General features: G+C 43.7%; 1 protein-coding gene across 2 annotated transcripts; it reads left to right on the top strand.

Annotated features, from left to right (window-relative positions):
- The first annotated feature begins 30,024 nt into the window (after positions 1–30,024).
- On the top strand, positions 30,025–52,859 carry PEX2 (peroxisomal biogenesis factor 2). Of its 2 annotated transcripts, none has more exons than XM_040354463.1 (3): positions 30,025–30,154; positions 43,601–43,663; positions 51,626–52,859. In XM_040354463.1, exon 3 carries the CDS (start codon positions 51,631–51,633, stop codon positions 52,549–52,551), a length of 921 nt encoding a protein of 306 aa, XP_040210397.1. In that variant the 5' UTR covers positions 30,025–30,154; positions 43,601–43,663; positions 51,626–51,630; the 3' UTR covers positions 52,552–52,859. The 2 variants fall into 2 exon arrangements, with proteins under 2 accessions (XP_040210397.1, XP_040210396.1); XM_040354462.1 differs by having other exon boundaries at positions 30,028–30,154; positions 51,623–52,859.
- Positions 52,860–72,089: the final 19,230 nt, after the last annotated feature.

Genomic DNA, 72,089 nt, shown 5'->3' with positions numbered 1-72,089 from the left:
GCCATTTTCAGATATCTCGGGTTTGAAAATAAACCATAGTAAATCTAGGGCCCTCAATATCTCTTTGTCTAGTTCTGCCCAGTCAGTGATCGAAAGAACACATCGGTTCCATTGGGAATCTGAAATGCTTCCTTATTTGGGAGTCAATTTGACCTCTTCTCTCCAAACCTTGTATAAAAAGAATTACCCAGCCTTAATTAAAAAAATGATCGAGGACTTGGCGAAATGGCGAATCCACCCTCCATCGTGGTTTGGCAGACTCCACTCTATAAAGATGAATATCTTGCCAAGGATATTGTACTTATTTCGTACATTACCGATAGCCTTGGTGCGCAGTGACTTGGAGTTGTTACAAAGAAAAATCCTTGAATTCATCTGGGGAGACAAGAGGCCTAGGGTGAACAAACGCACTATGTATACCTTGAAACGGAAGGGAGGATTGGGCCTACCTAACCTGCAGAAATATTTCTATGCGGCTCAGTTAGCCCAACTCTCCAGGTTCCATTCAAAGCGGTCACAGGCGATCTGGATGATCATGGAATCCTACGCTTGTCGCCCGTCTCCTATTTCCCATATATTGTGGCTTCCGCCTAAAGACAGACCCAGCATTTTATGCCCATCTTTATCCTTTTCCTTGGATATTTGGGATAGGGTCTCTAGAACACAGGCTTTTAAATCGCCTCATTCCCCATTGGCCCCCCTGTTGAGAAATCGTGCTTTTACCCCAGGTCTCGACCCAGTTGCTTTCCAATGGTGGACGAATAAGGGACTACTGCGCATAGCGGACCTTTGCGACAAAGGGAAGGTTCTCTCTGAGCAGGTTTTGCGGGAAAAGTATCAAATGCCATTGATAGAATGTTACAGATATGTTCAGATAAGTCACTTTATACAAATGTTGGCCCGCCAGGGAGACTTGGAGGCCCATACCCCCATGGAGTATCTTTGCGTTCGCTATGACAGTTTACGGGGACATATTTCTGAGTTATATGCGATGCTGATGTCGTCTTCCACTAAGCTGAATTACATGCTCCGGTGGGAGGAGGACCTGCAGGAAACCTTTGATCTAAATAAGTGGTGTGAGTTGGCAGAGACTGCTTCTAAGTCACTTATAAACACGTCCATTATAGAAGCCAATTATAAAGTGCTGCTTAGATGGTATATGGTGCCGGCCAGACTCGCTACCTTTGTTCATGGGGCCACCCCCAACTGCTTCCGGGGATGTGGCCAGGTGGGAACTGCCTATCACATCTGGTGGTCATGTCCAAAGGTCAGAAGATTCTGGATTAGGGTATATAATTTTATCTACTCATTGACCCAGTTGAACATGACTAAATCTGCAAAGCAGGCTCTTTTGGGCGACAGGGTGGTGGAGGCCTCTAAAGCCCAAAGGCGATTGCTTCAGTTTATCTTTATATCAGCTAAGATCACGATAGCCAGAAATTGGCGCGTCGCCTCCTTGCCGCTCGAACAGCTTAAACGGAAACTGTCATGGTTAATGCTAAATGAGAGATTGACGGCACTGATTCAGGACAAGCTGGAGATTTTCCATAAGGTTTGGGACCCGTGGCTGGCTTACTTGGCTAGCGATCTAAGATCGCTGGAGGTGTGAGCTACGGTCATGGATCCATTCAATTGATTTCTAGGAGCTGGTCGGTTGCTCTCCTATCTGTTCCCTCCCCCTTTTTCTTTTCTTTTCCTTTCTCTTTTCTTTTTCTTCTTTTCCTTTCCATATACGATACTGCTTATTTATGTTTATTTTTTACACCTCCATCTGTCCAACAGAAGCCTTACAAAGCGGGTCCTCCCGTTTGGATAGTAATAGAGGCAACAGACTGGATTTGGGGTTTCCAGATCCAGGTCTCTTGACCGGCAGGTCTTGGGCCTACTAAGGTTTGGTCATCGATTAATTGGGGAGAACCACACTCAGTGTTTTACCCTGGAGTATTTTATTATGCTTTTTGTTACGATGATGATGCCGAATAATATATGGTGTTATGTATTGGGATGGAGACCTTAGGTGTTTGTTAACTCTTTTGTGGCGATGCTTCTGTGTTGTTGTAATACTCATTTTTCTTTCAATAAAAACTATTGGAAAACAATTATTTTTCCCCAAAAACACTGGAAGTGTGGTCAAGATAATAGAGGCTAACAGGGGGTACTGTATATCCTGCACCAAGTTGAATTGTAGATATAGGACTTGGCTATGATCTTTAAACATATCACGTTCTCTGTATGTATTGTAAGGGGTTAGCTCGGTAGCGGGGGTGTGTGACCTCCTGAGTGGGTTCACTACACACTGAATTATACAGAGAGGCAGCCGTGGGTGGTTGAAAAAACAAGGGTTATGGTTTGTTTTTCCATATTGCTGGAAACAAGTGCAAGCATCCAAACAGCATAAACAAAACAAAACATAAAATAAACCCTGGCCACTTGGGCTGTCTACCTTCACAACACAGGAACCTACCTATGGAGTCTGGCACAGCCTACTGCTGGGCAGACACTGCTGGTCTTCCAGCAGAAAACAATAGTATTTTTGATTTTTTTATTACACAGCAAAAATATCAATAACCACTTCACCTTCAGAAGTCTTCCTCAGCTCACTGCTCTCCTTGAGGCTGGGTTCACACTACTACACTACTTTCATCCTACTTTGCTCTGTGTTCAATGTTTCCCTATGAGAGCATCTTGTACTGTCCTACACAAGTCGGTCCAACTTTGAAAATGCTCCCTGTACTACTTTTGGTCCTACATTGATCCTACTTCAGGCCCATTGAATATCATTGAAGTCGGACCAAAGTAGTATCCTGTTCATGAAAGTAGGATGGATGTAGGACCAATGTAGGATAAATGTAGGACCAATGTAGCAGAGCAAAGTAGGATGAAAGTAGTGTAGTAGTGTGAACCCAGCCTTAGGCTGGGTTCACACTACTACACTACTTTCATCCTACTTTGCTCTGCTACATTGGTCCTACATTTATCCTATATCCATACTACTTTCATGAACAGGATACTACTTTGGTCCGACTTCAATGATATTCAATGGGTTGAAGTAGGATCAATGTAGGACCAAAAGTAGTACAGGGAGCATTTTCAAAGTCGGACCGACTTGTGTAGGACCAGTTAAGACAGCTCTCATAGGGAAACATTGATTTTCACACGTCATGCTACATGAGGCTCCCAATGTAGGACCGTTTGTCGGACAAGTGTGAACCCAGCCTCACTCAACAAGCCTCAGGATGCAGCATTCAGTAGTAATCCTCTGTACAACTTATAGAGGCCTTAATTTTCTCATTCTGAACAGCTGAAGCTATACAACGTCCTTAAACCTTTCTGGCTACCTCTGCAGCCTACACCTGATAGTAACTGGTGAATTTTCTAAACAAGGCAGAAATGTATCTCCCGTCTGTGACAACACCCCCAGATTTACCTGACTTCCTGTCACAGTATGTATAGTACATTAACTCTACTTCACAACCCCACCACACTATTCCCAGGAGAACAAAGTGGCTGGGGAGTGAAAGGCAGGTGAATTTAAGTACCATATTTTCCAGCGTATAAGACGACTGGGCGCATATGACGACCCCCTACTTTTCCTGTTAAAATATAGGGTTTGGGCTATACTCGCCGTATAAGACTACCCCTCTTCCCACGCACACCAAATAAAAATTTAAAAACATCAGATTTGATATCAATATGGTAATTTTAATTCAAATGCTTATGACATGCAGGTACTTAGCAGGAAAACAATCACGTATAAACATAAGGCTGTTTGTCATCAAACATGTAAACATGAAACAGTGCAAGTGGATTAAACTTTTCCTAATTCACTCTAAATCTGAAAGGAAGGATAAGACAATAAACCCATGGGAGCTGCCCTGCTGTTTGTTTTCTAAGCTGTCAACCAAACTGGAACTGATGATGATAGGAGGAAGATAACAAACAATAGAGAGAGCAAGTGTCAGGAAAGTCCCTGGCAAGTCAGCAACGCCCATCATAACTCCAATATTTTTACAGGTGTCTGTCGAATGTTCAAAGAAGATTCGACGGAGCAGCGAAACTGTATTTCGAATCGTACATTTCTGGTCGAATGTTCTGCCTACAAGCTATAGAAGAATTCTAATGTTGTATGACTAGTAATAATTATATTTATTAATTATTATTACTAGTCAACCAACATTAGAATTTTTCTATAGCCTATGGGCCGAGCATTTGACCAGAAATGTACGATTGTGGCGCCGTACAGTTTAGCTGCTCCATCGAATCTTCTTTAAACATTCAACAGACACCATAAGCCTTCAATGACAGATTCGACGTTTGTATGTTTTTCGATGCTTTGTCGAATCTTCATCATTTATGTTGAATTGTCAAGTTAGTTCTAGCTGTTTTACTGCTCCTCCTCTTTAGTTACAATCAGCCAATAATATTCACCATCATCATTATTTTTATTTTACTTCCCCTACCCAATTCCAGCAGCGATCTTTTCTCTCTATAATGTCAAATATTTTCTCTCTATGTTGAATCTTTCCTCTCTATGTAGAATAATCTTGGACGAATAGAGTTAAAGTTAGGCACATTCGACTGATGAAAACGAAAATAAAGAATTTGTTTATGTCGGATCTTTCGGGTTTCGTATTCTGCACTTTCGTTTTCATTTGTTAAAACAATAACGAAAATAGCTGAAATTTGGACGAAAATGTATTCGGACGAAAACGAATGCACATGTCTAGTGATTTCCACATGCAGGTGGCTTTCCTCAATCCCAGGCCAGACCACCGTCTTGCTCCAGCCCTTACTTCTTTATCCCACCCAGGGCCGTCTTAAATATTGATTGGACCCTGGGCAAAAAATGTTGCTCTCCACCTGCTCTGAGACATATAATAAATATCAGCTGGACTTAAAATCTGTTTACTGTATGAGATCGGGCAGCAATTGCGATTGGTTTCGAGAGTTTACAGCATATCATTACCACTTACTGACTGGTTGCTAGTTGTTACAGCACACATTACGGCTCACTGTTAAGTTTCTAGAGGTTACAGCACATAATTTCTGCTTGTTGATTGGTTGCTAGATATTACTGTACAGTAATACTTGCCACTGGTTGGTTGCTAGAGGTTACAGCACATCATGTCCTCACTGCAGAGGGGCATGATATACATATGAATGCCGCCTTTATTTACATATGAATGCCGCCGGCTGCCACTATTTACATATGAATGCTCCCATTATTTACATATGAATGACGGTTATTTACATGTAAACACAGGGCATGCAGGTGAGTCATCTGTACACAACAATAGGGCAAAGCTGAGCAGCATTAGTAGCAGCACTTTACACTGAGATATCGGGACACAGCACAGGACTAAAAAAAGGGACAAGGAAATTTAAATAGGGATAGTTGGCAAGTATGAGGCAGCTGCTTTGGGCCCCACAACAATGACAGGGCCCAGGGCAACTTCCCCTTTTGCCCTGCCTTAAAGTCGGCCCTTATCCCACCTGCTGCTGGTCAAAAGTGGGAAGCTTGGATTCCACACTGCCAAGGTGGCCTAAAACACGTGGATTGGTTTCCACCTTAGTTTGCCACATATGAAAGCATGCAAGGTTAAATTTTGTCTTATACAGTAGCAGGTTTTACTCCAGCTACATTTTCACAAGTTATTTTGTTTAAATATAGCAAGGCACTATCTTTAAAAACAGCAGTTATTGCAAAAATATACATGATTTTTTATATTTAATACCCCCCCCCCCCATTCCCTATTTGCAATCTAGGCATTTCTGAATAGAATGTTCATATTTCAGGATACAAACTTTCAAATGAATGCTTTCAACTGCAAGCTCCCCAGAGAGAACTGGTTTATTTACCTTTTCTATAGGCCTCATTTCTTTATGCCTCTTAAATAACGTGACAAAAGATCCAGTCTACACCATTTCTCTCTGAAGGCCAAGTGCGGTGTATTAAAGCTGCTACTGAAAAAAAAAAATGACAGAGCAGCAAATTAAAACACAACCTAAGTAATCAGCAACGTCCGGGTTACATTAAAATGACTGCAGCATTTCACAGTAGTCTTCCATTTGATTATTTTTGTGCTAAATAATTACAAAGTTGAGGGGAAAAATATGGTAATCTAAGGTGGGTTTGTGGGCAGTAAACACCAGAGGCCAGTTAGGCCAGATATGAATGTGTCCGTTCCACATAATGCATACCTCAATACCACAAGTTAAATACCAAGTTATAAAAATATCTTAGAGAACGTAAATGAAGCAAGTAATGGCAAAAATGCATGACTGCAACGATTAGACTAAATCTTTCATGACTCTCGTACATAGGTTTATCCAATTTAATTGACAATTTAAGAGAAATATGTGACAATATCTGGCTTTTAGCCTTGATCAACGTCCTCGCCGCCGTTCCTCATCCAAGATCTTGTCAAACATTTATCATTTGCTTTATGTAGCTATGAACAGCTATTACTCGTTCTCTGCCTAATGTGGTCAAATTTGGATTTTCTTCTGCTTATTACATTCGAAAGAGAAACAAATCAGTTTACGGGAAGACAGGTAAGGCCCATAATCCATCTAAAATTAAAAATGTTGTCAAATCATTTCTGAGATTAATCAGCAAATAACATGGAAACTATTTCAAATAAGCACAGTGGAATGAAATTTCGTACAGAACATAAAAAATGTGTTAAATATATGATTTTTGCATATTAAATAATTGTAAAATTATCTTTTGTACGTCCATTAAAGGCAGAATGTATAATTCTATATCAGAAGAGTAGTTTTACTCCTAAAGTTCCCTGTGCCATTATGATGTCATTCCATTTGAAGATCAGGAGCCTTTTAACATGAAAAGGTATAAGTGACCCTTATTTACCATTGCCTCTATAGGACATTTGTGACAGCACAAATGTTCATAGGACTCAAGATCCCCCTTAGAGGTTCAAATGAGCAGCCATTAAAGACGTCTTCTCTATCCTTGTATCTCTCCATTTCAGATACCACTGCCAAAAAAGGAAGTGCAAACTGTGCATTAGCTATGGTGGCAAACAACATGGGTTACCTAAAGATGAGCAGGGTACAGAAGATCAGAATGGAGTACTCTAAGATGCTAATGTGTATGTCCAGGCAGGGCTTACTAAATTTACCCACAAAACATTGATTCCCCCACAGCAGTGGTCCGCAACCTTTTTGGCACCAGGGACCACTTTCCCGGCAGCCAATTTTTTTAGGGAGCGGAAGGGGGGCAGGGTTTGGTTGAAGGGCTATTCATGGAGCCTGTCCTCAGCCCCCCTTTACAGCACAGTTCCCCCTTTATATCAGTGTCCTCAGTTTCTCTTCACATCACAGTTCCCCTTTACATTACAGTGCCCCTTTACAGTGCTGTCCCTTTTACATCACAGTGCTCCTTTACATTAATGTAACGGGGACTGCTCTTTAAAGGAGGCACTGTAATGTAAAGGGGGGCTGTGATGTAAAGGGGGCATTGTAATATAAAGTGGACTGCTATGTAAGGGGGACACTGTAATGTAAAGGGGGGGGCTGCTCTATAAAGAGGACTGCTCTGTAAAGGGGGCACTGTGATATAAAGGGGACTGCACTGTAAAAGGGCGCTGTAATGATTACATTAGTCCCTTGTATATTACAGTGCCCCTAGAAATCACAGCCTCCTCCATCACAATGCCCCTGCAGTCTGCAGTCCCCACTGACACATGACACTTCCCTATTCTAATGTCTGCCTTCCTTGCACATAACTTGTTCTTTTGGCAGGGCAGAGGTTGTGATCAGTCCCTGCTTCCTCTTCCGGATTCCCTGCCCACCCAACAATGTCATCCTATCACCATTCTGATCTACAGCTCCTCCCACCCCCCGAGTGGGTGAAGGAGCTGAGATAGAACAAACAGTCATGGCTGCACAGCAGCAGGTGACCGGTGATCGCAGTTTGTGATAGCCTTGTGCAGACCACAGTCTCCTGCTGTGCAGCCTGGTCATAAACAGGCCACGGATCGGCACTGGTCCGTGGCCTGGGAGTTGAGGACCCCTGCTCTACAGCATATCTAAAAATCCTAGCAATATTTTATCTTTGACCATATTCCTGTAGCAAGAAACAGCTTTTATTATTCCCTGTAATATTATCAGGCTTGTAAAGTTCTTGCAGTGGACAGTAGGTCAGTTCCTACAGTTCCCTCAGAGCCAAGGTTTCAAAGCAGCAGTATTGCTTTGCTTAGAAATAAATCAATGTATGAGTATGGCAGCAGAGCAGCTTTCCTGTACTAGATTACATACCTAGTACATGATCCAGCACTTCCAAGTAGGGAGCGCTGGCGCAGCGTGTTACAGCACAAGCTGGTAGGCAAGAAGGAAGACAGGACAGATCTCTGTCAATGTAAACAATACAGAGCTCTGTCTTGTCAGCGGGATGTGCTGTTTTTTGTTTCCCTACAAAGCAGGGAATGATAACTAGCACATCCCTAGTAAAAGCACCTCACAACAAACACATCAAGCATTGTTAGGCACACATTTAACCCTTTGATTGCTCCAGATGTTAACCCTACCCAGGCAGTGTTATTAGTACAGTGACAGTGCATATTTTTAGCACTAATCACTGTACTAGTGCCACTGGTTCCCACAAAGTGTCAGTTAAGCCCTGTACACATGATTAGTCCATCCGATGAGAAAGGTCCTAAGGACCGTTCTCATCGGTTAACCGATGAAGCTGACTGATGGTCTGATGCGCCTACACACCATCGGTTAATTAACCGATCGTGTCAGAACGCGGTGACGTAAAACACAACGACGTGCTGAAAAAAACAAAGTTCAATGCTTCCAAGCATGCGTCGACTTGATTCTGAGCATGCGCAGGTTTTTAATCGATGCTTTTGCATACTAACCATCGGTTTTGACCTATCGGTTAGGCATCCATCGGTTAAATTTTAAAGTAAGTTCAAACATTTTTGACCGAAGGATAACTGACCGATGGGGCCCACACACGATCGGTTTGGACAGATGAAAAGGTCCTTCAGTCCATTTTCATTGGTTTGGACCGACCGTGTGTACGTGGCCTTATAGCCGGATTCAGGTAGAGGCGCGTATCTTTAAGGCGGCGTAGCGTATCGTATTTAAGCTACGCCGCCTTAAGTCACAGAAGCAAGTACTGTATTCACAAAGCACTTGCCTCCTAACTTACGGCGGCGTAGCGTAAATGGGGCCGGCGTAAGCGCGCCTAATTCAAATGAGGATGGGGGGCATGTTTTATGTAAATTACTCGTGACCAGACGTGATTGACGTTTTTTATGTACGGCGCATGCGCCGTCCGTGTACATATCCCAGTGTGCATTGCTCCAAAGTACGCCGCAAGGACGTATTGGTTTCGAATTGAACGTAAATTACGTCCAGCCCCATTCACGGACAACTTACGCAAACGACGGAAAATTTTCAAATTTTGAAGTGTGAACGACGGCCATACTTAACATTGGCTACGTCTCCTAGGGGGCAGCTTTAGCTTTACGGAAACGGCGTATCTTTACTGCGACGGGCGCACGTACGTTCGTGAACCGGCGTATCTAGTCATTTACATATTCTATGCCAAACTCAACGGAAGCGCCACCTAGCGGCCAGCCTAAAAATGACACTTTAAGATACGACAGCGTAGGAGACTTACGCCGATCGTATCTTAGCCTAATTTAAGCGTATCTGGTTTCCAGAATACGCTTACATTTAGGACGGCGTAGATTCAGAGTTACGTCGGCGTATCTACTGATACGCCGGCGTAGATCTTTTTGAATCCAGCTATTAGTGTCAGACTGCCAACCATACTAACACAGTCCCATTGTAAGTCACTGAATGTCACCATTACTAGTATATATATATAAAAAAAACAATATACAGTATATACTACAGTTTGTAGATGCTATAACATTTGCGTAAGCCTATCAATATACGCTTATTGGGATTGTTTTACCAAAAATATGTAGCAAAATACATATTGGCTTAAATTTATGAGCAAATTTAATTTTTTATTCAGTATGTTTTATAGCAGAAGGTAAAACATTTCATTTTTTTAAAAATTTTCTTTTTTTGTATAGCGCAAACAATAAAAAACCCAGTGGTGATCAAATACCACCAAATGAAAGTTCTATTTATTGCGGGGAAAATTTATATAAATTTCAGTCAGTTTGTCAGTCAGTTTGTCAGTTAACATAACGTAGTGCCGTAGTGCCAAAAAGTAAACCTGGCCTGGTCATGAAGGGGGGTACATCTTCCGGAGGGCAAGTGGTTAACACTACACAGGATTGTTCAGCTGCTTTTTTTTAAATATCAGCCCCACAACACTCACTGAAGTATACAGTATATTTAATTTGTGCTACCTCAAACATGCAGGCTCTTTGGTATTATAAGGATGAAAGTTATGGAACTTTTTTCCATAGCGAGGTACACATGTAATAGGGCAGAGCGGCTACATGACTGCTGCTGTGCTCTAGACACTAGAGTGAACCCTTCTATGGACTAACTTGTCCTCTGCAGTGGGCTCTTTGTGGCCATCTGGGGAAGGCTCTGTGCCGATTAACGACATTTGTATTCCCGTGAGATTTGGTGCCCATTTTGGCATATATTTTATATATATATATATATATATATATATATATATATATATATATATATATATATATATATATATATATATATATATATATATATATACACACATACATACACAGTGCCTTGAAAAAGTATTCACACCCCTTGAAATTTTCCACATTTTGTCATGTTGCAACCAAAAAACATAAATGTATTTTATTGGGATTTTATGTGATGGACTAACTAACACAGAGTGACACATAATTGTGAAGTGGAAGAAAATGATAAATTGTTTTCAATAATTTATAGAACCACTATTTTTGCTGCAATTACAGCTGCAAGTCTTTTTGAGTATGTCTCTAAGAGCTTTGCATATCTAGAGAGTTACATTTTTTTCCCAATTTTCAAGTCTTGCCACAGATTCTCTATTGTATTTAGGTCTGGACTTTGACTGGGCCATTCTAATGCCGCGTACACACGACCGTTTTTCAGGTTCTAAAAAATTAAGTTTTTTTTTTAATGTCATTAAAAACGATGGTGTTTGGGCTCCAGAGTATTTTTCGCAATCTAAAAAATGGCCATTAAAAATTTCGAACATGCTCTATTTTTTTACAACGTTTTTAACGTTGTTGTTTTTAAGGTTGTAAAAAATGGTCGTGCGCATGCTCAGAAGCAAGTTATGAGACGGGAGCGCTCGTTCTGGTAAATCTAGTGTTCGTAATGGAGTAAGCACATTCATCACGCTGTAACAGACTGAAAAGCGCAAATCGTCTTTTACTAACACGATAGCAGCCCCAAGGGTGGCGCATCCGAATGGAACTTCCCCTTTATAGTGCCATCATACGTGTTGTACGTCACCGCGCTTTGCTATAGCATTTTTTTTCACGATCGTGTGTAGGCAAGGCCGTTTTAATTGATCGGGTTGAAAAAAACATTGTTTTTTCTAGACCCTGAAAAACTTAATTTTTTAGAACCTGAAAAACAGTCGTGTGTACGCAGAGGCGTATCTAGTGAAAATGGCGCCTATGGCAAGCACTGAAACTGCGCCCCTGTCAAAATATTTTAAACCCATCTTTCAGATAACCTTAACAAAAAAAAAAACAGCTGACAAATCTTCAAGTCAAACTCTTTAATCTTCCAATTAAAGTTTTTGTTGCCTAAAATTAATGTTTGTAAGGTAGAAAAACAGAATAGTGTAATGGTTCTGTTATTAAATTCCTTCATCTATATCACCTCCGGCGTTCTAGTTTCTGTTCTCTCATTCACTTCCTGGCTTGCAGCGCTCGTTCATGTAAGAACTACATTTCCCAGTATGCATTGCAGCACGCATAGTAATTCACATTTCCTTGATGTCTCTAACACGTAGAGAGCATCCTGCCACACAGATGTAGTTCCCAGGAGGGGGTGAGCACGTTACTGACCACCGCAGTAAAGCCTCCCTTCACGGTGGTGAGTAACAATCAGACAAGCAGGAAGTGAACAGAACAGAGAAGAAATAGAGCAACTTCTGAGCAAAAACAAACAATGAGGAAGTGAAAAGAGGAATGTCTGCAGGTAAAGGATGCTTATTATGAACATTTTTTTTTTCCTTTACAACCCCTTGGATTGGCACTACATAAAAATTAAAACTGCACCCTCCTTGCTTTTACTGATGCAAACTGGTCTATGATCTGCTCAAAGTCAGTTTTTTCTGTTTCTTCTCTTTCTACACTCAGCAGAGCAAGATCACAGAGTCTGTCTTGACCCATGGAGGCTCTCAAATATGAAAGTATTAGTTTTAACTTGCTAAATGATCTCTCACAGCTGGCGATGGAAACTGCAATAGTTAGCATTATTTGAATAGCAATGCGAAGATTGGGGAAGACACTCTCATCTCCATATTGAACAATAAATTCGAGAAGCTCTTTAGGTCTTGATATTTTCATGTTGGCACGACTTAATAGCAACATTCTGCAATCCAAAATTTCTTCATATAGCTGCTGTCCATCAACATCAGAGCTGTAGAATTCTGCCAAATTTTCACACTTCTTTTTTAGGTCGTTATTGTAGGCACCGGAACACAGTCCCCCAACATCGAGAAGGAACCCAAACTTGGCGTCAGTGTCATGCAAACGGGTGAACCTTTCATCCATTTCTCTGTGAAGGCGGTCGAGTGTTCCCTTCATGACTCTTTCCATCTCCTCCTTGGCTGATAACCCAACATCTCTTAAGTTCTCACCAGGCATTTGTTTCTTTCGTCTCCGACGTCTTTCAACTTCAATATTCCAGTCTTGACAGAGACTGAGTCCTTCTTCGAGTGACTCACTGACTAAAACGTCTCTGTCATCATCAAAATGATCTCGGAGGGCTTTCAAATCCAGGGCAGCATCGTGAAAGTTCATGCTAGGATCCTGCAGCCTCTTTTGAATACGGTCGATGCAAATGAGTACTTTGTTCCAAAATCCTAGCAAAGTCAGAAAATCGTAACTCAACATGCGGTTACACAGCTGTCTTGCATCACTTCTTGTTTCACTGGTCTCGTTTTCATTATCTGTCATGTCTTGGAGAACTTGAACTATCTCCTCAAAGTAGTTGTTGACAGGCTTCACTGCTTCTGTCCTTGCACTCCACCTTGTTTCAGACTCTGACTTAACAACCATAGGCACAGCGTTTTTGAGTTTTTCCCATCGCTGTGTTGAACGAGAGAAGAACACATAGAGAGCTTCGATTGTACCAAAAAATGTGACCATCATTGTATCCTGCTTGGCTGCATGTACACCCACCAAGTTGAGTGAGTGATTGTTGCAATTCACAAACACTGCCAGGTTGTTTTTCTCACTTATTCTTTGATGAACACCACTTTTGTGTCCAGCCATCACAGCAGCGTTGTCATAGCACTGTGACCGACAATCCTGTAGCTCCATTCCGTCTTTCTCTAGCTGTTTCAAGATGTCTTCAACCAAGCTCTCAGCATCCTTCTGGCTTATCTGAATAAATCCAAGGAAGGACTCTCTAACACGGACAATTTTGCTCTCAAAATCAACCTCCACGTACCTCACTACTTCTGACATCTGCTCACGGTGTGCATGATCAGGAGTCGAATCAAACATGAGACCATAGTACTTGGCCTTATGAATACTTGTCAGTAAACTTTGGCGAACAGTAGATGCCATCATGTGAATGAATTCATTCTGAACACCTGGTGAAAGATAAGATGTGGATCCAGGATGACTTTCCACATGACTGAGGTGTTCTTTCATGACAGGGTCAAAAATGGCCAGTAGTTTCAGTAGGCCAAGGAAATTTCCCACGTTGGAGTCATCATCCAGCTGAAGTGACTCCCTATGTCCTCGCAAAGCCAGGTTCTGAGTCGCAAGGAATTTTATGCAATGAAGGATTCTCCTCAAGATATCACGCCACTTCTGCTTTTCCTTCTCAATCTGTGACTGAAGTTCCACGTCAATAACTCCTCTGTTTTCAGCTAAATTTCTTTCCATTTCTTTCCACTGTGCAAAGCACTCCCGATGATTCTTAGCATTTTCATGAACACTAATCCTTTCAGGTGCTTTCCATTGGCTGAATCCACTTTCCTGCTCCAATGAGGATTGATGGTCTGACCGGGAATAGAGAAGACAACAGATACAAAATGCAGACTTTTTAAAAGGGGAATAGACCAGCCAAGAGCGGGTCACTTCCTCACCACGACCATTTCCCAATTTCCTCTTGAACCAAGTTTTGTTCATTGAGCGGTTACTTGTTGGTAGGAAAGGCCCCTCACTGTTTTGGAAATACTTTGAACCCAGCTTTATTATTTCTGTTCTTAATGCATCAGGCAGAATTGCTTTTCCAGATTCCTTGTTGAACTTCAGAAGTCCAATGTCATGGTGTTCAATAACTTCTGGTAAGACAGTTTGAGGCTCTTCAACACCATCAAATTCACCAGGTTCAGTATCGTCAGTTTCAATCTCATCAATAAACACAGAATTGCCGCCACCATCGTCTTCCCCTCCTGTCATGTTCATGTTCTCTCTGGCCTCCTCACTTCTAATCTCATCATACTCAGATTTATCTGACTTGACTTCCTCCTCGGCTTGTGATGCATTTTTACTTGATCCACCTTCAGATTCTAATAAACATGTAGCAGGTGCAGGGGACTCCATGGAAGGTGTCAAACAACTTGTTCCAGGCTTTTCAAAGAAGGTCATGAAGAACTTGCTTGACTTCTTGGCTTCCTCCGCCTCCAACTTTCGTCTCTTCCGTCCTTCAGCTCCACTTTCCTTCTTCTTCGTCAAGAAAGCTTTCATGGTTTTGCAATACACCTGAAAATTGATAGAAGTGGGCTGTCAGGGCTGGTGCTCTCCACTTCTATCACTGGGCTCTCCAATTTTTTTCTTTAGTAATTTTAAAGAAGAACACATACACACACTAATATATATATAAACGACTTACACTTTCACTGACAATGACCCATACACATGCTCTCAGATACACATGCTGACTGTGGCACACACACACAATGGCCCGTGGGCACACAGTGATATAAAAAAAATCACTGATGATGCCAACTCACACTCATTAAAATAAATTGGTGCACACAGTAACTCATACAAAAACAATGACACACACTAACACACAATCAAGGAACAGGGAGGGACACTGGTGACAGATGGAGAGGGACGCAGTGTGATGAGGACAGAGAGGATTGTTGACGTCCTAGGCGAAACCTAATTTTGCCGATCCCCTGGCTCCAGTAATATCAGCACCCATAAATGCGGTAACGGTACCCATAGATGCAGTAAAATCAGCACCCATAAATGCGGCCTTACCAGCACCAATAAATGCAGTAACATCAGCACCCATAATTGCAGTAACATCAGCACCCATAAATGCAACCTTACCAGCATCCATAAATGCGGCCTTACCAGCATCCATAAATGCGGCCGTTCCAGAACTCAAAAATACAGTAACATCAGCGCCTATAATTGCAGTAATATCAGCACCCATAAATGTGGCCTCACCAGAACCCATAAATACAGTAACATCAGCGCCCATAATTGCAGTAATATCAGCACCCATAAATGCGACCTTACCAGAACCCATAAATACAGTAACATCAGCACCCATAATTGCAATAATATCAGCACCCATAAATGCGACCTCACCAGAACCCATAAATACAGTAACATCAGCACCCATAATTGCAGTAATATCAGCACCCATAAATGCGGCCTCACCAGCATCCATAAATGCGTCCTTACCAGGATCCATAAATGCAGCCGTTCCAGAACTCAAAAATACAGTAACATCAGTGCCCATAATTGCAGTAATATCAGCACCCATAAATGCGACCTTACCAGAACCCATAAATACAGTAACATCAGCACCCATAATTGCAGTAATATCAGCACCCATAAATGCAGCCTCATCAGAACCCATAAATACAGTAACATCAGCACCCATAATTGCAATAATATCAGCACCCATAAATGCGACCTCACCAGAACCCATAAATACAGTAACATCAGCACCCATAATTGCAGTAATATCAGCACCCATAAATGCGGCCTCACCAGCATCCATAAATGCGGCCTTACCAGGATCCATAAATGCAGCCGTTCCAGAACTCAAAAATACAGTGTAACGGTCACCACCGTTTACGACCTTCCATCCACGACAACAGCTCATCTGACACACAGACAGACCAGCAGGCATCCCATTTTCCCAGAATCAAGACGAGACACGCAGCTCTGTACTTGTTCCAAATGTAAAGATACTTTAATGATTTCTCTCAGTCTTTTTATATAGTACAACAGGTCACAGAATTTACAGGAACAATCAAACTGTCCCCCCCCCCCCCAATCACACACTAAGGCTAATTACTAAACATTCCTCAATTACTAACAACAAAAGCCTTCACCCACTCCGTCTCGGCATACCGCTTGACACCTCTGAGCATCAATAGATTGTAGACAGGGTTATCACACATAAGCAGTCTCTAGCATGCATAATTAGAGTTCTGGGAGCAGACCTGGATTAACACCTGTCCGTTACAACACCTTTACACAAGGACAATGGAATGTCCTCCAAGCCCTGATGCAATTAGCATGTCACTAGACTAATCATAGAAATGAGTCATAGAATATTGACTGGTTGGGGTCACAATTAACCAACATCTTGTAGTCTCTCAAGAGCCTGCAATATGAACTGTCCGTGATGTCAAATCTCATGTAATCCATGAATTACGATTCACTTGCCACTCCATGCCCAAAGGGCACAGAGTGGACTCAGACCCAAGAGTTATCAGTGACGCTGACACAGGAGTATCCTCCATCCTCACAAAGTCTTTGGGTGTCACGGGTCATTCCGTTACATCTCTCCCCTTTCGGTGGGAGACTGACACAGGAGGAGACCCCGAACGGGTTGACTCCGAAGTCAGTCAGTAGATCTAGTCCTCCAATGCTGGTATCCATACCGTACCCCAAATAAATTGCTCCAAACAGAGCATTACTCACCCAGCCAACCTCTGTCTCTCTCAGAGAACACGCCTGCCGCTGGGGAGAGGCCTGGACTGGCCCTTCTCCCTGGAGTCCTTTCAGCCGCTGGAGAGAAGACAGGGTGACTGGGCTCAGTTCCTCATGCTGCTGGGGATCTGGGCCAACTGGCCACCATCCCTGGGGTATACCAGTGGAGACTGAAGTCCCATCCACTGGTCCAGGAACTCCCTCTCCTGCTAGGTGAGAGCAGAGACTTGTGGCACTCTGCTCCGTTGCCAGCCCTTCTGCTGGGTCGCTTTGAGGGGAGACCACAGTCCCATCCCCCGATGTCAGCTCAAGCTGCAGTTGTGTGCAGCAGCCAGTATCATCCTGCCCTGCTGCAAGGGATTCAGCTGGGGGTAAATGCTTTACCACCACAGCTTGTTGCTGGGGAGAGGGGCCAATTGCCCCGGCTCCCTGGAACTCCACCTCCATGGTGACTGGTCTCTGTACCTCTCCCCTCTCTTCAGTTGGTGCTGCTGTGACTTCTGCTGCTGCAGCACCTCTTTGCTCTAGCCAAGTGGCATCCACAGCCGCTATAACCCGGTCTATGATCTCCGGTGGAGGATTAGGTCCGTACTGTGCCAGTCCACGTCTAACAGCCCGGTCCCAAAACTCTTCATCGGGTGTCCTGTCTGTTACGCTGGGCCTCTCAGCTCTATCCATTTCGACAAGTTGTGCGATAATGTCCCTTCTCTTACGGTTGCAGGCCGATCTGCCCCGGCTCTCCAGTAAGTCCTTGAGGGAAGAGAGCTTCAGCCGCTCATACAGTGTCTCCATCGTCCTGTGTCCTTGTAGCCGTCCTTTAAGGGATGGAATTATCCCACTGCTGTGCCACCACTGTAACGGTCACCACCGTTTACGACCTTCCATCCACGACAACAGCTCATCTGACACACAGACAGACCAGCAGGCATCCCATTTTCCCAGAATCAAGACGAGACACGCAGCTCTGTACTTGTTCCAAATGTAAAGATACTTTAATGATTTCTCTCAGTCTTTTTATATAGTACAACAGGTCACAGAATTTACAGGAACAATCAAACTGTCCCCCCCCCCCCCCAATCACACACTAAGGCTAATTACTAAACATTCCTCAATTACTAACAACAAAAGCCTTCACCCACTCCGTCTCGGCATACCGCTTGACACCTCTGAGCATCAATAGATTGTAGACAGGGTTATCACACATAAGCAGTCTCTAGCATGCATAATTAGAGTTCTGGGAGCAGACCTGGATTAACACCTGTCCGTTACAACACCTTTACACAAGGACAATGGAATGTCCTCCAAGCCCTGATGCAATTAGCATGTCACTAGACTAATCATAGAAATGAGTCATAGAATATTGACTGGTTGGGGTCACAATTAACCAACATCTTGTAGTCTCTCAAGAGCCTGCAATATGAACTGTCCGTGATGTCAAATCTCATGTAATCCATGAATTACGATTCACTTGCCACTCCATGCCCAAAGGGCACAGAGTGGACTCAGACCCAAGAGTTATCAGTGACGCTGACACAGGAGTATCCTCCATCCTCACAAAGTCTTTGGGTGTCACGGGTCATTCCGTTACATACAGTAACATCAGCACCCATATATGCAGTAATATCAGCACCCATAAATGCGACCTTACCAGAACCCATAAATACAGTAACATCAGCACCCATAAATGCGGCCTCACCAGAACCCATAAATACAGTAACATCAACACCCATAAATACGGCCTCACCAGAACCCATAAATACAGTAACATCAGCACCCATAATTGCAGTAACATCAGCACCCATAAATGCGACCTTACCAGAACCCATAAATACAGTAACATCAGCACCCATAATTGCAGTAATATCAGCACCCATAAATGCGGCCTCACCAGCATCCATAAATGCGGCCTTACCAGGATCCATAAATGCGGCCTTACCAGGATCCATAAATGCGGCCATTCCAGAACTCAAAAATACAGTAACATCAGCACCCATAATTGCAGTAATATCAGCACCCATAAATGCGACCTTACCAGAACCCATAAATACAGTAACATCAGCACCCATAAATGCGGCCTCACCAGAACCCATAAATACAGTAACATCAGCACCCATAATTGCAGTAATATCAGCACCCATAAATGCGGCCTCACCAGCATCCATAAATGCGGCCTTACCAGGATCCATAAATGCGGCCTTACCAGGATCCATAAATGCGGCCATTCCAGAACTCAAAAATACAGTAACATCAGCACCCATAATTGCAGTAATATCAGCACCCATAAATGCGACCTTACCAGAACCCATAAATACAGTAACATCAGCACCCATAATTGCAGTTATATCAGCACCCATAAATGCGGCCTCACCAGCATCCATAAATGCGGCCTCACCAGAACCCATAAATACAGTAACATCAGCACCCATAATTGCAGTAACATCAGCACCCATAAATGCAGCCTCACCAGAACCCATAAATACAGTAACATCAGCACCCATAAATGCAGAGGAATCGTGCGGTGTATGGGCACATAGCAGGAGGGAGAGAGTGGCCTCCATGGGGGCGGATCATGTGGTGTACGGGCACAGCACTGGGCAGAACGGCAGAGTGGAACGGAACATCAGAGACAAGTGACTGTGCACAGTGGAACACACACAGGTCACACTCACTGGCAGTGGCACTGTGATGATCAGGGACACGCAGCAGTGCAGGGGATGTTTCCTCATAATGGATACAGTCCTCCGCCACTGCTGCTCCAGCGCCTCTGACACTGTACAGGGGGAGAGAGGGAGTAGGATCACCAGCGGCCCCGTCTGCTTAGCACATACGCACAATCGCACCTGATGATGACTTTAAGGCCTCTTTCACACTGGGGGGTGGGGGCGTCGGTGGTAAAGTGCTGCTATTTTTAACGGCGCTTTACCGTCTTTTTTGCGGCACTGTTCAGCCGCTAGCGGGGCGCTTTTAACCCCCGCTAGCGGCCGAGAAAGGGTTAAAAAAACGCCTGCAAAGCACTGCTTTGATTTCAATGGGCAGGGGCACTTTAGGAGCCACTCCTACAGCGCCTCAAAGATGCTGCTTGCAAACGCACTGCTCCAGTGTTAAAGCCCTCTGGCTTTCTTCACACAGGAGTGAATGGAGCCGCTCTTTCAGGGCGCTTTGCAGGTGCTACAGCGCTACAAAATAGAGCACTCCAATGTGAAAGCCAGAGGGTTTTAACACTGGAGCGGTGCGTTGGCAGGACAATAAAAAAAGTCCTTTTAGCCACATCTTTGAGGCGCTGTAGGAACAGTGTACACACTGATTCGAAAGCGCCACTGCCCATTGAAATCAATGGGCAGCGCCGCCGAACCGCCAGCAATGCACCGCTGCAAGCTGCATTTTGCGGGCGGTTTTAACCCTTTTTGGGCCGCTAGTGGAAGCTCAAAGTCCTGCGAGACGCATATTTGAGGCGCCCTGCTAGCGGCTGAATAGCGCCGCAAAAACTACAGTAAAGCGCCGCTCAAATAGCGACGCTTTACCGCCAATAGCGCAACGCCCCAGTGTGACAATAGCCTAAGCCTGGCATCATGACAGTCTCAAACAGAAGCAAGCAGCCCATCCAATATAGTGCTTGCACAATATGGATTAAATTAATTATAATTATGCATAGCCATAGATATAAATAAAGTGATTTGTGCAACAGCAGGTACAACTTGCACAAATCACTTTATTTAGGATATCTATGCATAATTCTAATTTATTTATTCCATATATTTAGCAGCACTATATTAGGTATTTAGCAAGGTTACATTTATTAGGTTGCCTGCAGTGCTTGGCAGATTGCAGAATGTCAGTACATCATTATACAGTGTGATCATGATGTGTGTGTACCGTAGCAGACTAGCAGTGCTGCCTGGCTGGGGGTCCAATCGTCCAACTTCTCACAGTTCTTCTCCTCACTTCACCTCAGTGCAGTCAGTCACCTCACGAGTGACACGCTTGGATAAATGAAGCTGCGATACGCAGAGGAGGGTAGGCGGAGCTTGAGGCGGAGCCTCTGCAAGTTAGCAGATACACGGACGGACTGGGCGATCCCATTCATAGAAAATCATGGGGGCGCCTGTCTTTCTCCTACATGCCAGCCCTCAGTCCAGACTGTCCAGCCAAGGTAAAAGTACTTTCCAAGTTAATTTGCGTGCTGCCGCCAGCGCTGGGGCTAAAGGAGGTGGCTGCAGAATGGGTGGGAATTTTTTTTTCATGATATTTTTTTTTGTCGCCCCCCCCGCTTGGCGCCTATGGCACTAGCCATGGCTGCCATAGCTTGGATACGCCACTGTGTGTACGCGGCATCACACATAAATAAGCTTTGATCTAAATCATTCCATTGTAGCTCTGGCTGTATGTTTAAAGAGAAGAGGGTGAATGGCAAGTGTATGCTTGTGCCACATCCAGTAAATATGAGAAAAGAAAAAGGGGGGTTCCCCTGGGTGGACTTTTAAGGCACTAATAATATTTCAAAATATACAGGATATTGAGAGTAAAAAGGGTTTTATTCACAATTGTACATTTTCATCAAAAAAAATGTTTAAATAATAAATTAAAATACAGAGTTTCAAAGATTGTCACCATATAAGTAAGTACAAGGGGGGCGGAGAAGGACACGGAGGGGGCCGGGGAATGCTCTGTGCGGCAGGAGGGACAGCTGTGATCAACGATCTCCCTGTATAGCTTTTTAGCTGACAGCGGGAGGGAGAGAAGGAGAAGCGGCTGTCAGCTAAAAATCTATACAAAGGAGATCGGTGTTCACAGTTGTTCCCCACCACACCGAACATTCCCAGGAGATTGCGAGGTGCTTGCGGGTGTGCGGGAGGCGCCACAGAAATGCGGGAGTCTCCCTCACCTCGCGGGAGACTTGAGATGTCTGCTTCGCACCTGGTGTGAATGATAAAGTGGAGGTCCATCTTTGGATACACTTTACATAGTTTTTTTTGAGCCAGCTTGGCCCAAACCAACCAAGTCCCTCATTAACAGGCCAGGCCACCTACAGCATATCGCACTGTGTTCTGGGTGTGAGCCGAGACTTCCTGTCTCATACCCAGGACACAGTAGAGTCTATCACAGCGGCACTAAAATAAAGTGATGTATTCTATCAATGAATACAAAGCTTCCTCTGAGTCAGAGGTTGTGACATCATCAGCCTGCCTCACTCAGATCAGATTTATTGATAGAATACATTGCTTTCTCTGAATAGCTGAGCCCCACTGTGCTAGACTCTTCTGTGTTCCGGGTAGGAGACCGGAAGTAGACAAAAGGATAATACTGCGCTAAAAATAATAACTATAACTAAATAAAGGTGAGCTGCAACACAAAAGTGATATACACCCAAAAATACATAAGAAAATACATAAGAAAAAAGATTGTAGACCAAGCTATAAAGTTCATAGATTCCAAAGTCCTCAAATAGCTTGGAGTATAATGGTGATAAAAACAAAATTGCAGTGAACCAAAAATATAACCACCACCAGTGATGAAACTATGTAGGGTGTGCGCTTACCAAAAGGCAAGCATAATAAGCTTGCGGCTGAACCCCAGCCAGGGTCTTTAAACCAGAACCGCCATCGACATCAGGGATGATGATCCTCCAGATTGGAGAAGATGGTATAAGAATCCCAAAAAGAGAAAGGCTCACAATAGTGATGTACCGTAAAAATTAAAACATAGACCATATGACACACTGGAGAGAAGGTGACCACCACAGATAGAGAACACCGTATAAAATGCACACTTACCAGACAGATAAGCCTTATTGGCTTGCCGCTGAACCCCAGCCAGGGCCTTTAAACAGGACTGTCTCCAACCTTGCAACCTCAGAGCTCTCACAGTGTCCGCAGCAATGGTAAAACCACCGAAAAAAATTGAATCCACAATAGTGATGTACCGTAAAAACTGTTTGCATTTAATAAAAAATATATTGCACTTACAGGAATAACATTCAAGAAGTCTAAAAAGATGAGCCGGCCGGCTTCCACGAACGCCCGTCCTCATGGACCGTAACGCTACACGTCAGAGCGTCTCCTACCCGACGTACGTTTCGGCAAATAATGACGTCGTCTGGGGAACGGGCGAAGCACTGACGTATAGCGTAATGTAGGAAAAAACCAAGACCAAGCCTCGCTATGAGTCGCGGTCTCCGAGTGACAATTGTCACATGGTGTGAACGGAGCCAAGCCTCATTCCAACATCTACGGTGGCCCTTAGTGTTCCGTCAGATCGCATACAAATTATGTAAAGGGAGAAGGAAAACCTCGACTTGAGTCAAAAAATTGGGCTTCAAACTATCCCATCATATATATGAAAAAAAGGGAAAACTAAAACAATTTTTTTCGGTGGTTTTACCATTGCTTCGGACACTGTGAGAGCTCTGAGGTTGCAAGGTTGGAGACAGTCCTGTTTAAAGGCCCTGGCTGGGGTTCAGCTGCAAGCCAATAAAGCTTATCTGTCTGGTAAGCGTGCATTTTATACGGTGTTCTCTATCGGTGGTGGTCACCTTCTCTCCAGTGTGTCATATGGTCTATGTTTTAATTTTTACGGTACATCACTATTGTGAGCCTTTCTCTTTTTGGGATTCTTATACCATCTTCTCCAATCTGGAGGATCATCATCCCTGATGTCGATGGCGGTTCTGGTTTAAAGACCCTGGCTGGGGTTCAGCCGCAAGCTTATTATGCTTGCCTTTTGGTAAGCGCACACCCTACATAGTTTCATCACTGGTGGTGGTTATATTTTTGGTTCACTGCAATTTTGTTTTTATCACCATTATACTCCAAGCTATTTGAGGACTTTGGAATCTATGAACTTTATAGCTTGGTCTTGTCAATATTGATGATCAACTTAAATTTTCACCTTTTAGCGCAACTACAATCTTTTTTCTTATGAGACTGGAAGTCTCAGCTTGAAAGCCTCAGCTACATACAGTTTATACCACACATCAGCGGCCTCACATGTTAGTAATGGACATAGTTTGTTTGGGCCAGGCCGACCTAAATGAACTACCCTCATCGGCCACTTGATTAGGTACACCTTACCAGGGCCGATCTGCCCTATAGGCTCACTATGCAAGCCGCTTAGGCAGGGCTGTCTTAATGAGAGGGCACACCTGGGCACTGCCCAGGGGCCCCAGATGCATGGGGGGCCCCTGCACTTTCCCCAAAGCAGCTGGCCCTTGAGCCCACGCTGCCCCGAAATTGGAGGGGGCCCTATGTTATTTTCCCACTGTTACTTTGCTGTACATGTAGTTAATGCGGAGCTCCACCAAAAAGGGGAAGCTCCGCTTGTCTGCCTCCTACCTACTTGATGTCTGTTTAACTGCACTCTCTCCATTGTAGGGGCCCCTGAGCATTACTTTGCTACTAAGACAGCCCTGCGCTTAGGGCCCCGCAAAGCTGCGGAGGGCCCCCCAAATTACTAGAAGCCCCGCCTGGTGAGAAGTCATTTTCGGCCCCTCACCACGCTTCTCAACTCGCTGGCTGCATGGGAGAAGAGGTAAGAAGTCAGCACCCCTCGCTTCTCACTTTAATGTAAGATGTCATTTCCGACAGCACCCCCCGTGCTTCTCAACTTTAATGTCACATGTATGTCATTTTCGGTAGCCCCCCGGCTCTCAACTTTATTGTGTCATGTCATTTTGCTTAGGGCCCCAGGGAGGTCAGGATCGGCACTGCACCTTACTGGTACCGGGTTGGACCCCCTTTGCCTTCAGAACTGCCATAATTCTTCATGGCATAGATTCAACAAGGTGATGGAAACATTCCTCAGAGATTTTGTTCCATATTGACATGATGGCATCACGCAGTTGCTGTGGATTTGCCGGCTGCACATCCATGATGTGAATCTCCCGCTCCACCACATCCCAAAGGTGCTCTATTGGATTGAGATCTGGTGACTGTGGAGGCCATTAGAGTACAGTGACCTCATTGTCATGTTCAAGAAACCAGTGGTGAGATGATTTGTGACATGGTACATTATCCTGCTGGGAGGAGCCATCAGACGATGGGTACACTGTAGTTATAAAGGGATGTACATGGTCAGCAACAACAATACTTAGGTATGCCATGGCATCTAAGCAATGATCAATTGGTACTAAGGGGCCCAAAGTGTGCCAAGAAAATATTCCCCACACTATTACACCACCACCAGCCTGAGCAGGGCAGCCATTACACAGCTTTAAGCAGGGCCCCTCCCTCCTCTCTCCTGCCGAGTTGCTAAAGTCAGATGAAAAAAATAAATCATAATCGCTTTCCCCTGTCGCAAGTTGCTAAAGATGAAAAGAAATTAAAAAAACGGGCCCCTGGGGACCATAAGGCCCCTTACAGGTGTAATGCCTGTACCCCCCTGATGGCGTCCCTGAGCCTGAGCCCTTGATACAAGACAGGATGGATCCATGCTTTCATATTGTTTGCCCCAAATTCTGACCCGACCATCTGAATGTCTCGAAATCGAGACTTATCAGACCAGGCAATGTTTTTCCAATCTTCTATTGTCCAATTTTGATGAGCCTGTATAAATTGGAGCCTCAGTTTTCTGTTCTTATCTGACAGGAGTGGCACCCGGTGTGGTTTTCTGCTGCTGTAGCCCATCTGCTTCAAGGTTCAATGTGTTGTGTGTTCAGATATAGTATTCTGCATACCTTGGTTGTAACAAGTGCTTATTTTAGTTGCTGTTACCTTTCTGTCATCTTGAACCAGTCTGCCCATTCTCCTTTGACATCCACAAGTCATTTTCCTCCACACAACTGTCACTCACTGGATATTTTCTCTTTTTCAGACCATTCTCTGTAAACCCTAGAAATGGTTGTGTGCATGAAAATCTCAGCAGTCTTTTAAATACTTAGACCAGCCCATCTGGCACCAACAGCCATGCCATATTCAAAGTCACTTAAAGCGGAGGTTCACCCTAAAAACAAGTATATACCATTCCATCCAGCATACTGCCGACCTGTACAGTATGCTGGATTTTTTTTTCGCTGTACATACCGTTGTATAGATATTCCCCCCCCCCCCCCGGCTTCCGGGTAGTGTCTCCGGCGGGAGTGGGCGTTCCCATTCAGAGACTAAGTGATTGACGTAATGACAAAAGCTTCCCTCCGGCGCATAATGCGCGTCACCAGTTTCCGAAAGAAGCCAAACTACGAGTCGGCTCTATACGGCGCCTGCGCACCGACGTTTGGCTTTTTTCAGAAACTGGTGGCGTGCCGTTTGCGCCGGGGGGGGGAAGCTTTTGTCATACGTCAATCACTTAGTCTCTGAATAGGAACGCCCACTCCCGCGGGATTCACTACCCGGAAGCCAGGGGGGAAAATACCTATACTACGGTATGTAAACTGGGGAAAGAAAAAATAAACAGCATACTGTACATGTCGGCAGTATGCTGGATTGAATGGTATATACTTATTTTTAGGGTGAACCTCCGCTTTAAATCCCCTTTCTTTCCCATTCTGATGATTGGTCTGAACTTCAGAAAGTTGTCTTCACCACGTCAAGATGCCTAAATCTATTGAGTTGCTGCCCTGTGATTGGCTGATTAGCAATTTGTGTTGCCAAGCAATTGAACATGTGTACCTAATAAAGTGGTCGGTGAATGTATGTAAAGTGTATCAAAAGATGGAGTTCAGCTTTAAGCCCCTGTTCAGATCGGGGCAAATTGACATGCCAAATGGCAGCCTATTGCTAGCAACGGCACCGATGCGACACCGACTTTACCGTGGCGGACCGATTTCCAAAAGTAGTTCATGCACTACTTCTGGCAACTTCAGGAGCGATTTCAATAGACATCCGTGCATGGACCCAGAAGTCTTTCAAATCGCCCTCAATCTAGCAATGAAATGTGAACCTACCAGTGGCGGCTGGTGCTCAAAATTTTTGGGGGGGCGCAAACGAAGAAAAAAAAAATCGCAGCCTCACTGTGCCCATCAAATGCAGCCACTGTTCCATCAATTCGCACCACTGTGCCATGCCAAACGCAGCCACTGTGCCATGCCATCAAACGCAGTCACTGTGCCATCAATTGTCACCACTGTACCATGCCATCAAACGCAGCCACTGTGCCATGCCATCAAATGCAACCACTGTGCCATGCCATCAATTGTGGTCACTGTGCCATCAATTGTCACCACTGTGCCATGCCATCAAATGCAGCCACTGTGCCATGCCATCAAATGCAGCCACTGTGCCATGCCATCAAATGCAGCCACTGTGCCATGTCATCAAAAGTGGTCACTGTGCAATCAATTGTCACCACTGTGCCATGCCATCAAATGCAGCCACTGTACCATGCCATCAAATGCAGCCACTGTGCCATGCCATCAATTGTGGTCACTGTGCCATCAATTGTCACCACTGTGCCATGCCATCAATTGTGGTCACTGTGCCATCAATTGTCACCACTGTGCCATGCCATCAAATGCAGCCACTGTACCATGCCATCAAATGCAGCCACTGTGCCATGCCATCAATTGTGGTCACTGTGCCATCAATTGTCACCACTGTACCATGCCATCAAATGCAGCCACTGTGCCATGCCATCAAATGCAGTCACTGTACCATGCCATCAAATGCAGCCACTGTACCATGCTATCAAACGCAGCCACTGTGCCATGCCATCAAACACAGCCACTGTGCCAATTGTCACCACTGTGCCCTTTAATTGTCGCTGTGCCAATTGTCCCCACTGTGTCACTGTCCAGTCATCCATCCACCTCAGAGCTTTATATAACCTGCTGGGACTTGTAGTTCTCCATCGTCTCCTGGGGCTCAGGTGCATGCAATCCACCATCTTTGTCTAGTTTTTCTCACTGCTGGGACTTGTAGTCCCATAGATGGTGGATTGCATGCACCTGAGCCCAGGAGAAGATGGGGAACTACAAGTCCCAGCAGGTTATAATATAAGACACCCATCCACCTAGGAGCCTTATATTATAACCTGCTGGGACTTGTAGTTCCCCATCTTCTCCTGGGCTCAGGCTGCTGACGGCTGGCATTTCACCCATAATATGCATTGCATTGAACATTAAAAATCATTATCAGTGACGGCCGCCCAGAAACTTTCAATAAGCAGGGGGGGGGGGGTCCTGACGGCCACCTATTCGGCCAGATGGTACATTAAAAACGTTTTAATAAGTGGGGGGATTAGTGCTGGAGGGTGCCGCGATTTTGCCCGAAAATATATTTCTCACATGGGGGACTGGGGGGGAACGCATGGCTTCAGTTAGTTCCCTACCTCTTTGCAGCAGATCCTCTCAGGCCGTGCGTGTTCTATTGAGCTGCAGCGCTGAGGTCACTTCCTGTGCTTGGAGACTGTGAAAGAAAGCACCGCCCACTGGGGCGGTGAAATAGTTCTATGCACTGTGTGCACTCACTGCACCCGCCCGGCCATAATACAGGCCATCGCGCCGGAAATAGTGGCGCGTCGGTTTGCGCCACAAAGGCATATTTTAGCTGCCAATGTAGCGCCGCATCTGCAATCTTGTGATTGCACAGACGTAGCTCTACCCATACCACACTATGCCCGGCGCCCGGTGCCGGGACACAGTGCACATAAGGATTTTTTTTTTTTCGTTTTTTTAAAGGGACATGTTTAAAAAAAAAAAAAGTTTTTTTTTTTTTTACTGGCTGGGGGAGGGGGGGGCGGCGCCGGGCGCCCCCTATGGACGGGCCGCCACCTACCCTAAAAACAGTTTCCCTGGGCCTGATTCACCAAGCACTTGCGATGAAAACCTACGCCGGCGGCCTCCGGCGCAAGGCGGGCCAATTCAAATGGGCGTGTGCCATTTAAATTAGGCGCGCTCCCGCGCCGGACCTACCGCGCATGCTCCGTTTCCAAACTCCCACCGTGCTTTGCGCGCCGTGACGTCATTTTTTCGAACGGCGACGCGCGTAGCGTAATTCCGTATTTTTTAAATTTCGACGCGGGAACGACGGCCATACTTTATACAGCAATACGATTGCTGTGTAAAGTTAAGGCACCAAAAAAAAGACTAACTTTGCGACGGGAAACTAGACTAGCGGCGACGTAGCGAACGCGAAAAACCGTCGGGAATCGCCGTAACTCCTAATTTGCATACCTGACGCTGGTTTACGACGCAAACTCCCCCCAGCGGCGGCCGCGGTATTGCATCTTAAGATCCGACAGTGTAAAACAATTACACCTGTCGGATCTTCTGGCTATCTATGCGTAACTGGTTCTATGAATCAGTCGCATAGATAGAAACAGGGATACGACGGCGTATCTGGAGAAACGCCGTTGTATCCCTTTTGTGAATCTGGCCCCCTGTGTGTAAGTCCATGTTCACACCAGTGCGGTTTTGAAGTTGCGCTACTTCGGGGCAACTTCAAAGCAGTGTGCTTTCATTTGCAGCTTGCTTATATCTGTTTGACTTCATTTGACAGATGACAATGCAAGTCGCACTGAAATCGCACAGAAATAGTGCAGGAACCTTATTTCAGTTGCTGCAACTCAGGTCACAGCAATGTGAACAGTTCAATTGCTGAAAATAGAGTGCGACTTGCCATGCGACTTTGAACTGTCAAGTCGCACAGGTGTGAACCAGTGCTAGACTTTATACTGTGTAGGTCTTCAAAGATATTAAACACATTAAGAAATGTAACCATAGTGGAAAAACAAAGTATCACAAAGAAGGTTTATTTTTCAAGGATATAACTAATTGCCAGATCTATTATTGGTGCACAAAAAGATACAAAGTAAAATACACGGCATGATGATCCGAGTCAGCCGCCTTTTCTCACTGTCCTACATAGCTGTGTGTCGCGGCTGGTCTCTTAGCAAGCAGGACCCACTTTCATTGGCTAACATTGCGCATGCTCAATGCGTGTTCTTCTGCTTTCTGTATGAACCGCCCGTTTTGCTGTGGTTGCGATCCAAGCCTCTCTCTCAGGATACGTTCTCTGTAGATGGCTGCGTATCACGCCTCACTCTCGCTCAGGCTGGTGATTGGACTTTAATCGCAGCTTGTCCGAGGGGAGGTATGCTGTACTTCCCTGTTAGCCGAGAGCTGTTCCAGCTTCCTGTTTGTGTTTACTGTGGTATGTATAGCTGTGTGTTGTGTCCATTGTGTGCATTGTATGGTAAGAAGTAGGAGGAGGAGGGGGCTGTCTGCAACCTTCCCTGTACACTTGCTGTACTTTATATAAGGCAGAGCTCTGACACATGATGGGGGGGTCACCAACCTTACAATAATCTTCTATTCCCCTTCTTGTACTTGTTGTGCAATTATAGAGGGAAAACAGTTTTAAAAATAATGAATACATTTTTGGTTAACCACTTCAGCTTCGGAAGCTTTTTTTTACTAGTAATGGTGGTGATCAGCGATTTTTAGTGGAACTGCAACATTGACATTATTACAGTGATCAGAGCTAAAAATATGCACCGATCCCTGTATAAATGTGACTGGCAGGGAAGGGGTTAATACTAGGGGGCGATCAAGTGTGTCCTAGGGAGGTGCATTCTTACTGTGGGGGGAGTTGATTTGCTGGGAGTAGAGAGAGATTCTGATCACCAGACAATCTCTCTGTACTCCCCTGTCAGAAGAAAGATCTGCTTTGTTTACATTGACAGATCCCCAGTTTGCCTCTCTGAGGAGCGATCGTGGGTGGCTGTCAGACATCGTGGCCGCCAGACTCGTGCAGCGGACGCGCGCCCACAGTATTTTGTTCTCGAAATGACGTACGGTACGTCGTTTCACGCAATAGGGCCATCCTGCTACAGTATATATGTGGTGGGCGGTATAAATTTATCTTTACAGAAAAATCTGTGATCTGCATTCTCTGTACTTCTTCCCCACTGACAGGATGGGCTACGCAGCGACTGTGACGGCGCCGACCAATTAGAACGCTCTGAAACATACCCCCTGACGGGACATTTTGGAGATTAAGCCGAGGGGATTTCTAAGCCCTGGTCCGGTGAGGTGGCGATAGCAGGGCTCAGAACGGGAGATCACCGCACTGTAGGTCAGCAGGACTGGGGGGGGGGGTGAGTAGGCGGTCCTATGTAAGTTCACCTTGCAGATTTTTCTGTAAAGATAAACTTACCCTTTAGGTGGTTAACTGGCAATTTTGCGGTCATGCATTGCTTTACCCAAACAAAATTTATAGAATTTTCCACCACAAATAGTTTTTTCTTTTGTTGGTATTTAATCACCACTGGGTTTTTTTTTCTGATTTTATAAACAAAAAAAATATATAATAAAAAAAATCAAATTTCTTTATAAATTGGGGCCAAAATATATTCTGCTACATGTTTTTGATAACAAAGAAAATCCCATTATTGATTGGTTTGTGTGAAAGTTCTACCGCCCACAAACTATGGTGTGTACACACACACACACTTTTTTTTTATACTACTTAATTTGTTTATAGCGCAAAAAATAAAACCGCAGAGGTGATCAAATGCCACCAAAATAAAGCTCTATTTGTGGGAAAAAAAAGGACGTCAATTTTGTTTGGGAGCCACGTCGCACGACCGCGCTATTGTCCGTTAAAGTGACGCAGTGCCGAATCGCAAAAAGTGACCCGGTCATTTAGCAACAAAATGGTCCAGGGCTTAAGTGGTTAAAGTGGAAGTTCCACTTTTGGGTGGAACTCCGCTTTAACATCTCGGGCAATCAAGCGGATAAATAAATACTTAACTATGTGTGCTGTTTTTACTAGTTGACCACCAAGTTTGAAAGGCACAGAAATGGTTCCCTGTGTGCAGAGCTCTGTGTTTGAATGTACACAGCCATTTAGCAGGTCCCGGTCGTGAATAAGTGGTCGTGACTTGCCAACAGGCTTCCGCTGTGGACAATCACAGTGGGAGCCGGCCGAGGGGGCGCACCTTAATCCCGGAAGTAGGCAGCAGCATACAGGGACGTCGCTTTGCCTAGAGCGACTGCCAGTGCCGCCATCAGGAATTAGGGGGCCCCTTACACAGCTTCAGGCATGGGCCCCCTGGAGAAGAGAATTGGGGGGGGGGGGGGGGGTGTGCTGCCGCCTGAAATTGAGAAGCGGGGAGGCTGCCACGAATTGAGAAGCAGGGGGCCCTTTACAAAAAAATAAGAAATAAAGAAAAATATATATAAAAAAGGGGGGTAGCCATCCGGGGCACTGGGGACCTCTGGCTGGGCCCTTTAATAAAAAAAAAAAAAAAAAAAAAATATATATATATATATATATATATATATATATATATATATATATATATATATATATATATATATATATATATATATATATTTAAAGGTATTTATTTTTAAAAAGGGGGGTCGCCATGTGGGGACCTCTGGGCCCTTTAAAAAAATACACACACACACACACATATATATATATATATATATATATATATATATATATATATATATATATATATATATATATATATATATATATATACACACACATATATATACACACACACACACACACACACACACACACACACACACACACACACACACACACACACACACACACACACACACACACACACACACACACACACACACACACACACACACACACACACACACACACACAGAAAAAGAAATTACAAAAAAAGGGGGGTTGCCACCCGGGACCTCTGGGCCCTTTAATAAAAAATAAATAAATAATAATAAAAAAAAAACGTTATTTATAAAAAAGGGGGGGGGGGGGGTTGCCATCCAGGGCCCTGGGGATCTCCGGGCCCCTGGGGACCTCCGGACCCCTAAAAAAATTAAATAAAAATATATTAAAAAAATAAATATATATTTTTTTTTTTATAAAAAATAAATAAAAAAAGGGGGGTTGCCACCCGGGGCCCTGGGGACCTCTGGCTGGGCCCTTTAATAAAAAAAAAAAAAAAAAAAAAAAAATATATATATATATATATATATATATATATATATATATATATATATATATATATATATATATATATATATATATATATATATATATATATATATATATATATATATATATATATATATATATATATATATATATATATATATATGTATTTATTTTTAAAAAGGGGGGTTGCCATGTGGGGCCCTAGGGACCTCTGGGCCACTTTAAAAAATATATATATATATACACACACACACAATTTTATTTTTATTTTTTGAAAAATAAATTACAAAAAAAGGGGGGTTGCCACCCGGGACCTCTGGCCCCTTTAATAAAAAAAATAAACCTCTGGGCCCTTTAATAAAAAAAAAAAAAAAAAAAGAAACCGTTATTTATCCCCAGGGGATCTCCGAGCCCCTGGGGACTTCCGGACCCCTAAAAAAATTAAATAAAAATATATAAAAAAATATATATATATTTTTTTATAAAAAAAAAAAAAAAAAAAGGGGGGTTGCCATCTGGGGCCCTGTGGGCCCCTGGGAACCTCCGGGCCCCTTACAGGTGTACTGCCTGTACCCCCCTGATGGCGGCCCTGGCGACTGCTTGTCCTCAGTACAATGCGGGCGCTAAGTGGTTAAACACAGCAAAACGCAGCACAAACGCTTATGCAAGAACAATGAATGTATTCCAGTGAGCCTAGATTACACCACTGCAGTGCTTTCATGCATGTTCAAAAAAAATACAGTATGTTGCATTTTTGTGCACTAGAATGCGCATCAACGTACGAGTTGCTTGTAAAAGCCACTTTGTAAATAAAATTAATTGAAATCAATAAGAAAAAAATCCAAAAAACACCACAAATGCACTGCAAACGCACATGCAGAAATGCACAGGAAGTGCAGAGATTGTGGTGTAAATCACCCCTAATGAAGATGTAGGAGAGACAAAAGCAGTGGGGGAGGGGCTGTTTATATCGGTATATCCTGAGTTGGCTGTTACTGCAGTCGCAGGAGGTCGGGCGTTGCTTTGGTTTCTGGTCCCACAGCTGTCCATTCAGAGAGCCTACAGAACGTGCGTGTTTTCTAGAGAGTGGCCAGGTTGTATTGTGATTGGGGAATAATTTGTATGTGTTGTGATTTTGCATATACCGTACATAACCTTCCCTATTCTGCAACAACATCCAGGTTCATATTTAGAAACTATGGCCCAGATTCTTAAAGACTTACGACGGCGTATCTTCAGATACGCCGTCGTAAGTCCGAATGGCCGCCGTTGTATCTATGCGCCTGATTCATAGAATCAGTTACGCATAGATTTGGCCAAGATACGAGCGGCGTAAGACGCTGGCCGCTAGGTGGCGCTTCCGTTGATTTCCGCGTTGAATATGTAAATGAGCAAGATACGCAGATTCACAAACGTACGTACGCCCGTCGCAATTAGTTACGCCGTTTACGTAAGACATACGCCGGCGTAAAGTTAAAGCTGGTCGCTAGGTGGCGCAGCCCATGCAAGGTATGGACGTCGGAACAAGCGTATCTTTTTACGTCGTTTACGTAAGTCGTAAGCGAATAGGGCTGTGCGTAAGTTACGTTCACGTCGTAGGCAGTGTTCGACATATCTTAAGCATTCTATCCAACGCATGCGCACTGGGATACGTCCACGGACGGCACATGCACCGTTCGTTTGAAGCGTCATTTACGTGGGGTCATGATTAATTTACATAAAACACGCCCACCTCTTCATCATTTGAATTACGCTCGCTTACGCCGGCACATTTACGCTACGCTGCCGTAACTTAGGACGCAAGTGCTTTGTGAATACTGCACTTGCCTCTCTAAGTTGCGGCGGCGTATCGTAAATATGATACGCCGTATATACGACGATACGAGAACCACTGCTCTAAGCAATCAATCATCACCAGTCTTCTTTAACCACTTGCTGACCACGCTATAGCAAAATGTCAGCCAGTTCTGGGAGGACGCCGTATAACGTCGTCCTGTGATTTATGTGCAGACGCTTGTGTATAAGCATAAATGCCCAGAATAAATTAATATTCTGAAAGGATTCACGCTCAACACCATACACACATACTCATGCAGGCCTTATAGTACAGATTGAGATGATGTAGAAAGTGTATTCCCTTTCATATTCATGCTTTCATTGTCGAATGGAAATTGGAGACTTGGCAGCTGTACTTTATATCTCGCTAAACAAAAAAAAATACAAAACATGCATTTAAAAAAAAAAGGGCAGACTTGATAGACTACTTTTTTCTGCCATCACTTTTCTATGTTTCTACTTCTAGCAGAGACCGATCAATATAAAAGAGGAACTTCCCTCAACCCCTCCCCATGCATTTTTTCTGTCATTGAATCCAGCATTGCCTGATACATTTTTCTGCTTTCCTGGTGCCAACATGTAAGATATGTGTTAGATAGGGTGACCACATTTCCAAACTGCCATTCAGGGACACCCCCCCCCCCCCCAAAAAAAAAATATATGATTTTTGATACCTTTTTTTGTGACCCCAAACATTTCACGGGTTCATGCTGGGACCTGTAGTTCTTCACTAGTTGGGGGAGTCACATCTTCAGCTCTGAGGGGTTCATGCTTGGACCTGTAGTCCTTCACTTTTGGGGGGCCACATCCCCCAAAAGTGAAGGACTACAAGTCCCAGCATGAACCCCTGAGATCTAAGGACGTGTCCTCCTCCCATCCCTCCGAGGGTGTCATCTGTCCTCTGCTCAGAGGCAGCCCGTCCATTAGGGGCGCACGGGTGCAGCCCCTTTATTAATGCATCCAGCCACCTGATCTACATGCAGGGCGCCGGACGCATGGATTTCAATGAGGGGGGGGGGGGTTTTATTTATTTTTTAATTACGCGATTAAAGCCAGAGGCTCTAATAGACTTCAAAAAAGGGTGGGCTTGGGGCCCAGAGTACTATGCCAGACCCCACCCAGTTGTGTGACAATAGCGAATAACTATTCACTATTGTAACACTGAATCTCCTTCCAGCTAATCAGGAAGTGGGTCATGAGACCCGTCGCCCGCTTTTCCAGAAGGAGATCCGACGGGGGAGGGGGGCCACCACTGCCTCTGCTGCCGGCTCATCTGCTGTCCTCTCTGCAGTCAGTATCTCATGACACAGATGGTGTTCCATCCATCCCCGACACCCGGCCTCACCTCTGAGTGTTGAGAGTTGCTGTTAAATACTGGCAGTTCCCCTCCCTCTGAGCATGCTGCCGGAGAAGATTGGGGGAGGAGGTGGGTGGAGTTAAAGCACTAGGGGCAGAAGAGGAGGAGGAAGTTGAATCCTCCTCTGCTCAGAATGCTGGGGCCTCGGCCGGCCAGGACAAGTACTGTTAGTAAGTAAAGATGTGGCGATGAAGCACCCTTTTTTTGGGGGGCGTCAGATCAGCCTGGGGTGGGGGGGGGGTGGCTGTGTCAGTTTCATTCTTGGACACTGTATTGTCCCAGAATGAAAGTGCCCCGGGACCCGGGACAGATTTGAAAAATGCAGTACTGTCCCGGGCAATCTGGGACACGTGGTCACCCTAGTGGTAGACCAATAACTAGATAACAGAGGGTAGGTATTATTATTTTATTATACAGGATTTATATAGTGCCAACAGTTTACAACATTAACCACTTAAGGACCTTGGGTGTTTTTCAGATTCAGGGGTTTCCAAGACTAAAACTGTTTTTTTTTGCTAGAAAATTACTTAAAACCCCCAAACATTATATATATATTTTTTCTAACACCCTAGAGAATAAAATGGCGGTCATTGCAATACTTTTTGTCACACCGTATTTGCGCAGCGGTCTTACAAGCGCACTTTTTTTGGAAAAAAAATCACTTTTTTTAGTAAAAAAATAAGACAACAGTAAAGTTAGCCCAATTTTTTTATATATTGTGAAAGATAATGTTATGCCGAGTAAAATGATACCCAACATGCGCCCGCTCGTGGAATGGCGTCAAACTTTTACCCTTAAAAATCTCCATAGGCGACGTTTAAAAAATTCTTTAAGTTGCATCTTTTGAGCTACAGAGGAGGTCTAGGGCTAGAATTATTGCTCTCACTCTAACGATCGCGGTGATACCTCACTTGTGTGGTTTGAACACCGTTTTCATATGCGGGCGCTACTCACGTTTGTGTTCGCTTCTGTGTGCGAGCTCATCGGGACGATGTTTTCTTATTTATTTTTATTTTATTATTTTTTACACTGGAAAAAAAAAATGGATCACTTTTTATTCCTATTACAAGGAATGTAAACATCCCTTGTAATAGAAAAAAGCATGACAGGTCCTCTTAAATATGAGATCTGGGGTCAAAAAGACCTCAGATCTCATATTTACACTAAAATGCAAAAAAAATGACATTTAGAAAATATTGCTTTAAGAAGCATGGGCGGAAGTGACATTTTGACGTCACTTCCGCCCTGCTATGGGGACGGGTGGGGGCCATCTTGCCCTCCCTCGTATCCCAGCTGAGGAGAGGAAAGGACCCGATCGCCTCCGCCACTACCGACTGCTCTGGGGAGGGGGGCCCTCTCCCGCCGCCGATAACGGTGATCTCACAGCGAGTCTGCCGCGGAGACCACTGTTATCATTTACAGGACCGCTCACAGTAAAGATGGATATCTCGGTTGTGGCAGCAGCTGCTGCCTTTACCGACATATCCATCTTTAAAAAAAGGACGTATATGTACATGAGCGGGTCCTTAAGTGGTTAAGGACTGAGAGTAGAATCACAATACAATTGAAGGCAGTAGCGCTTACAATCTAAGAGGGAGGGAGCTCAAGCTAATTTTGTTTCAAAAATAAATAGAAGCAGGAAGCTCCTTGCTGTCAAAGTAACATGTAGTAAGGTTCACTGAGCCAATTAGTAGGGTTTTACAGTGAATGGGTTGTTGTGTGGGCATCAGCACTGGTCCTGTGGGTAGAAATAGTCGAGTTTACTACCACATGTATGCTGCCCGGGAGTGCCCCCTATAGCTGGAGGTTTGCTCTGGGGGCACTCTGAAGGGAGGAGGAGAGAACATCGGTGGGGGACCCCAGAAGAGGTAGTTTGGGACTGCTGTGTGCAAAAACAATTACACACCCCACTGCAAGCAGTTTGTCAAACTATCTGAGAGGCTGACAGCTGATACGACTAGATGGGACTTGACGATTCATTAAGTGGTACTAATGTATGCACAGTGAGAGAAAACACAGGGAGTATGCACTCTGTGCATTTGTCCCTGGGCGCATACTGCCCTAAGTGTAAGTACCGCTAGGTGCACCGAACAGCCGCAGCAGCTATCCATCTCTCACAGAATTTGACAGGGTGCCTGCAGCAAAATGGTAGAGCTCCATGAACTGATACTGAACACCCACTGTGCATGGGACATTTATCATATACATTTGCAGCTCTGTTGACCATATGTGTGTGTTTGACATACAGGTGTGACCACTTCTTTCATTAGATATAAAAAAGCAAGAAATATTTTTAAATGTGATACTACATTTTTAGGGCGTGCACACTAAACTGCACCTTCCTATGCGGGCAGCTGTACATTCCGGCTGAGGTGAGCCAACAGTGGGGGGTGATGTGAGGTGCCTTTTTAGCGCATCACAAGTTCCCTTTTTTTTGTGTCCCCTTTATTTGAAGTGCACAGAAGTGTGGTGCAGTGATATGAAATGCTTTCCTGTACGCTGCGATAAAATACAGAATGCCTGTGTTATATCGCTGCTTACTGCACCGCACTTTCAGGCTGCACTGCGCTGTTTACTGTGCGTTCTAGCAGCGGTGACCTACTTTCATCCAGTGTGGTTAAATGTAGGTCCCCGTAGTATGTGTGAACACGGCCTTAATGTGCTGCACATCTGCACTCGGTGTACATAGTGTAACATTTATTTTCTGCTAGATTTTATCATAATGTGGCATTGTTGGGGAACACTGGAGACAGCAGGAACTGTGTTGACACAGGAATCACACTGTCTCCTCTTACTGTGCGGCACTAATTAAAGAGTTTAATGTGTGACATCAATTTGATTGCCCTTGTAGCAAAGCTCTAATTATATCAGTCTCATGATATGCAAATCTGAATAAAAATGTGGTTGTGTTTCTTTAGATGAAGTCTAATGCTAGTCAAACGAGAAAATCATTTGTGGATTTGGACAAAAAAGTAAATTTCCTAAAAAAATAAATAAAAAATGTAGCACTACCCCCGAAGGAGCTGCTGGTTAGTTTTGTGTGGCATGTTACCTCTACTTCTCCGCCGTCTAGGGTGCTTGATGAGAGCTTAAAAAGAGTCAATGTCCACACGTTGCGTTCCTTTTTCTTTGCTTTATTTACCGAACGTGGTAAAAGAACGAACACTAGGTTAAAGAGGTGAAATAGGGTATAAGTAGTGGGTTCAGGTGTAAAACTCAATCAGAAGCACTTCTGCTTCCAGTCATAAACTCTCGTCGCCACTCTAGCCAGAGTGGGTATTGTGCCCCTGTATAGGCCTCTCTCACTAGTCCTAGCTGCCAGGGTGTCACACAAAACTTTGGTATAGTCTCTGCCACCGACCTTCCCAAAGATGGAGATACGTTCGGACCAGAATCCTCTCATGTTAGGATTAAAGCGGAGGTTCCGCGGGTTATGCATTTTTTTATAAAATATGCAATGCTTTGCAATCTAGCTAGCACGGTACTACTCGCTTGCTAGTCGCTCTTCCCTCTGTCGGTTCCGTTTTCGTGAAGAAGAAGAGGTTATAAAAATTAGTCCATCTTGCTTGTGGGCAGTGTGAAGCCCACAAGCAAACACTTCCTGCATTCCTCGTCACATGACATGCTTTGCGAGTCATGTGACCCGCGTCACGTGACACTCGAGCTAGCGCGAGAATACACGCCTAGCTATTTCGGATGGTCTCCTGTGAGTGTTAAAACGACACTCTCAGGAGACCTTGCGCACAGCTCCCATTACGCCTCGTCGGGGAAAAGGAGCGACACGCCCACTCCCCGCAGGGAGGAAGACCCGGAAGTCATGCGGAATACAGGTAAGTGTACCGATCTTAAAAAAAATGACAACGCTACAGGGATATGTTAAGGCTGCAGATATGTTAGACAGAAAGTTCAGTTTGAGGGTGAACCTCCGCTTTAAGCACCCGGGTCTCTTCTTGAAGTAATTACTTGTGAATTCAGGAAACTGACAGGCGACCAAAGCTCAGCCTTTCAGTATTAGTGCATCCTTCAATGAAGTTCAGGCCTCCCCTGAGTTTACCAGCCTCGTGCTCGGTGCTCTCCAGAACAGGTACTTCATTCGGTGGCTTCCTCCCTCTAGGACAGACAGCGCAGGACCACTTTGTTAATGTAGACCCAGTCTGACAACTGCGCCTACCCGGCAGATCACGACTCCGGACCAACTCTGTTCCAGAACCAGGAACTCTGGAACACGCACCCCTGGCCAGGAGGGCCACACACAGGCCCAGGGTGGACAACGACGACCCAGAACCGGTGACGTCTGTCCCTTAAATACTCTCCCCCAGCATGCACAGCGAGGTGATCAACCCCCACTGATTTGCTGCTGAGAAAGAATACCCAACACACCTTGATCTGACTGCTGCCACCCTCGGCCTGGGGTGGAACTGACACCCCAGACAACAATAGTGGTCACCTGCAGTACAGCCATGGCTGGAACAGAGCCCAAACTTAAAAAAAATCAGTCAGAGATAACTAATCCTCTGACTACCTTCTAAATTTAAAGCAGGGCCAGCAGAGAAGACAGCTGCCCGCTACAAAAAAAATAAATAAAAAATACCAGCAAGATGGGTCACTGATCTTAGATTAAAAAGAGACAGAGATCACTCTAATACCATCATGTAGAGACTCTGTACAGGCTTTTCTAAGTTAGTGTCCCGAGTAACAGTATATAGAATGACGAAAGATGTAAACACTAAACCGGACCTGTAGACACAAGGCCCATTTCACATTAACAAACCAATCAGGTCCACCTCAGATGGCCCCGATGGGGCGAGATATTGCCCCCTATGGGGAGGCGGATGCACAGTGAGCAGAGACGGACCTGTCAATCCGCCTTCTCAGTGGGGATCAGTGGAGCAATCCCTGCTGAGCAAGCGGAGTCCATCAAAACGGAATCGCCCGTGTGAAAGGGGCCTCAGGGTGATGTCTCCAATTTTACAATAGTAATGAGGTAACCCTGAGTAAGGGTCCATTCACACCAGGGCAGCTGGGCAGCCTTGTATACATAAGGCAAATTTACTTGGGTCCCCTAGGTGTTCAGTTGACACCACTGTAAAAATGAGGACATGCACTACTTATTTTTCACTGCACCCTTGTCCCAATACTCTGATGTGAATAAAATGTATGTTCAATAAAGTTGTAAAAAAAAAGTTGGCATGAGTTGTACATTGCCACCGTTTACTTCTGAGCACAGAGGAGCAGGCGCGATAGGATGCAGCTGCTGGTGTGAATGACCCCTTAGGAAGTTAGCAATGCAGACCGGAAAATGAAAAGTAATAAAAACCTAAACTAACCTCACCCTCTGCTAATTAACTGCTGGTATAAAAAAAACTAACGATCCATGCCCTTGTTACTTACCTGAAGCCACGGTTCTGTTAAACTCCCGAGTGTCCACATCACTGGCTACATGATGTGAACACCTATTGATGGAGACAACACTTTCAGTGGCCAGTTCCTCTCTCGTAGGCTTCAGAGGCAGGAGAACTCATGGGGGCAGTGAGGGGACCAGTGATCATGGAGATAATGAGCAGGGACAAATACCTGATCCCCAGGGTGGGAAATTAAAGGGGTTGTAAAGACAAAAATATTTTCCTCTTAAATTAAAGTCTGACAGTAGCTGATAAAGTAAAAAGTAATGTTTTGCATTATAACTAGTTTGATACCTGTTGAAATCAAGCTGTTTTATTCACCTCCAGCACTCCTGAATCATTATTCTCACTGACTTCCTGGTTTGCGGTGCGCATTCATTCTTGCTACATCACGGCCTAATGGGAACTACAGTTCCCATTAGGCTTAGCCTCCATGCCTGTGAGGGATAAGAGAGCATCTTCACGCAGGGCTGTAGTCATAGGGAGGGGGTGAGCACATTCTGCTTTCCACCATGCAAAACGGCTCAGATGCTGGTGGAAAGCAAGAAGAGGAGTGACAGGAAATGGCATTTTCAAACCTGGATTACTGTATTTTGGAGGTCAAAAGGAAAAACGAGGTAAGTGATATTTAAATGCTCTAGCTTACAGCAATCAATTGATCTAATAAAAAACGAACCTTTAGTGTTCCTTTAACATTGGTCACAGAGGAAACACGACTTTCATTTATTGTTAGAGGTATTTGGAATACACTATTTAGATTGAATTTTTGCTTGGAGTTGGGATTAAAGCTGAAGTTTAGGTATAATTTTTATAGCACAGTTATATTTAAAAGAAGAAAGGATATTACACCGTGGTAAACATGGCCTTGTCCCAGCTTTTGGAGATGTGCTCCTATGGGGACATGCTATTCTATGGGGAATAAAGCATGACTTTATGAGACTTGCAAATCATTGCATTCTGTTTTTATGTAGATTTTAGTGTCCCAACTTGGGGTTGTATGTATATCATATATCTCTCTGATGCTGGAGTAGGTTGCCAGTCACTGTAGTATTCACTGCTACTACATTGAAAGCAGCAATCTCCCGGGTCACTTCCCGAGCTGCATGCTCTCCTGTATAGTAAACACAAGGGGCCACCCACTTTGGCACTGCCACCATTTTGAAAACGCCTTGTAATTGTTCAACGAATACAAGGCTTTCTGTGATTGGAGAATGTGGAGAGGTAGGGTGTTGATGTCAAAATTTCCATCTCCTCCAATCAGAGAGCTCCTTGTATTCAATAAAAAAAAAAAAGAAAAAAAATGCATTCTGTGAATGGAGACACTGGATTTGGAAAACTGTGACTATCACTGTAGTAGTGCTGGCTAATACAGTGATATGCTGCTTCCACTTGGATTGGCTGGGTATGAGTTATGCATACTAACTTTGGTGCAAGCTGGCCCAATGTAACTGTGCTATACAAATCATACAAAACGTATTAACTCTTAGGCCTCATACACACGACCGAACATGTCTGCTGAAACTGGTCCGCGGACATGTTCGGTCGTCTGTACGGCCGACCGGACCGGATTCCCGGCCTAGCGGACAGGTTTCCAGCGGACAAATGTTTCTTAGCATGCTAAGAAACATGTCCGCTGGAAGCCCGTCCGTCGGACATATCCGATGGTCTGTACGACTCATCGGACATGTCCGCTGGGCCGAAATCCCCCGCATGCGTCGAAGTGATTTGATGCATGCGTGGAAGCATTGACCTTCCAGGGTCGCGCACGTCGCCGTGTCATCGTCGCGGCCACGTCACCGCGTCCGCTGTCCGCAGGGATTTTGGTCTGATGGTGTGTACACACATCAGACCAAAATCCGTCAGCGGACATGTCCGATGAAAACGGTCCGGCAGACCGTTTTCATCGGACCGTCCGACCGTGTGTACAAGGCCTTAAGGTGCCAAATATAAATGTCACAACATTCTTGAAAATTACTAGCACCAAATATTTAGACAGAATTTTTTTTTGCCACTCTTCACAATAAGGATGTTTTATCATATTGAATAATCCTTCTGTTTCTGTTTCAGGTGTCTTATTAAAGAAGTGATTGTCCTCCAGATTCCTTTTTTAACCCTGTTATTTTAGTAAAGGTAAGACGTTTTCCGTAGGGGTAAAAAAAAAAAAAACATTACTGTAACTTTCTAGGTGGTGAACTTGGATGATGGCGCTGGAGTTTGCATCTATCAAGCCCAGCTGAAGTCTCAGAAATAGATATTCTGTTAGACATTCATTGTATGAATAGCCTTACTTAGTCTTAGGCTATCCATACATGCTTAGACTTCTGTCATTTAGCCCTGTGTACTGAATGAGAGAAATCAATTAATTCTTCCATTCCCTCTAAAGATTGTAGATAGGGGAACCTAAACTACTAGGATGTAGAATGCACTCTTCTGTCAATTTTTTGCCTGGCTCCTCCACAGCTTGAATTGTGGCCAATTTGTTAGGAATCGGATGACTTTTGAACCATATATGGCCAGCTTAGCTCCACTTTCCTGTTTCAGCAGTTGCACTGCATGTCTGAATGTGACTGTGCAGTACAGTGGGCTCCAAAACTCGCCTTGTATACTTGGTAATAGACCCGGGCAGACACACTTCTGTTTTTCAGCAATACACATCTGTCTGAAAACAGGTGTGTTGAGCGGTGCCGCTTTTACTCATCAATGTCAGCAAAGAGCACTGCAGTGGAAGGGCATACATTTCCAGTAAAAGGACATTTTTTTTTTCTTTGTTTCTTTTATAACATTTTGTAAATAAGTAATCTTTCTCCTTCACTGATGTGCGCTAATGAGGCTGCACTGATAAGGAGGCACTAATATGCATCGCTGATAGGCGGCAATGATGAGGCATCGATGATGGGCACCGACAGGCATCACTGATGGGACTGCACTGAAAATCAGGGCACTGATTATCAATGCAGATGTCCCCACTGAGGCTCTTTTCATTCGCTGTCAGCTTGAGGAGAGGAATGCCAATAACCGACATTTCCTATTTACACTATGATCAGCAGTGATTGGACACAGCAGATCACATGGCAAAGAGCCTACGTCATAAGCTTTTAACCATGATCAGTGATATGATGTATTCGAGGGACACACCTCACCACTGATCTCTGCGCACCCCCAGTGGTGCACAGGAGTGGCCCGTTCTGAAGGACGTCATATGTCCAGTCAGAATGGTAAAGCCCCCAACTGGCCCTCATTCCACTATAGGCTGGGTTGGAATGTGTTAAAAAAAAACTTTTTTTTTAGCAAAAAATAAAAAACCCAGTGGTAATTAAATGCCACCAAAAGAAAGAAATTTTGTAAATAAGTATATTTTTCTCTTTCACTGATGTGCGCTGAAGAGGCTGCACTGATTAGCACTGATGGGGCTGCATTGATAATCCAGGCACTGATAATCATCCCCATTCACATCTAAAGTGCGGGAGTGCACTTTTTTTGGCAAATTTTTGTTGCCACACACATATGGCAAAGTAGCTCATGGGACATTTTGGCGTGTTTACACGTTTTTTTTGCTGTGTTTTATCACTGTGTGTTTGCATCTGCATTTGTTGTGCCTTTAACAATTAATGGCACAAAAGCGTAAGTAGTTCATTTTAGGTGTTTAAAGGTGACCATGCACTACACAATCTGATTGTACAATCTCTTTATGATCTCCTTTTAGATACAAAACTATATAATATGAGGACGCGCAATTTATCCAATCAGGCAGGCCCTTGCACTGCATAGTTGATGGTAGATCTAAAGGACATTGTGCAATAAGATTGTATATTGTATGGTGAGCTTTACAGACTTTCAGGGACACGTTTTTCCTGTTTTTAATACTACAGCTCTATCCACATAGGCTGTTATGTGATCCCTCAGCTCCTGCACACTCTGCCAAATGAACGATCTATGCAAGAGGAAGGTCAAGTTCAAAACTACTGATGGCTGTGTATTTAGTGAGAACAGTGCAGACTGATAATGATTACATTGGTAAAGCATGTAACTGCAGAGGTTGGCGGCATTGGTCCCCTGGAGAGGGAGGGCAGGTGCAGAGTGTGTCAGCTAAAGAAGTACTTAAAAAAAAAAAATCCTTTCCAAATACATTTTAGGACAGGTAATGGAGGATTGCTCTACTGGAGGCTGCCCTAGAAGCTGGGTCCTGTCCTAGAAGACACAGAAAGCTTTTCCTTTTCTGCAGCAAAGGTACATTAATATTACACCATATTGCCAAACGTATTGGGATACCAGCCTGTACATGCACAGAAATTTTAATGGCATCCCAGTCTTAGTCCTTAGGGTTCAATATTGAGTTGACCCCACCCTCTGAAGCTTTAACAGCTTCAACTCTTTTGGGAAGGCTGTCCACAAAGTTTAGGAGTGTGGCTATGGAAATGTTTGACTATTCTTCCAGAAGTGCATTTGTAAGGTCAGGCACTAATTTTGCACGTGAAGGTCTGGCTTGCAGTCTCCACTCTAATTCATCCCAAAGGTGTTCTCTCGGGTTGAGTTCAGAACTCTGTGCAGGCCAGTCAAGTTCCTCCACTCCAAACGTGCTCACCCACACTATATTGCCAAAAGTATTGGGCCTCCAAAATCATCTGGTGGAGGGGGGATTATGGTATGGGGTTTTTCAGGGGTTGGGCTTGGCCCCTTAGTTCCAGTGAAAGGAGCTCTTAAGGCATCAGCTTACCAAGGCATGTTGGACAATTTCATGCTCCCAACATTGGGGATTGCCCCTTCCTGTTCCAACATGGCTGTGCACAAAACAAGGTTCATAAAGACATGGATGAGTGAGTTTGGAGTGGAGAAACTTGACTGACCTCAACCCGATAGAACACCTTTGGAAGGAATTAGAGTGCCTGGACTCACAAATTCACTTCTGGAAGAATGGTCGAACATTCCCATAGACACACTCCTAAACCTTGTGGACAGCCTTCCCTGAAGAGTTGAAGCTGTTATAGCTGCAAAGGGTGGGCCAACTCAATATTGAACCCTAATAACTAAGACTGGGATGCCATTAAAGTTCATGGGCGTGTAAAGCTTGGCATTCCAACACTTTTGGAAATGTTGTGTTTCTTGGTACATAGGAAGCTGTAATTTAGAAACAAATGCTAATCTAACCTTTTTTTAAAGTGTTTTTTTTTTTTTTTTGGAATTTTGGTGTCAAATCAGTTTCTGTGTCATCTCTGCATTTGTTCTTCTAGCGGTTCTTTCTGCAAAACAGTTTACTTGATTTAATCTTTACATTGGCCCACTTTTTTCTGACATGCCAGTAAACCCCCAACCAAAATAAAGTCACAGTGATAGAGTTAATCTTCTCTCCTTTTCTTTTATATACATCTCTGAACAAAGGTTTTAAGACATAAAGGAGAATGTAATCCAGCAAACATTCTATTGCGTAGCATTTTCTTGCAGGGTGCTCACTTAAATTGGTCTGGGGGGAATACAATTCGGCATTTGGCTGTATTGGGATCGCCTCTCCATTTTCTGCATGTGTACAATTTGGCTTCAGTAGTTTGACTCTTCTTTTTGTTCGTGCAGTGACCTCAGGAGAGGGAACCTCGCTTTGTTCTCAGGTTTTGTCTGTGGATCTGGGGTCATTCTTTGTTACAACATGATATTCATGTGACGTCGAGTGAATGTCAATAGGTAGCAGAGAGTGGAGGATTGTATAAATAGTCCTTGAGTTACCCCACCAAACAGTTTTATTCTTTTATCAGATAATCACAGTACAATAGCTAAGCCCACCTGCAGAAGATGGTCTTTTGTTACGTGTTTCTGCTGGGCCCTGCAAGCATGGGGTCAGCTATCTGTGGCTGTTCTGAGCAGGGGATGATAAAATCATGTCAAAATTCGGAAGTCAGGCAAATGCGAGTAGGACATTTAAAAACTGTGCACCTGCTGAGCTTTTTAGAAATGATCCCAACTTTTGCTGGTACTGGAATATTTTTTTGGTTACATTGCCAGCTTATTAAAATCTGTACAAATATTGTACCATCTTTAGAAAGTATTTGAAAAAGTCTTCCATTTTATTACTGTTAAAGTAGGGTTTAGGCTTTAGCCCCGGACCATTATGCAGCTAAAGGACCAGGCCACTTTTTGCGATTCGGCACTGCTTCGCTTTAACTGACAATTGCGCGGTCGTGCGACGTGGCTCCCAAACAAAATTGGCGTCCTTTTTTTCCACAAATAGAGCGTTCTTTTGGTGGTATTTGATCACCTCTGCGGTTTTTATTTTTTGCGCTATAAACAAAAATAGAGCGACAATTTTAAATAAATTAATTATTTTTTAATTTTTGCTATAATAAAAATCCCCCAAAAAATATATATATAAAAAAAAAAAAATTTCCTCAGTTTAGACCGATACGTATTCTAATACATAATTTTGGTAAAAAAAATCGCAATAAGCGTTTATTGATCGGTTTGCGCAAAAGTTATAGCGTCTCTAGGGGATAGTTTTATGGCATTTTTATTAATATATTTTTTTTTTTTTTACTAGTAATGGCGGCAATCTGCGATTTTTATTTTTATCGTGACTGCAACATTATGGCGGACACTTTTGACACCATTTTAGGACCATTGTCATTTCCACAGTAATTAGTGCTATAAAAATGCACTGCTTACTGTGAAAATGACACTGGCAGTGAAGGGGTTAACCACTAGGGGGGCGCTGAAGGGGTTAAGTGTTCCCTAGGAAGTGATTCTTACTGTGTGGGGGCGTGACACGTCACTGATCGTCAGTTCCGCTGACAGGGCACAGACGATCAGTGACACTGCCGCTAGGAAGAACGGGGAAAGGTTTGTTTACACTTACCTCTCCCCGTTATTCAGTTCTGTGACCTGATCGCGGGACACCAGCGGCGATCGGGTCCCACGGTCACGGAGCTCAGGACCGGGCCGTGAGCGCGACCCACGGCTGGGCATCTTAAAGGAGACGTACAGGTACGTGAATATGCCCAGCCGTGCCGCTCTGCAGACGTATATCGGCGTGAGGCGGTCCTTAAGTGGTTAAATGCAAATATCTCAAATTATTTTGATTGCTCCATGTATTAAATTGAACCTGTCACAACAACAACGTTTCAAATAGCTGTCATTTTATTCATGGTACCTGCAAATAACTTTACTTGCTGTATCCCAGGCACCCCAAAATCTATACGCGTGCTATATTTACAAACCCTGACATTTCTGCCTAGATTGGCATGCATCCTCTCCTCAGGGCATAATTCCTAGTGCAAATTGGTCACATTGTGAGGCAGGTGCAATAGTTTTTGCAATACTGCTTAGCAGTTTGATTAGTGCAAAAGGGGAATCCTGACTGATCAGTATGCACAGCTTTTTAAAGGAGAAAATGCCATCTGAGAAAGCTTGAACAGGATGAAGGGAGTGGAGACACCCTTGGAAAATGGGTGATCTAAGCTTTTTTGGCTGTACTTCTCCTGTGGGTTACAAAAGTACAGTTAGTCCAGGCTCTGAGATGATCCCACCATATGCTCAGGATCCGTCCAGAAGCCCAGACCGACAGCTAGCTCAGCCTCTCGGTGAGTGACTGAGAGCCTGAGCCAGCAAGCCAGCTCCCGCCCCCTCCACAGCCCAGTGCTCTAGTGAGTGCTGGTGGGGCAGAGCAGAGAGCCACTGACTGACAGCTCTCTGCAGCCTTAGGATCGAGAGCTGAGCAATCAGATGTTTGGTCAGTTCTTGCTCTCCGAGGCAGTGGGGGACAGCTGTAGCTAGGATCTGTGCTGTAGCCATCTTAGTATGATATTTTTTATGGCGACTTCCATACTTCTCTTTTAAATAAAAATTCTGTATGCATGCCCTTTTTCACCATTGTCTTTGGTTCATGGACACACAGGTCCTCTACACATTCCTCTTCCCATGGCTGTAAATAGATCCTAAATGCTAAAGGCTCACATTACAGCATTGGCTCACAGTAAGTGGGTTTAATAATGCTGGGCATCATTCCAACCGATAAAGGGACATTGTTGGATCGATTAATAGGTGAGTCTGCGATAAACCGGGCTAGAGATTTTTTTTTTTTTTTTTAAGGGGTTGTAAAGGTTCATTTTTTATTTTCTAAATGGGTTCCTTTTTTAAGCGACAAAAGAAAAGAAAGAAAGGCGCACCAGCCTAGTGTGTTACCGTTGACGGGTTTAATAAAATAAAATGATAGTAGAAAACAAGAGAACTGACATAGTAGGCTTATCAGCAACGTTATGGTGGATACCCCTCGAACCAAACTCCAAAATAGGGGGGGATGTAGAGGTGTGTCACTGCCGGCTTACGCGTTTTGAGGCGTCAAGGGCCTCTTCAGCTGAGCTCTGATGAAGAGGCCCTTGACGCCTCGAAACGTGTAAGCCGGCAGTGACACACCTCTACATCCCCCCCTATTTTGGAGTGTGGTTCGAGGGGTATCCACCATAACGTTGCTGATAAGCCTACTATGTCAGTTCTCTTGTAAGTAGTTTTCTACTATCATTTTATTTTATTAAACCCCTCAACGGTAACACACTAGGCTGGTGCGCCTTTCTTTCTTGCTTTTGTCGTTTTCTCCTAGGACATTCCCCATCCACGAAAGGCAGCAAGGCCTCTGTTACCGTTTTTTGACACTGTTGGTGTGTTCCATGTGGAATATTGAATAACTTTGGACAATTCACCCGTGCGCAGGAGCTTGTTTTAGTTTTGTGTATCCTTTTTTAAGCTAGTGCATTGTTGGTTCACTAACCTTTTTCTTCGATTTCCCTTCTAAATGTTTTTTTTTCATTGTCTGAATTTCTAACTTCCTGTTCCTCCTCAGTAAGCTGTTCTGGCTGACTAACCCTCATGGATGATGGGGGCAAGCTTACTGAGAAGAAAGTGAGAAATTCAGACAAAAGAAAAAAAAAAACATTTAGAAGGGAAATCGAAGGAAAAAGTAAGTAAACCAACAATGCACTAGCTTAAAGGAACATATTTAGAAAATAAAAAAAAATAACCTTTTCAACCCCTTTAAAGATGCTGGGGCCCAGAATTTCTGTTTTGCCCAAACTGCGCTATAAGACTATGTAAGAAATACTGTTGTAGGTAAAGGGTCAGATGACAGCAGTGGGATCATAATTATGAAGCGGTGATTTGTGACTTTTACCAAACATGTACTGGTAGTGAATCAATTGCTGTAATTTCAAACACTTGCACTAGTTAGGCCCCGTACAGACGACCGAACATGTATGCTGAAATTGGTCCGCGGACCAGTTTCAGCATACATGTTCGGTCGTGTGTAGGCCCGAGCGGGCAGGATTCCAGCATACATTTGCCCGCCGGGCCTTTTCCCAGTGGGCAAATATTTCCGAGCTTGTTTTAAAACAGCCCGCTGGAATCCTGTCCCCTCGCACATGTTCGGTCGTCTGTACAGACCTACCGTACATGTCCGAGCGCCCGCCATCCCTCGCATGCGTCGAATGACTTCGACGCATGCGTGGAAGCATTTAACTGGCAAGCCCGCCCACGTCGCTGCGACGTCGCGGACTCGCCCCGCGTATTGTTTACGCGCTGATTTCTGTACGATGGTTAGTACAGCCATCGTACAGAAATCCCCGGGCAGACATGTACGGTGAAAACGGTCCGACGGACCGGTTTCATCGTACATGTTTGCTCGTCAGTACCCGGCCTTAGATTCACCCGCAGTGAATGTTTGCTGCGTGTCAAATTTTTTGCTTAATAAATGACCCCTTATATTTAGACTTAGGCCTTGGACTTCATAACACAGGTAAATCCTACATGCACTTCACTAGCAAGTACATATGAAACCAATGTGTTTTTAACAGGGCTTATATTTACAAAATGTACACTTTGACTATATTTTGTGAATGACTTTACAGTGAAAGGGTTTAGGTTCAGTGTATATGAACCTAAACCTTTTTCAGGTTCTATGTATAATGCAGACTTGAGATGATTATATTTAATAGGAGATATTCCTGATGAGAATAGATAGATGTTAGTTATTACAAGTCTTTAGTGCTTTGAATTAGAAGCTCTCGTTATTGGTTAGATAAATATTCTGCATGTTAAATAACCAGATTTATTTTCCAGCAGGAGAAATGGCTGTGGCGGAAAACAATATGGAAGACATAAATCCTGTGTTAAGAATAAGTCAACTGGATGCTATTGAATTAAACAAGGCATTGGAGCAATTAATCTGGTCTCAATTTAACAGCTGTTTTCAAGGCTTCAAACCAGGACTTTTGAGTCGCTTTGAACCAGAGATTAAAGCGTTTTTATGGCTGTTCTTATGGAGGTATACAGTATACTCCAAAAACGCTACTGTTGGTCAGTCGATTTTGAGCATTCAGTACAAAAATGACTTGTCTCAAACTAAAACATACAGGCCACTTAATAAGCAGCAGAAATTATGGTTTGCACTTTTTACAGTTGGAGGAAAATGGCTGGAAGAAAGGTCCTATGACTTATTTAGTAATCACCCTTTTGGGTCATCTTTTCAGAGAACAAAGTACTTTATTAATGTTGTGTCTGGCCTCCTGAAGATTTGTGGACTGCTTAATTTCTTGGTTTTCTTGCAGCAAGGAAAGTTTGCCACACTGGCTGAACGCCTTTTAGGAATCCGGTCAGTATTCAGCAAACCTCAAACCATTCGGCAGGTTGGGTTTGAGTACATGAATAGAGAAATTTTGTGGCATGGATTTTCTGAATTTCTGATCTTCCTTTTGCCTCTGATCAACACACACAAACTGAAATCGAAGATGTTTTCCTGGTTTAAGCCAGTCAAAGGGCTCTCTTTTACTGATCCATCTCTAGTGGCCCTTTGTAAGGAATGCTGCTTGTGTGGGGAATGGCCAACGATGCCACATACCATTGGCTGCAGCCATGTCTTCTGCTACTACTGTATTAAAAGTAATTACATGGCTGATATGTATTTCACATGCCCTAAGTGTAGCACTCAAGTACACAGTCTGCAGCCCCTCGAGTTCAAAGTGGAAATTTCTGAAGTTCACACTTTGTAAACTTTGCAAAACATACTCACCCTGAACTACTCGACAGTGAGGTCTCCCAGTTTCCACATGTTCTCTGGATTACAGTGGTGAAAACATTGGTGTTGAGTTCTTATGTCATCTTCCGTCAAACGTAATTATGAAGATTAACTCCACTCTACATCTGAAATGCCATTTTTTTTTCTTTTTTTATGGAATCCCTTAATTGTGACTTTTGTTGTCCCTTGAAATCTAACAGCGTTTTTATTTGAGGTGTCTTTTTATGTCCGAACATTTAACTGATCATGTTTTCTTCTCAATGTAGAAGAAAGACCACAATTTTCCACAAAAGCCTGATTGATCATTTTAAACCCTTTTTTGACATTAGATATGATGTAATAGACTGTTATTATCATGAACTAGGTGACACTTTACAAACTGGAATAGTGTTAAGCCACCACAAGGTGTTAGTACTTACCACTGTCTTGTCAAAAAACTATTCCAAGTGCACAAAATGACTTCTATTATTCAGAGCATGCAAATTATGTATGTCATTTACAACTCTGCCCCACACTCATGGTTTAAAGTATAACTAAAGGCATTTTTTTGTTTTAGTTTTGAATAGCGAGAAGAGCGATTAGAACACCTGTCTGGTTTTTATAGCTGTCTGTTCCCCGTTACAAAGATTTACCCTCTCTGTTTGTCTTATTTACCATTATCACTAAGAGTGACAATAAAAGAAAATACCAGATCACCAGAACTGGAATAGAGGGGAAATCTTCCACTGGGAATACTGGTTCTGGTGACAACCAAGGATTCCTTCACTGTGCTTCACCTTTCCATGCAGTGTGTCTTTTAAGTTGCCCCCATTGCGTTGTGGGTAGAGGTGGGATTCCTAACTGTTTCAGGATTTGCATACTGTGTGCGCTCTGATTCCTGAGCTCCCGGAGCATACTGGGCATATTTTGGATAAGGCAGTGTTATGATGCTGTTACATGGTTGACCTGTGTGACCTCCACTCATAGATGCATAGCCCTACAAATTTTTATATTTAATCTGTTTTCTCATGGAGCTTTATAGAAATACATTAACCCCTGTCAGGTACCAAAAAGTATGGACAATTTAGGTGGAAGCTATTTAAACTATCACTTTTTTTTTTTTTCATGGAAGGAGACATTTTTAGAACATAAACACTACTTGCCACCATGCTAAATACGAAAAGAAAACTGCCTGTTCTGCTGCCCTTATGGGCAAATCCCTTCACAGGAGATTAAAAAAGACTCCGCAAGGGATCATGCCCTAACTCACTCAACTTAATCTAATAAAATTAGAAATGATAGAGTGGTTAGCTGTTGGACGTATACAGTAACATAAATAAGCTTGTCTTTACAAACCTATTCCACCCAAGACTTGAAGAATCCGATGTGCTTTCTTCACAATGTGGGTCAAGATCATTTGTGATGAAGTGAGGGCTTGGGAGAGTCCTAGAGACAGAGATACCTCACCTCCATTGCTGGACTACTGAATACTTGGCTATACTGCACTGCGTAAGATTGTGCAACAAAGAATGATGTGGTGAAATTCTTAGCACTCATTCAGACATTGGTTCAGAAGTCTAGTGAATCCTTAATTTTTTTTAGGTCTGTACCGCCATGCAGATTTGTTTTGGTGACGATCCTGGTTTAAGAAGGGATTGATTTTGAGAAGAAAAGATAAGCACAGATTAGAAGGAGTTAGGGCTAGAAATTAAGTTTAAGAGTTGAAATTTAGGGGGCTAATTATCTACTTCTGCTTTATGGTTAATCCCAAGTCCAGTTGAAACCTTTTTCTTACTCTAAAGTAGTAAAGGGTTAAAAACTGTCCGTAGTTTCTTTAGGAGATTGTTCCTCACTTTACTAGCCTATGATAACCATTCACAAATAAGGATAATGTGGATCATCAGGACAGAAAGGCACAGATGCCCCAATAAAAATACAGACGTTCTAACCTTTTCCAGCTACATTAAAAACATATGTTTCTGCTATTTATGCCCCCTCTGGAGAGATTTGCTATCGCTTCTTGCCCCTGTGGCTCCATGTTACCAGGACAAGATATTAAAGATAATCCCCCCCGGCTGAGACCAAAACAGCAATAAAACACAATAGAAATTCCTACTGCTCTACACTATATCTAAAAAAATAAAAAGTTTTTGGCTGGGCTGTACGTGTTAAGGGTTAAAAAATTGGAAGTTTAGGCAAAAACTAACTCTAATCCTACTCTATGCCACATTCTAAGACTAATCTATTTAGTCCTGTAAAGCAAAAATTGGTGTACTTGCCTGTTCTGCAGCTGTTCTGGTCGAGTCCAACCCTGAGCTGTCAGCATCGGCTTCAGTGTGTAAGCATGTGCAGGACAAGGGAAGCCTCATACTAAATTTATTGGTGTTGTCACTTCCCTGGCACTCCACGCCAGGGAAGTTCTCTCCTGCACACAGCATCTTGCCCTGGAGACTGGACCGGATCCGCTACAGAAAAGGTACAGCGATTTTTTCTTTACAGGGCTAGATAAATTAGTCTTAGAATGTGGCAGAGTTAAAGTTAGTTTTTGCCTAAACTTCCACTTTAAGTGCATGTGTGAGGATAAGGTTGGGGTAAAGTTAAGGGTCAGATAAAGGGTTACATTTCAGGGCTAAGTCAAAGTTAAAGGATATCTAAAGCCAAAATTGTTTTGTTAACCTTGGATAGAGTGGGAATATGTTGCAATCCTAGCTAGATTTTTATTGTTATCTGAAAGGTGAAAGTGAGATGTTCTCAATCCAAAAGTTGCCTGGATTGTGCTGTAAGGAATATAGGCCCAGATTCTCAAAGGCGTTACGACGGCGCAACACCATTTGCGCCGTCGTAACTCCTCATCTGGCCCTGGGTATCTATGCGACTGATTCTTAGAATCAGTTACGCATAGATACCCATTAGATCTGACAGGCGTAAGGCTCTTACGCTGTCAGATCTTAAAAGCAATTTTTTTTCCCGCCGCTAGGTGTCGCATCGTCGTTTTCCCCGTCGTCTGTGCAAATGAGGTAATTACGCGAGATTCCCGAACATACGCGCGGTCGACGCTGAGAATTTACGTCGTTTCCGTAGCGTACGCGACGCGTAAGGTTGCCCCTGCTATTAGGAGGGGCAACCAATGTTAAGTATGGCCGTCGTTCCCGCGTCGAATTTTAAAAAAATTACGTTGTTTGCGTAAGACGTCCGTGAATGGCGCTGGACGCCATTTACGTAAACGTCTAGCAAATGACGTCGGGGCGACGTCATTTAGCGCAATGCACGTCGGGTAATTTACCCGACGGAGCATGCGCAGTACGCTCGGCGCGGGAGCGATTTAACCATACACCGCCGCAAGTTTACAGGTAAGTGTTCTGAGAATCAGGCTGTAAACCTGTAAACATGCGGCGGTGTAACGTAAATCACATATGTTACGCTGCCCAGGAGCAACGTAAATGTATGAGAATCTGGGCCAAAGATATATCAAGTAGAGTGCAGTGGGCATGGTTAGGCAGCTCTAATACACAAATGGGGTTTGTAGGAGTTGTTTTGGATGTAATCCAGGGAGTATAGGGGCAAAGACAGGTTAAGGCAGAATGGAGCCCTAGGCAAAGTAGTAGCTTTGGCCCTAATCTCTTCAACTGACATTAATAAGGATTGCAATAGGCTCTGAAACGGACAACCTACAAGTGCATGCGCCTTGTGAATCAGTAACAGGTGCACAACTTTGACCATTTGTGCTATCCCTCTAGTTTATTGCAGGAGTAGGAACGTTATGGCAAGCCCCCTGGACATCCACCAAACCCGTTGCCTTGTGGATGATTCAGTTCTTTATAGGAGGAAAGCAGCACCACACCAGATATGGTTATTCCGTTCAGACAAACCCAAAAGACAATCCAGTGCATTTCAAGATGTGTTAAGGCCCCTTTTAATTTAAGGTTAAAAGAATATACTAAATGCAGATTTTGGTGTGCCTAAAAACTCACGTTAAGCTTGTATTTTTCCTTATTTATTATAATAAAACTACCTGATTTTGTTTCAGTGGATATTTATGATGATTATTAATGTTGGTTTTGGCAAATACTGGTACTAAACACATAAATAAACTATTTCTTTTTGCAATATTACTAATGATATCAAATTATTTTTTAGGATAATTTTCTCAAGAATTTCTGGACTTTACAGAATTTCTGCACCTTACAGAATTTGTTTGTTATGTATATGTAAATCCTGTTTTGTCTAACTCCGTAAAGGTATTTTTTAATTTTGTTGCAGGAAAACAAATAACGTTCCTGGCATTGTGCCTTTATGCAGGTGAATGCGTTATTTTTCAATAATTCCGGCGGAGTATTCAGAATTCTATTACCTTATATCTTTAGAAGCTTTAAGTGTGCAGTAAGGTTTTTCATACTGTACCTCATAAAAATTCATTACGGAAGGGCATAAACAAGTACTTTTTCCTTGCAGTCATTGGCAGTAAGTGATTCATCTGTTTTCCACAGAAAACCAATTTCATTGCAGATGTCCTGTAATTTCCAATCTCCCCGAATTGTGGAAGCGTATCACACCATCCTCATGTAAGGAATGTGAGGATATTTTTGTGAGGGAGTAAAAGAGGGAGAGGGGAAAAGCTGTGCTTAGTCTTGTTAATGGGATTGAATAGCATTTGCTGTCTCATCAGTTTTGCAAAAGAACCGTAAAGTAATCAGGCTGCCTTCCTTTCTGCCTTACACCGGCTATCAATTTAAGCATGGGGGCTGGTTTTGTTACATATATGTGCGGGCACAAAAGTGGAATTGGGAAGTCCTTTCAGATAAGTCTTTCACTATCAAAGGAACATTGATTTACTTCTGCCTTTGGCTGTAAAATTGTGGACGGTAGAGGTTAAAAATTAATGTTTCCTGAAATGTGCCAAAGCAGTGAAGTGCATATTCAGTACAAGCACAGTGATGTAAAGTAGATTTAAAAGACATTGGTTCTTTTCCACTTTCCCACTCAAAGTATTGCCTATCTGCATGGGCATAACTGTAGCCATAGCAGCCAATGCAGCATATTTCTAACAGGACAGAGAGAGTCTGACTGTGATATGAATTATATAAGTTGCCTCTAACAGAAAAACCCAATGAAATAAATGATGTTTGCTTATACGTAAATACTAATGTACCTTTTATGTGGGGGGGGAAGTATACCCCCCCCCCCAAGTTAGTATACTAAAAATCAGACCTTGGATGCATTATGGTTCCTCTGCCGAGTTGGGATTTTGCGTTCATCTCTTTTAAACTTGTAGTCACATTGCCAAGCGCAGTCGAAAATCGGTTAGTGTAAAGGGGGACTGTGCTGCATCTGAGATAGTATTTATGGAATGCTAGCTAAGAGGGTGGTGGGGGAACCCTTAATACCCAACTCTAGGTAACTAAAAAATCATCCCTTGCAGTGAGGCTGTTCCCTCAATGCAAGGGTTAATTGCTTGTTTAGGTCTAGGCCAAATTAGCATCCACAGTCTTGCAGTGAACATGATGACACTGAGGGACAGTCCAACTCTAGAACACAGGGGAGCACCATCTGCTGGGGGGAACACCATACACCCTCCCCACCACCCCCCTTCCCTGGTCCCTGCTTTACTTGCTGACAGGGATGCTAAGCTGTCGGTACCCATGCAGCTGGTCCAGCAGTCCCTTTTTGAAATCCTCTAAAGATCTAACACTTTAAGGCCCCTTTCACATGGGTGGACCGTTCATCTCTGCCTGTCAGTTTTTTAGGCAAACCTAAATGGGTTCTCCATGCAGGTCTATGGAGCGACGGATGTCGGCGGTGACATGTCCTCTGACATCCGATCAGCTGAATCCAGACGGATGGAAACCCTATTTTCCCATCCGTCATCGGATCAGATGAAAATGGACAGGTGGTCCGTTTTCATCCAATTCCCCCATAGAGGAGAGCGTAGCTCTGACAGGTCCGTCCCTGCACAGTGAGCAGAGGCAGACCTGTCACCAGCCTGCTCAGCGGGGATCAAAAGAGCGATCCCTGCTGAGCAAGCGGAGTTCGTCTAAACGGACAGCCCCGTGTCAAAGGGACCTATGGGTACTTTTCATTTAAAGTTGGAAGTTAAAGTAGAACTAATTTTCATTTTAGACAGAGTAAGACTTGGCCATACATGGTTGGAATCTCAGCCGGTAAAGCAGGAACTGGCCGAGATTCAAACTGTTTATGGACAGGCTGAATGTACCAAGTTGAACGATCCATCAACTTGGGTACAACCAGCTTTCCGGATTCACATGCAATTATCGCAAGTAGCTGCTAAAGCGGGGATTGGCTTCTCCTGCCTCCCACTGGGAGCAGACAATGGCTCGGTGGAAGGAGAATCATGCAAATTTCTTTCCTGCAAACCTTGGTTGGCCTGCCTTAGTGAGGGTTATTACACCCAACATGTTTTTTGTGTCATCTGTGTTCCACGGTGGATATTTCACTACATGAATACCTTTTTAAAGTGAGGAAATTCCTGCTTGTCTCATGTGGTACACATATTTGTCCTGTCAATTTAAAGGGATTGTAAAAAACCTTTTTCTTACCATAGCCTGATCGTTCCAGTGCCGTGCACGAACCCAGTGGTTCCAGCCGCTGGCTCTCATCTCATTGGACAGATTGATAGCAGCAAGAGCCGTTGGCTCCCGCTGCTGTCAATCAAATCAGTGACGCAGGGACGGGGCAGAATGCCACTGTCTGTGTCAATGAAAATAGCAGCCGGACTCAGGAGAGTAGAGGCACATGATAAAGGAGAGGAACCAGAATTGCCGGCAGGACACCCCAGAAAAGGAGGATCAGGGCTGCTCTGTGCAAAACCCTTGCACAGAGCAGGTAAGTCTAACATGCAAGCGACAGCCAAAAAGCCTTAAGAAGAGTGGACTGAAATTCCTCCTGAGATGTGTGCAAACCTGGTCACCAACTAAAAAAAACATCTTACCTCCTGTGCTTGCCAGCAAGGGTTTCTCCACCAAGTCATGTTTTGCTTGGGGATCAAATACTTATTTTACTCACTGAACTGCAACTCAATTTTTAACATTTGTAGCATGTGTTTTTTCTGGATTTTTGATTGATATTCTGTCTCTATCATTTAAAATACACCTATGATAAAAATTTATAGACACTTAATCTCTATGTAAGTGGTCAAACGTACAAAATCTACAAGGGATCAAATAATTATTTTCCCAACTGTATCTAGATAAATACCTAGTTCATCCTGCAGTTTTTAATATCCTCCCTCTTCTTAAAGCAGAGTTGCACCCAAAAATTGAACTTCCGCTTTAAGTGAAGGTGACCCCCTGACATGCCACATTTGGCATGTCATTGTTTTGGTGGGGGGGGGGGACACCCTCTTTTTAGAGGCACCCAGCTTCCACTTCCTACCGGTGCTCTGCGGCGAGGGAAGGAAGTTCACCTCTCCCCCTCCTCCTCCATGCAATATTCTGGGACATGTCACCGATCCCAGAATATTGCCTGGCCAATCGCAGCGAGGCTCATGTATGCGCAGTGTGTGCCCTGCTGTGAAGCCACAGCCGGGTGCCCACAGTCAGAACGATCGGCACCTTAGAGAGGAGCGGGTTTTCGTACGCCCACTTTGCTGGACTGGGGGACAGATGAGTGTCCGATTATTAAAAGTCAGCAGCTACACTTTTTGTAGCTGCTGACTTTTATATGGGTGGAACTCAGCTTTAATATCAACGCAATAGCAGCCGATTCTGTGGCTGCTGCATTGCCACTCCACAATGTCTTTTCAGTGCCTTCGCTTTCCTCTGTTCTAGCTGCCCCTCGTGACATTTTATGCCAGCTGGGTGGCGGCTCCTAAGTTAGTACTGTGGGACAGCAGCAGCAGTAGTAGTAGTTATGATTGATGGAGGATCTCTCTCCTTGGTTTACTGGTCTCATTGTTTACACCCACGCACACAGCCATCCCTAAAGCCTATGCTGTGTGAATGAAACATGAGACCAGTAAACCAGGGAGAGAAATCCTCTACAAAAATGGCACATCACTGTGTTCTCACACAGCCTGACTGCATTTTTATTAATGTGCACTGCAGTGACATTGCAGTTTTCTTCTGAGGTCTCCAGGTAGCTCTGCCCACTAATTGCACAAATATGGTTTGTAGCTAGTCACATGACGGCAGTGTACAAGGCGTTACAAAGCTTTATATATATAAAAATATGTGTGTGTATATATATCTCAAAAGAGTGAGTACACACCTCATATTTTATCATATGTTTTCATGTGACAACACTGAAGAAATTACACTTTGCTACAATATAAAGTAGTGCGTGTACAGCTTGCATAACAGTGTAAATTTGCTGTCCCATCAAAATAACTCAACACACAGCCATTAATGTCTAAACTGCTGGCAACAAAGGTGAGAGGTGAGTAAACCCCTAAGTAAAAATGTCCAAATTGGGCCCAATTTGCTATTAGTGTTACAAGTTCTCAGGTGTGAATGGGGAGCTGGTGTGTTAAACTGGTGTTATTGCTCTCACTCTCTCATACTGGTCACTGGAAGTTCAACATGGTACCTCATGGCAAAGAACTCTCTGAGGATCTGAAAAAAATAATTGTTGCCCTACATAAAGCTGGCCTAGGCTATAAGAAGATTGCCAAGACCCTAAAACTGAGCTGCAGTATGGTGGCCAAGACCATACAGTGGTTTAACAGAACAGGTTCCACCCAGGACAGGCCTCGCCATGGTTGACCAAAGAAGTTGAGTGCATGTGCTCAGCGTCAAATCCAGAGGTTGTTTTTTGGGAAATAGACTTATCAGTGCTGCCAGCATTGCTGCAGAGGTTGAAGGGGTGGGGGTTCAGCCTGTCAGTGCTCAGACCATACACCACACACCGCATCAAATTGGTCTGCATGGCTGTCGTACCAGAAGTAAGCCTCTTTTAAAGATGATGCACAAGAAAGCCCGCAAACAGTTTGCTGAAGACAAGCAGACTAAGGACATGGTTTACTGGGACCATGTCCTGTGGTCTGATGAGACCAAGATAAACTTAATTGTTTTAGATGGTATCAAGCGTGTGTGGCGACAACCAGGTGAGGAGTACAAAAACAAGTGTGTCTTGCCTACAGTCAAGCATGGTGGTGGGAGTGTCATGGTCTGGGGCTGCATGAGTGCTGCCGGCACTGGGGAGCTACAGTTCATTGAGGGAACCATGAAAGCCAATATGTACTGTGACATACTGAAGCCGAGCATGATCCCCTCCCTTCGAAGACTGGGCCGCAGGGCAGTATTCCAAAATAACGACCCCAAACACACCTCCAAGATGACCACTACCTTGCTAAAGAAGCGGGGGTAAAGATGATGGACTGGCCAAGCATGTCTCCAGACCTAAACCCTATTGAGCATATGTGGGGCATCTTCAAATGGAAGGTGGAGGAGCGCAAGGTCTCCGAAATCCACCAGCTCTGTGATGTTGTCATAGAGGAGTGGAAAAGGACTCCAGTGGCAACCTGTGAAGCTCTGGTTAACTCCATGCACAAGACGGTTAAGACAGTTCTGGAAAATAATGGTGGCCACACAGAATATTGACACTTTGGGCCCAATTTAAACATTTTCACTTAGGGATGTACTTACTTTTGCAAATTGTTAGAAAAACAATCAGCGCCACAAAACTAATTACTCCTACAATGACGTGAGAAAAAAAAAACACAACAAATATAACCCTCTGAATGCCTACAGAGCTGCTGAACACTTATAGTGATACACCACACCTACTGCAATATTAATTTTGTGAAAATAGTGCAGCTCTGCGTATCTATAAATCTTATATAAACAAATAATTATACATTCTATAAAACAATTTATGAAAAAAGAAAATAAATCATAAAAACAGTTCATATGTTTCCAAAGCTGTCATCGCTGTGAAAAATCCTATTTAAATGGATCCAATATTCGGTGCACACCACCACCTGCTAAAGTGCCTGCTCACCTCCAAGGATGAGTATAAAACTCATAGACGGATAACTCCTCGTTTCCACCACGATCAATCCACTTTGCCAATAGTAGTAATTCCTACAGTCTCCAGACTGCACCTCTGTGTGGGTAATCAACGTTTAAATTGTCTCCAAACACCACCTTCCTCCATTCGCTTTTTAATAATCAATTCCACTAATATATCCAGGGGTTAAGGACATGAAACAAAAAACACAAGTACCATAGTGTTCTCTGCTTTTGAATTTATTAACTACTTAACCCCCGGACCATATTGCTGGTCAAAGACCAGAGCACTTTTTGCGATTCGGGACTGCGACGCTTTAACTGACAATTGCGCGGTCGTGCGACGTGGCTCCCAAACAAAATTGGCGTCCTTTTTTTCCCACAAATAGAGCTTTCTTTTGGTGGTATTTGATCACCTCTGCGGTTTTTATTTTTTGCGCCATAAACAAAAATAGAGCGACAATTTTGAAAAAAAATAATATTTTTTACATTTTGCTGTAATAAATATCCCCCAAAAATATATAAAAACATTTTTTTTCCTTAGTTTAGGCCGATACGTATTCTTCTACATATTTTTCGTAAAAAAAAATCGCAATAAGCGTTTATTGATTGGTTTGCGCAAAAGTTATAGCGTTTACAAAATAGGGGGTATTTTTATGGCATTTTTATTAATATATTTTTTTTACTAGTAATGGCGGTGATCAGCGATTTTTTTTCGTTACTGCGACATTATGGCGGACACTTCGGACACTTTTGACAAATTTTTGGGACCATTGGCATTTTTATAGCGATCAGTGCTATAAAAATGCATTAGATTACTATAAAAATGCCACTGGCAGTGAAGGGGTTAACACTAGGGGGCGGGGAAGGGGTTAAGTATGTCCCTTGTGTGTTCTTACTGTGGGGGGGGGGGGGGGGGGGTTGGCCTCACTAGGGGAAACACTGATCTTCTGTTCATACATTGTATGAACAGAAAATCAGCATTTCCCCCGCTGACAGGACCGAGAGCTGTGTGTTTACACACACAGCTCCCGGTCCCCGCTCTGTAACGAGCGATCGCGTGTGCCCGGCGGCGATCGCGCCCGCCGGGCACACGCACGGGAGTCGGGGGCGAGCGGGGGGCGCGCGCGCGCCCCCTAGTGGCGGCTATACGATAGGACGTATAGCTACGGGCTCTCGCCCAGGAGAGCCGACCTGCCGCCGTATAATGACGGTGGCTGGTCGGCTAGTGGTTAAAAAAGCCCCCCTAAAAAGTTACACTTACAAGAAATAACAATAAAAACAGCATGTATCAAATCACCAGCTCATTCACCGCAGATTTAGACTCGGTGCTTCGCCTGACATCAAAGATACGACGACTCCCCTCTAAACGCGTGTTGGCCTCTCATTGGCCTTCATCAGTCGATCACTTTTGTTGCCAGCTCTTTAGATATTAATGGCTGTGTGTTGAGTTATTTTGAGGGGACAGCAAATTTACACTGTTATACAAGCTGTACACTCACTACTTTACATTGTAGCAAGGTGACATTCCTTCAGTGTTGTCACATGAAAATATATAATAATATATTTACAAAAATGTGAGGGGTGTTACTCACTTTTGTGAGAGATATATATGAAAATTGATCAATCATGATGAACTACTCTAGATTCTTGAGGACCAAAAATGTCAGGACAGTACAGATATCCCCCAAATTACTCCATTTTGGAATGTAGACAGTCCAAGGTATTTAGTAAGAGGCAGCGCAAGTTTTTTTTTTTTAGTTGTCATTTTTTGTCATAATTTTTTGGAAAATTAAGAATTTTTTTTTTTTTACATACTGTCACTAGTGCAGTACAACGCCATCAAATAATGGGTGTGGCAGTGATCAGGGACACTGACTGGTGATAGTATGAAAAAAACAAAACAATTTGATCTTTTTTTTTTTTCAATATTTTATTTTTGTTTTATTTATTTTTCTTTTGACCATATTTTTTTTACACATTATGTTTGCGTATAGGAATGAGTTTCAGTGCTACATTTTACTGAATGAAATGGATTCATTCAGTTTGTTTTGTTGTAATTGGCTGTGATTGGCCATAGCTGATAACATCGCACAGATGGGCCATGATGGACCCAGTCTGTACCATGTGATCACTGTGAGCAATCACCGGTAGCAACACAATTGTACACAACAGATGGCGTGAAAGGAAGCCATCCATTGCTTACAGCTGTCGTGACCTGCTGTGATTGGTTACAGTGGTCACATGGTACAGGCAGTGGTACAGTGATTAGTCATCAGCTGCGTCTGGTGGACACAGCCTGTAACAGATCGCACCACTGTGTGGCCTGATCCAGGAGATCGTCATTTGATGTCCACCGGGTCGACGAGAGGCCAGACCCGGTGTCATTCCCCCATAGGCCGGACGAGAACTGGTTAGGCAGTAAAGGAAAGGCAGAGTGGTGTCCCCAGGTCTTGGAAAAGCCATTGTGGTCCTGCTGATTCTCCTAGGGTGGTCCTGGGTCTGGTGTTCACAGGGTAGAGCACACATGAAGGTATTGAGTATAGAGGGGAGATTGTTTGATAGCCAGATTTCATAATTCAGTTGTATGTTTGTTTTTGTCAGTTTGCCATTAAACAGATATGATACATTTTCTTTAACCAGTCAGCAATCAGAGGTTATTTAGCTATTTTCCAGTAATTGGGAATGATGCTGTGTGCAGTATTAAATTGATTGTCTGTATGTGCATATGAAGGAGGCTGTTTAGTAGAAGACAAAAGCATGTTATAGATCAGGTAAATAAGATCTATGTTCTCTGACCAGTACGACTATTTTGGGGGGACAGTGCCACCAGATATGGGCAAATGAGACAAATATTGATCAACCTCTCCAACAGTTTACTTTAAACACTTCCATACTGGGCACTTATACACGTTCCTGCCCAGACCAATTTTCAGCTTTCAGCGATGTTGCACTTTGAATGACAATTGCGCGGTCATGCTACACTGTACCCAAACTAAATTTGTATCATTTTGTTTCCACAAATAGAGCTTTCTTTTGGTGGTATTTGATCACCTCTGGGATTTTTATTTTCTGCGAAAAAAAAATTAAAAAGACCGAAAATTTTAAAAAACAAATGCTTTTTTTTTTGTTTCCGTTACAAAACTTTGTAAATAAGTACGTTTCTCCTTCACTGATGGGGCTGCACTCATGAGGTGGCACTGATGAGGTGGAATTGATGGGGACTAATATGTGGCACTGATAGGCGGCACGGATCGGCACTGATAGGCGGCACAAATGGGCACAGAGAGGCGGCATGGATGGGCACGGATAGGCGACACGGATGGGAACTGATAGGTGGCACGTTTGGGCACTGATAGGTGGCACGGATGGGCACTGATAGGTGGCATGTATGGGCACTGATAGGCACGGATGTACTGTATTTTACTTATGGATGCCAAACAACAATGCCTGCCAATCAGTGATGCCCATTGTGGGCACTAATTGGCATCCATTGTGGGCACTGATTGGCATCCATTGTGGGCACTGATTGGCATCTCTTGTGGTCTAGGGTGGCATACCTGGTGGTGGGTATCCCTGGTGGTCTAGTGGCATCCCTGGTGGTCTAGTGTGGGGCATCCTCGGGCGGGGGGGGGCTGTGTTGATCAGCACAAACCCCCCTGTCAGAGGAGCAGCCGATCGGCTCTCCTCTACTCACGTCTGACAGACGCGAGTGAGGAAAAGCCGATAACCGTCTCTCCTTGTTTACATCGTGATCAGCCGTGATTGGACCCTGCAACAACGATCGCCGCAATGCGTGCCCCCAGGAGCGCGCAGCGGCTCAATATCCTGAGGACGTCATATGACAATACTTAAAGCGGTTGTAAACCTTAAATTTGCACTTTTACCTACAGGTAAGCCTATAACAAGGCTTACCTGTAGGTAAAAAGAATATCTCCTAAACCTGTACGGTTTAGGAGATATTCCCCTCGCAATGCGGGCGGCGCATGCGCAGGGGGGATCCACGGCGGAAGATCCGGCAGCCGCCGGACCTTGCCGATTTTTAAATCTCCCGCGCGCATGCGCGGGAGTGACGTCATCGCCGCTCCAGCCAATCACAGCGCTGGAGCGGCGCCGCTCCAGCCAATCACAGCGCTGGAGCGGCGATACCCGGAAGACACGCCGGAGCAAGATGACATCTCGCTCGGCGTGAACCAGGTAAGTGTTGTTCACCTCGTTTTTAGGTAAGTATTTCATAATCAGCTATTATGCGGTGCATACTAGCTGATTATGCATTTTGCCTTGCAGGTAAAAAAAAAAAAAAAATTATATATGCGGTTTACAACCGCTTTAAAGTGGAGTTCCACCCAAAAGTGGAACATCCGCTTTAAGGAATCCTGACTCCCTGACATGCCACATTTGGCATGTCATTTTTTCTGGGGGGGGGGGGGGAGCAGGCAAATAGACTGTTCACTTTACGGTTGTACTGTTCACTTTGCGGTTGCACTTTGCAAGGGAATTTTTCCAAGAATTGTATGGTTGAGATGAAGCTCTGCTGACTTCTGTCAACCAGTCACATGCAAACAAAAATGCATTTTTTTTTTATTTTGTTATTTTTCTTGAATGTGATTGGGTGTTCTTTGCAAAGTGGAATTCACCCCATCCACAAAGCTCTAGGGAAAACTCTTGCAAAGTGAACAACCTCTTTGCCATTAGTAAATCAACCCAAGTGCATCAAAAATAAATTATGGTAAATATCTCAGTGCAAGAAGCTACGAAGGTTCTTGCCACACACAGGGAATTCTCCAAACAGCAGCACACAAGAAATCCTCCAGAATGTAAAAAAAAAAAAAAAAAAAATTTAGTCTATTAAAAGCACAATGCAACAATGGGGATAAATATGTTTTAGAATAAGCCTTCCTCCTTGGGAATTTCACTGCCGTATTACAAGTAGAGCTTGACGAATTCTAGCACCATCCTTTTTGGTATAGACACTTTTATTTTCCAAGCAACTTTTTAATACATAAATGTATACAAAGAGAGAACATATAATGCAAATGTGAGGCTGAGACACTCATCTTTGGATATGAGCAAATCATCGCTTTGCTCAGGGAACATGTGCTCATGAAAGAGCCAACAGTACCAGAGACATCACTTATGCCAAACAGGAGGGCCATGTAGAGATGGCGAACCTTGAATTAACCACCTGTGTGACATCAAGGAGACAAATTTTGACAAGTGCCAGTGGTGTAATTGGAAAAAGCATGTTTTGCCATTTTTTCGGGTCAAACATTTTCTGTTCACAGCCACCCAGTAGGAACTGCACGACTTTCAGTCCATCTATTGGCAGGCTGGTTGTACTAATGTCGATTTGATTTAGTTCAACCTACCTGTCAGGTTTTTTCCGCAAAATTTCTGCCACTGGCTATATTTACAACCCCTGTGAATGCAGTAATCGTATTCCGATGGTGGGGTAAACCGCCTGCCATCAGAATACAGTAGTGTAGTGTGAGGGATTCCCCCATCAACATGGGTTGGTTGAAGGAAATAAAATAGCTTATTGCAGGGTTTGACAAATTTGCTTGGAATCTAGGAGCATCTAAAAAAGTTAGGAGCCAAAAAACGCACCCATGTGAGGTATCGACACGATTGGTAAAGCGAGAGCAATAATTCTAGCCATATACCTCCTCTGTGACTCAAAACATGCAACCTGTAGAATTTTTTTAAACGTCGCCTATGGAGATTTTAAAGGGTAAAAGTTTGTCGCCATTCCATGAGCGGACGCAATTTTGAAGCGTGACATGTTGGGTATTAATTTACTCGGCATAACATTATCTTTCACAATATGAAAAAAAAATTGGGCTAACTTTACTGTTGTCTTATTTTTTTATTAAAAAAAGTGTATTTTTTCCCAAAAAAAGTGCGCTTGTAAGACCGCTGCGCAAATACGGTGTGACAGAAAGTATTGCAACAACCGTCATTTTATTCTTTAGGGTGTTAGAATAAAAATATATATATAATGTTTGGGGGTTCTAATTAGAGGTAAGGAGATGGCAGTGAAAAAACACATTAGAACTGCTGTTTTTTGCTACTTGTAATGTAATGTAATGTAACCTGTAATGCCAAAGGCCACCACAAGATGGCCACTCCTAGATTCCTTCTGCAGGCCTCAGCTTCCTTCTGTGAAGGCCGCAAAGCCGCGGCCTCAATTACCGGCCGGCCCGCACCGGCCGGTAATTGAGGCCACGGTTTTGCGGCCTTCTGCAGTCCTCAGCTTCCTTCTGTGAAGGCCGCAAAGCCGCAGCCTCAATTACCGGCGGGCGGCAGGTCACAATTTCTTGTCGCAATTGAGACCTGGCACCCGGATTTTGTCGAGGCCTGGCTTATTGTATGACCAGCCTTGGACCCATTGGTTCGCCAGGTCACAATTTCTTGTTGCAATTGCGACCTGGCACCCAGATTTTGACGAGGCCTGGCTTATTGTATGACCAGCCTTGGACCCATTGGTTCTCCCACAGGAAGAACTATTGGCTCAGACATGAAAATTATTATTTGCTAGTGACATAATTTTTTTTGCTTGGCAGCATCATTGTCATGAGGTCTGAAGGTAATCTTTTTATATATATATATATATATATATATATATATATATATATATATATATATATATACTGTATATAAGTAAGTGTTTTTAATATGCAGCATTAGTGATCCATTAGGCTCTCTACAGAGTTTATTAAGTGATATGTAGAACATGACAGTTTCACTTTAATAATGTCCTTGTCCTCCATTAACTTGAGCTTGCAGAAGTTGTTTTATTCAGCTGTCAGCAGTTGGAGATTCATTTGAGTTCTATTCGGCTCCAGCCGTCTGACTTTGTGGAAAGTTTCTGTGTCTTATTTTCAGTAATCATACTAATTACACTAATTTATTGTGGATACACTTAGGGATAACTGTATGAGAACAGCAATGTGAAAAGTTGGGTGTTTGGAGCCAAAACAAACCTCACCAAACCTCCAAAGCAGCAGCCAGGGCGGTAAAGAGGAACATTTCATACTTTTAAACTGAACCAAAAAAAAAAAACTACGGTAACTATATAATGGCATATGTTTTTACATCAGCTCTGCTCTTCAAGCTTTTGTGCTATTTTCCCCCACATTTTTGTTAAAATAATGAGTGCTTTCCCTAGTTGTATAAGAAATGACTAATAAAATGGTGCCAATTTAGTATGTTTCAAAATATAGTATAAATATTTTTTATATTTTGTAGTGAAAATCTTGTTGAGATCTTTAAATCTCTCTTTAGCTTTTACAAATTTGTCAGTTTCTAAACCTGCAATGGCTGTAATGTAAATCAAAATCAGATAATCTGAATATTTTTTCTCTATCTACATCTACTGAAGGCTGGGTTCACACCTATGCAAATTGCATGAGGGTTGACCACATCCAGTTCCCAATAGCAGGAGATTTTGGCCGGCTCTCTATGGATCCAGTTCACATATCTCCAGTGCGAATTTGTACAGGAGCCCTGTACGTCTTTTGGTCCATTTCATTAAAAAAATTGGGTTGAAATCGGACCTGCAACGGTGAACCAGGATGCACCGATCCCCTGCATCCCAAAAAGTAAAAAAAAAAAAAAAAAATTCCTAGCTCAACTTGCCAATCAGCCTGCAACCAACCAAACTTTCCTGTCTAACAGTTTGCATTAAAACAGGGGTTTAGTTTGCACACATTTGCAAATACATGCATACGCTGCAGAGCCACTTCACAGCACCCCAGTATTATCTGCAGTCCTATAACTATACATTTTAAGAGTCTCCATAGTAGAAACACATACATAATAATTGATAGGCGATGGGAAGGTGACCCTGGAGGGAGACCACCCCTCCTTAAAGGCACAGGGGCGCACTGGACACCCAGAATATAGCACTATGGCACCAAAAGTGTCCAGTGTGCCCCTCACCAGTATTCCAACACAAATGGCCACTGCCCCCACCTATAACTGGCCTTTGCAGCAAGGGGCACATGGAAGGGTGACACATGTCAAACAAAACCAAAGAAAATTCCCAGCTCAACTTACCAACCAGCCTGCATCCAACAAATTATCCCATCTGACAGCCTGCATTAAAAGCGGGTTTTGTTTGCACACATTTGAAAATACATGCGTAAACTGCTGGCACCCCAGTATTTTCAACAGTCCAAACTCTGCTTTCAGGAGCAAGGCTGTGTGATGCCTAGTGGGGCCAAGCAATAAAGATGGCTGGATCAGGAGCCAAGTTGAGTATCGGACTAGTTGGGATGCACTCAGTTGGGACTGCTTTTATTGTAGGACAACTTCTGTCAAAGGTACAGTTGTCCTTTTCAGTAGGGAAGGAGCATAAAAATGATTATGGTTATATAATTCTAGTCAAAGAAAAACAAAATGCAGCGCTCTGAAGAATTGATCAATTGTAATCCAATGTGATGCTATGTGCATAAATGAAGCTTGCTACCAATCAAATGAATGAATAGTGCTGTTTATGCCATAGAATTAATAAAGTCAAAGAAAATTATAACAATCAAAATAAAAATTTATTATAGTGGTAAATGTTACCAGTGACCTCAGGACAGATGGTGAGGGAAATCATCCAGGAGGGTTGCTTGGGGGTGATTAAACACCAATCAACATTCAGAAGAGTGGAAAGGAATTCCGGATCCCAGAAGGGGAGTGCACTGGCTGCTAGCTCCGGAATGATTTACGTGGTTGAGTTGAGGAAGAATAAACTAGACAGCCCGTGTAATGGTGACTGCTCCAGGGGAAACAACCAAGCCGAGCAGAGTCGATACTCTCAGCGCACCTGCGCGCCTCCTGTGATGTCAATGCCATGCCAGAGAGGGGAGGGGAATCACTGAGATCAATTGCTTCAAACGTCCCCTGTTCTGTTGCCGTAACTTACATGTTTCGCGCACATGTGCTTTGTCAAAGAAGACCACACCGGATGCCACTTTTGTTAGTTAAGAACAGGCTCACCAAAATTGGACAATCGAAGATTGGATAAAGGTTGCCCGCTCTGATGAGTCTCAATTTCAGCTGCAACATTCAGATGGTAGGGTAAAAATTTGGCGTAAACAACATGAAAGCATTAATGATTCAGTGGTGGTGGTTTAGCCTCCCTGGCGGTTTGATTATTTCAGATTTTAGGTGCTGAAAGCGGTACCATTATTTTGCAAGGAAATTTGGCGTTTTATATTGTAGGCCTGTAATTCTTAGGAATAACTCACTTAAATCTGACCAAACAAGAGTCTAGTAGGCATCCCGGGTATGAAAAAAAAACACCAGGGACAAATGGGGGTGTGTATTTTTTACATACAGTACAGTAATCTATAAGATTACAATATACTGTATGTAATGTGTTTGTTTACTTTTTTAATTTGGCACCGTTCTCCGCTACCGTGCGTCGTAACGTCGCAGGGAACGGAGATCGGCTGCACACAGGCACTGTGTGAATCTAGCGAGGACGCCGCTCGCTCAAACACAGCGGGGAGGCATCGCAGGATCCAGGGACAAGGTAAGTAACTTTGTCTCTGGCTGCTGCAAGGTGAGCCTGAGTCTG

This window comes from Rana temporaria, chromosome 5 (genome assembly GCF_905171775.1).
Source record: "Rana temporaria chromosome 5, aRanTem1.1, whole genome shotgun sequence".
Lineage (NCBI taxonomy): Eukaryota > Metazoa > Chordata > Amphibia > Anura > Ranidae > Rana > Rana temporaria.
The sequence above is the reverse complement of the archived record's forward strand: the minus strand, read 5'-3'. Positions and strand labels throughout refer to the sequence as shown.

Bases quoted from the DNA above. Each gene is read 5' to 3' on its own strand.
- PEX2 (XM_040354463.1), top strand. From the start codon at position 51,631: ATGGCTGTGGCGGAAAACAATATGGAAGACATAAATCCTGTGTTAAGA.